The following is a 72089-nucleotide window of genomic DNA, read 5'->3' as shown; positions in this document are numbered from 1 at the left end:
TTGCTGTTTTGCTCATCTCTCGTTTCCCATCTAAAAATCTGTTTTCTGCATTATTTGCTTGCTTATTACGCACAAGTCCACCGTTATGTACAGCGCTGTCATTCGCTGTGGGGATTTTTTTTTTTTTTTTTAATTTAACTGACTTCCAACAAAGCCTCATTTCTGCTGTTCAATACTGAAAAAATTTTAACTTCTTAAAATTATGCCAAATTGCAAAACTCTTAGCTGTGTCTCTAATTAAACCTCTGTAACTTTGCTCTGCTTCACTTCAGCAGCATCAGGTAATGTTTATTTGTTGTTTCATAGTTTTCTTCTGTTTTTGTTCTACTGCAGAATATTTTTAAGGTTATCTGCTATAAAAAGCAAGGCCAGGAAAATCTCCTTCATGTTTTTCTGTGTTTTATGCTCAGTTACTTTGACACAAAGGCATCTGCTGTGATGCTCACACCTCTGATAAATCTCACAAGTGTCAGCTTTCTTTTTATAGATATAAAACTATAGATATGTACTGATAAATGATCAGAATTATAATTTTTCTGACTGTCTGAGGCAAAATTTCCCCGATTCAAATCAATCGATCGAATTGAATCGAATCGTGGATCGAATCAAATCGGGACCTTGTGGATCGGAATCGCATCAATTCTAGAAATCAGCGACGATACCCAGCCCTACTAACAGCTATTATTGTTTGGACTCCATGTGACTTTGCAAACTTGCATGTCAATAAAAAAGAAATGTTATATGCTCTTGGAATGGGCTATAAGACACCTTTCTTGCCTAAAATGCTTATGTTACTGGTGGATAAAGACCACGGTGACAAATATGTTACCTGTAAAAGCAGGTGAAGAGCGCAGTAATGAAGACAGGATGCGTCTGTTTTTCTCCAGAACGTGTCTGGGTCTGATTTACGTCACACAAATAAATGCTATATAACCACTAAACATGAGTTTTCACTTCACCATTCATCTGGTTTTTTGTTCACATTACTTAAATCCAATTATCTCACAACCTCAGTGAAGCATGTTCTCTTTACTGCTTCAGTTTCTCCAATGATCATCTTTCTTTTCATAAACAGTTATATTCAATAACAAGTTTCAGTGAATACATCACGTTTGTCTAATTCAGTAATTTACTGTCCAAAATCACTATCATGAAAATCCAGCATGTTGAATCAACCCTTTAAGTGCTTGTGTTAGTTCAGCTTATCAACTCAGTTACTTTAAACCATAACAGTAAGAATCCGCATCTCAACAAAAACACATTTTATTGGAGCGATTTAAAAACAAAATCCGTGGTTTCCAAGGAGTATAATACAACATTATGGGTCATTCCCACAACCCACAGCTTTACTGTTTTCCAGCAGTATATCCAATAGCGGTGACAACTCCTCCACAGTAGCAGGTGGAATTTTTCTTTTTTGAGGACGGCTCCTCTTACCTGTCACTACGGAAAGTCTGTTTTGATCGAGAGCCTTTTTTTGGGCAGCTGGCCAACATCTGGCAGCATCTCGGTCACATTACCCGGCAAAACCCAGTATGCAGGTTCATCTGTAACAGTCCTTGTGCCACGGACTAACACTGTTGCTTCTACTTTAAACAGAAGAGCAGCAACATGGGTGGAGGTCTCCGCGACTCCGGCCATGCAGGTGAAGTGGGCGGCTTCAACCTTCCCTGTGATGCTTAGAATGACCCATGGCTGCAATGCTGGTTCATTTAGTCTTTGAGTGTGCAGTACCTGAAACATACAAAGAAAAAGTTATTTTAAAGACAAGAACTTAAATGAGCCAAGGCCGACACAAATGTGTTTTATCTACTTTCATATCCTTTTATCACAAATGTAACAAATAAAATGTTTAGAAAGTTAGCACATACATGTAATTTTTTATTGTTTTATGTATCCATCTATAGAACGCTGCATGTTATATTCTAAATCTGCCTGTTCTTTTTCAGAAACCTGCCTGCAAGAAATGAACCTCAAGTATGTAATGCAAGGATGTAATCACTTTCAAGATGGAGTAAGCATAAAGTTCGACTTACACAGCTCTGCAGTGACAGGTGTTACGAGTTCAAAAGTATTGGAGATGGATACAAGAGGAAAACCAAAATAACAACACTGGTCCGGCTGGGTTGAGTCAAACGATGATTTTAATGAACACACGTGTGGGAGATGAACACTGTACGCAGACAGCATAAGATCTCACCCCAAAACTGCACAATAAAGTTGTTTTATAATATCATGGCATTTATTTAATGACGCACCCTCATGTGTCAAGAAGATACAGTACATACATGAGTTTCAAAAACACACATGTTCTGTTGACAACAATTGACACATTTAAAAGGAACATTCTCTCTGTCTCGAGGGCAGGCACTGACTCTCACTTATCTCCTGGAGCCAACTGTCCCTTATGGAGACACAACATTGCCGCTACAAGGTTTTGCAGATTGTTATTTGATCTCTTACCTAAACATGAACCCACTAGCTGTGTGTGTGTGTGTGTGTCTGTATCCTAACCTCAAATGCACCCTATTTCACCTCTCAGCTCGTGTGTAATAATCTGAATCAGGTATGTAATATTGAATAAATGTTATTTACTCAAATGCCACTACTTAAAGCTTAACAAAAGATATAACTGAATAAAAGATCATAAAGAATAACATGATATAAGTGTTTTGTAAGCGTGTGCGGCCTTCTATGCTCTAAGTCACTTCACTCAATAGATCAGCCAGACATCCCGCTGACTGTAGCTTTTAACCCTTACTAACTTGAGCACAACTCTATAATAAGCACCAAACTGCAATACGTATAAAGATGATCGTGGTTATACCTGCAATGAAAGATTATATGATTATACTAACACCTGTAAATAGAAGATTAACATGAGGTTATAACAATCACTGTAATACAAACTTTAATGTAATGTCAGTAGCTTCAATAAATGCTTTAATGCAATGCTTGTTATATGATTCTGATGCAATGATAATGCTGATGATAAAATACCTCTTCTTTTCCCACACAGGTCTAAATGACTTTCGGCTAGTTGCCCTCACGCCGATTGTCACAAATGCTTTGAGAGGCTGATTATGGCCCACATCAAAGCCACCATCAGTGTCACTTTAGACCCACACCAGTATGCCTACCGGAAGAATCGATCCACAGAAGACGCCATCTCTTCTGTGGTTCACACCACTCTCACCCACCTGGAGCAGAAGAATTCTTATGTCCGTTTGCTCTTTGTGGACTTTACATCTGCTTTCAACACAGTGATCCCACAGACCCTAGTGTATAACCTACTGACTCTTGTCATATTGTAAAGTTTGCGGACAACACAGCTGTGGTTGGATGCATCACAAACAATGATGAGACCGGCTACAGGAAGGAGGTGGAATACTTGGAGACTGGTGCAGGAAAAACAATCTGTTTAAATGGGAAGAAGACGAAGGAGATGATTGTGGATTTCAGGAGGGGAAGACACACACACACACCCCTGCACATTGGAGGATCTGCAGTTGAAGTAGTACCTAGCTACAAGTACCTGGTTATGCACCTGGATAATAGCCTTACCTGGAAAAACAATACTCATAGTATGATCAGGAATGCACACCAGAGGCTCTACTTCCTGAGGCAGTTGAAGCGTGCGGGACTGGAGAGCTCAGTCCTCATCTCCTCCTACAGATGTGCGGTGGAGAGTGTTCTGTGCTCTGGCATCAACGTGTGGTACAGAAACTGCGCTGTGGTAGAGAGGAAAGCTCTACAGAGGGTGGTGAAGGCTGCGCAGAGAGCTGTCGGAGGTAGCCTCCCAACACGTTCTCACTCATAACTCGTCATATGTGCGACGCTTGGTCAGGGTCCCTCTGCTCCACTTATCGACGTGCCAGGTACCCCCCTCGCATCAAGAATTGATGTGCAGGGTACTCTTATTGAATACTATAGAGCTCCCTAAACGTTGTTTATTGGCGACAAGAGATTGCCGCGGAAGAGTCTGTTGTCCGTATATTTATTTATTTTCACAAATCACATTGTAGTGACTGAACACAATGAATTCTATAATGTAAACTACCTGAGAGAAAATTACAGCAGATAAAATGAATTACAGGCTATTACTTTTGTATCGGTTATTGCATTGATGGAGGGAGTGATGTATGCTGGGTAATGTCACTGCTAGCAACTGGGTCACTTTATTGTACTGGCTTTATAAACTGTTCTACAATCCTTTCTATAGTTGGCAATCCTTTTACATTTTTAAGATATGGTAAAACTACAGCTTTACAATATCTTCTCCAACTTCTCAGAATGCATGCAGTCATTTTACCATCTGCTTTGGATAATCACGCTCTTACGTATTAAGAAAAAACAATCAATAAAAAAAGAACAACTTTAATTGGCTTTTAGTAGTTCTAGGGGTGAAGGTTAGCAATATTTTGGAACAGCGAATGAATTAAAACATTTAAGGGCATATATCTTGCCACACCACATGTGCGGTAAGCTAGCTAAATTTGTTTCTGTTAGCCAGTCAAGTCAAGCTTATCAGGGTACAGTCACAGAGAAGTGTGCGCTCATGTTTGCTGTTGTTGCCACTTTGTAAAGTCTGAGTGTTCTAATAAGGATCAGTGTTGAGAGATTGGGTATGCTCAAAATCAAGCCAGACGTTATCTATCAATCTAGCTCTCTCTTTCTGGCGCTCTCTCTTTCTCGATTAATAACTTAATAACAGCATTAAATAATGATTAAATAGCAGACCAGCATCTTTGCTGCAAATGCAAATGAAATACAAATGGACAGTAAACAGAGTTTATCTAAATCGTTACACTACACCAAGCCTTGACAGTTTCCAAAGGATTTAATATATATATTTATTTTTATATTTTATTAGTATACTGTACTACTTGTTATATTTGTGTAACCGGTGTGTTCCTGCCATGTGTCTGACAATGAAAGATAAAAGAAATGCTTCCAAGTCATTAACTTGCCTGCTCCAGCTCTTCTCCCACAGGGTAATTGTAGAAAAGGGCTGCATTTATTTTTACATTAAACATAGAGTGCGAACTTACATGGAACATATTTGGCATAAGATAGAAAAACACCAACACGAAATCCGACATACCTGACAATGAAAGGTAAAAGAAACAAAGGGCTCGTAGTCATTAACTTGCCCACTCCAGCTCCTACAACCAAATGCAAACAGTGGGGAAGTTGAGCCATTGATTCAATCAAGCGATGAACTGGTTTGATGAATCTACCAAAAGGTGTGGTAAGTCCCTGATCCATGTCCACATTTTCGGGTTCAAGAGAATGAAAACCATGCGACGGGAAAGCAGCAGGGGAGTCTGGGGAGACTCCATCACCAGCCACCTCACCAAGATCAGGAGCAGCCATCATAGGAAGGGTCTGATGAATGCCATCTATGACTGGGTCCGCGGCGGATTGCTGATGGATCCATGATAGTGTGTGGTCATTCACAGCACGGGTGGCAGGAGGTACAGCTCCTGTGTCCACAAGAGATGTCACAGACCCATCCAGGTCAGACTCAAGGGGGCCACTGACGACGCTTACAGCAGGATGTGCAGCATCGTCATTCAAAGTTGTGTCCAAGGGCAAAAAGTTAACTTGAAGGAGCAGGTAGCGATGCACCACACGCTCATGTCCTTCTCTGTCTCTGATACGGCAGACATGAAGAGTAGGATCCAAGTCAACTACCGTGTAAACAACAGGTTCCGATTTGTCAGAGAGCTTCCTTTTCCCTCTGACTCCATTGTTTGCCAACAACACCTGGTCTTCCAGTGAAAGAGGCAGACCCTTAACCTTTCTGTTGTACTGGCCAGACTGGTGTCTCTGCGACATTGTGCTGTCTTCCTGGGCTTGGAGCATGGCAGACCGCAGGTCATCCATCAGTGACTTGACATAGGTATCATAGTCACAAATGGCGTCATCATGAATGAACATCCCGAAACATGAGGTCAACTGGCAACCTTGGGACCCTCCCAAACATCAGGTAGAATGGTGCAAAGCCGGTGGTCTCGTGTGCCATACAGTTACACACAAACGTCATGGACTGTATCATCTGCGGCCATTTCTACTTAGATCTGGGGGGGAGGGACTGTAACATGTTTCCAAGGGTGCGATTAAATCTCTCTGTAGTACCATTACCCATAGGGTGGTATGGTGAAGTATGAGATTTACGCCACCCAAAACCAGAAGCTCTGCAAGCAGCTCGCTCTCAAAACTAGCTCCCTGGTCAGAGTGAATGCGCTGAGGGAAGCCATACACTCTCAGAGCTTTTTAGCAACTCTCTTAGCTGTCTGATCATGGCACTGGAATGAATGTGCTAATTTTGTGAAGTGGTCAGTAATCACAAGGACATCCACAGACTTGTTGTTGCTGTCCTCAGCTGACCAGAAGTCAATCCACACAAGTTGCAGTGGAGCACAGGTCTTAATGCTTTCCTACAGGGCCCTAGCTGCTGGCTCTGGGGTCTTGCTGAGAACACACTTGCAGCAATTTCTCACATGATGGCACACATCCTTCTCCATATCATACCAGAAGAAACGCTGACGAGCCAAGGAGAGTGTGCGAGGTTGACCTTGATGACCAGCATTGTCGTGTATGCCAGACAGCACCATTTGTTTTAGGGAGTCAGGTACCACAAACTGTAATCTCTTGTGTTTGGTCAGTGGGTCCCTCACAACTCTGTAGAGAACACCACTGAGGAAAGTGAGCTTATCCCATTGTTTTAGGAGCCGCAATGTATGTTGGTTCTTGTGATAACGCTCACGTCTGTAGGGCCTGTGCTTATGCTTAACATAGTGGGCTACTCTGGCGATCACAGGATCCCCTTTTTGGTGAGACAGGAGATCGGCATGGGACAGCACATGAGAGACATCACAGGCAGGTGGAATAATGGAGGTCAGGTGAGCAGCGAGGATGTTGCGCGCTGGTGAGAAGCAGACTCCCACTTACAGAGGGAGGACATGAGAGAAGAGATGTCATCAGTTGACAGAGACAAATCAATCGCAGCAGAGGGTGGAGCACTGTGTATCGACTGAGGTTGACAGGTCAGACGGAAGGCATCTTGGACACTGGCATCCTTCACATCATTGACTTGCTCTAGCAACTCAAAATAGGGCTCAGAAGGCGCTGGGCCAATGGTCTCACAAACGGTTCCCTGCTCAGGGTGTCTGCCATAATGTTCAGCTCTCCAAGAACATATTTGATCTCAAAGCAATATGGTGCAAGCTTAGAGACCCAACGCTGTTCACAGTAGTGATGTGTCGGTCGCGAACGAAATGTCTCTTAGAGCCGGATCTTTGACGTGAACGACGCGAGCCGGCTCCTTATCGCGAGCAGTGGTATTTTTTTCTCTCTCTCACCCTCTCTCTCTCTCGCACTTTTTTTCCACTTCACTCCGCACGCGAGCCTTGTGCTTTGCGCTGGGAAGAGCGGGGAGGGGCGGTAGTTACACTCGCAGTAGCACAGGAACAGAGCGGGAGGGAGAGAGAGAGAAAGAGAGCGAGGGACAACAACGTCACATTAGAAAGGTATAGTAATCATCCACAACTATTTTCAGTTGCGGATGATAAAGGATTCAGAAAGTTTATTCATGCAGGCCCATATGACAGAGAATGTGCATCTTCTTTTTGTTTTCATATTTTAATTTATATTTAATTGTGTTGTGGTTTGCAGTGCTTTGTGTTGTTTCACTTTAAATTTGTTTAAAAGGAAAAAGCTGAAAATTTAAATAGTTAAAAGTTGAAATGTGAATAGTTGGTTTTTGTATTATATGATTTATTTATTACATTTTATGTGGAGTGAATAAATAAAAGTATATTTACGATGGCCCCTACAGACAAAGCACATACAAACTCCAAAACACATACAAACACTGAAGCACGTAAAAACTCCAAAACACATAAAAACTCCAAAACACGTACAAACTTCGAAGCACATAAAAACTCAAAACACATACAAAACACAACAGAAGTGCTCCAGAATGCTAGGCGCAGTGTTGAGCTTTTGTTACCTAGTGGCTACACAAGCCAGCAAGTACCAACGACCGGATTTGGTGTGTGGTAGTAACAGGTAAATGAACATTTTTTTTAAATTATTTGAATATATATGAATGCTTGTGTATAAATACACAAATAATACACATATGCTTTCAATTGTGTAATTTAAGTGATCTAGGTAGCTCTGTTTTGGAAGTTCAGTTAACGCTAGCAATGTGTTTTGGAGTTTGTACGTGTTTTGTCTTTAGAGGCCACTGTATATATTTATATATAAACATATATAAATAAAACCACCTTTTTTTTTACATTAGTGATTCCTTTTGTGCATAATTTTATATTATTGTTAATAATAAATTAATTAAAGCAACAAAACAACCTGAAGAGCCGGTTCGGAGCCGAAAGAGCCGGCTCTTTTTAGTGAGCCGAGCCGAAAGAGCCGGTTCTCTAAAAAGAGCCGGAAATCCCATCACTACAGTAAACACTGAACCAAGATGGCGCCCACGCGAACGAGAAATCTGAACTACAGCGTCCTGCAGAGGACAAATGGTCAAAATTGCTTAGATCTACCATGCATATGCAGCTCAACAGCGACACCTTGTGACTTATTCCAGTCACTGCCTTACACTAACATTACACCGCCTGGGATAATATGACACTTACCTTTCCAGTGATGATGCAGAAATTGTATTATTCCAGAACTAAATCCCGCTAGCATATACATCGGTAACATCTGTCATTTATTGAGTGATAAAGCCACAAATATTAGAGAAATCATTCAAAGAGATATTGTTTCCAAACCTGCAGCTGCATTCTATTGGAATAATATTTACAATGATATAGACTGGAAAAACACTTGGATTCTATCAAGGAAATTTATTATCACTAATAAGGTAAGAGAAGTTACTCTTAAGTTGATCCATAGATGTTATCTGATAAAGACATATCTGGTTAAATTTAAGAAAAATATTGATACTCTTTGTACTTTTTGCAGCAATGCAGAGGAAACAATATGTCATCTATTTTGGGAATGCACATATACACATATATTTTGGATTGATCTAAATAATTTTATAAACACTAAAATTGATCCCTCGTGTAAACTGAAGTTTCAACATATTCTATTTGCCCTCTCACATACCAATAAAATTAATCCAGGAAAAAAAACCCATTATCAATCTTCTGATTATTTTTGCCAAATTTCACATACATTGTACAAAATTTTCTCAACAGCATCCAAACATATTTGCTTTTAAAGCATTGTTTTCCAATTATCTAGAGAATCTAAAGGACAGCACTAACTCCAAAGCATGTAAAACACAAGAGCTGTGTCGAATGTACAGTTTCACTTGATATATATGTTGTTTATTTATACCTTGAGCACCTCTTTCTTTTTTAATCAATTATTTTGTTTGTTTGTTTTCTCCTAAAGTATACTTTTTTGTTTACGTACTAGTATTTGTATACATGACTTGTAAAAGATACTGCAAGCTGTGAAATTTTTCATACCCTTTCTATAACTACATTACTATGTATATTTGTTGTTCAATTGTTCAAATTAAGAAAAAAAAGAAGTGTAAAACATGACATTTCCTGTTCCCATAAAACATGACATTTCCTGTTCCCACTAGGTGGCGCTGTCACTGGTGTCAAACAATGACTGTATAAAAGATGAACGACGGGACAGCACCCTACAAATGAAGCCAAAACGTCTCTATCGCCCCCTGGTGTCTGGCTGCAGTGTAGGTCATAAACCCCGCCTCCTCCATGTTAGCGGATGGGACTGGGGTCAGACTAAAAGAAATTTATTCTCCTCAGATAATTTTTTCCCAAAGATTCTTTCTTTTGTTATCAATGGTTCTCATCATGCTGATTGATATCCAAGGGGCCTCCTTTCCCATAAGTTTGATTCTAATTCCTACCGCAGTGATGTTAAATTGGGGTGAAACGTCATCATAACAGCTTTGACTGACAGCTGCAGTCACGGAGAAACTTGCGTATCTCTGAGAGGAGGGCCAGCGTTTACGCTACGAAAACACGACCGACTGTTTTAACCTGACAGCCTGAGGTGTTCTTCAGTAAACTGGACTACCCGACAGAAGGACCCGAGGCCCCGCTGCACTTTTTCGGTAAGTTAAACGTGTTTGTAAGCTACTCCGTAACTACCGTCCTTAGCTAGCTCCTGAGACATGGGGCGTTTCTCAATATGCGTACTTGTACGTACTTGCGTTCTCGTGTACTCGTGATACGTCATCAGTCGGAGACCAAGTACTGTTCCAATTCGAAGTACGCATCAAGCCGAGAACGCGAAAAAGTCCCGGATGTGTTCTCGCTCCCGTTTTATCGAGCATGCATCGGTGTGGACTTGGTACAGCTAAATATCCCAGAATGCATTTCGTCCAGAACAGCGGACTCCCGGCACATCGTTTTCAACCCCCCCCCCCGCCCGCGGTCTTTTCGCTACTCAGGTTAAACAAACCCCAGCAGCTGTCTATTGTATTAAATGTCCACTAAAATAAAAATAAAAGCGTTCTAACATCTCACCTGCTTGTTTTTATTAAGGTATGTACACGTATGTACATGTACACTATTTTTATTAATAGAGGTTTCACTACTGAGGTTAAAAATGATATATAAGTCACTTAGATCACTTCTAAATGTTAATGTTTGGTTTATTTCAGTGTTTTATTTGTTCCTGAGTAAACCGGTTTGGCTGTGATTAAAGTTAAGCTTCATAACATGTTACTCACAGTTAAATTAAGAGGGGACGGCAGTAAAAACTCCAGACCTGTGACATCATCACGTACGCTGGTGTTCCAATTGTACAAATCACGAGTCCGTGCTCGCGTTCTCGGCGAGTCCGTACTCCCGTGCGTTCTCGGCCAGTACATACTCGCCGAGAACGCGAGTACGTACTCGCGTACTTGAGAATTGAGAAACGGCCCTTAGCTAGCTAAAATGAGCACTCGGCTGTCAGGGTTCGTTTAGCTAACCCATGCAGGTGAATGAATTTACCCTGACTAAAGAAATCAAGAGAAACGCCCCGGGCTACTCAGTCACTAATTACCGTTATTGTACTTTTATTACAAGTATTATACTGTAAAAGCAACAGGCTGCACCCTGCTTCAGCTCCTGTGCAGAGCTGAATATTAAATATGTGCAAACAACATGTTTTCAGTCTCTTGCCACATCTGTAAAGACAGTAACATTTTTTTTAAAAGCTTGTACTTCAGTAACTCCTCATTAATCAGGAACTATGGATTAAAGTACTGTAGTGTACTGTAATACTGAAAAAAAATGTAAGAGAAGAACTTCAGATCCTGAGTGTGTGAGGACAGAAGAATCAGCTTTATTTCAATTTTGAGGGATAAAATTTATATTTCAGTTTGTGATGATTGTGTTCTCGTTGTGATTACTGGAGCTGCCCTCAGATTCAGACCTCAGCACCACCCAGTGACAGCAGACAGATCATCCAACATGTTCACATGTTAACTGCAAAATTAACTGATGAAAACAATACAAAGGTTAAAGTACCACATGTGCTGTCAGTGAAAGCTACAGCTGTTTTATTGATAAAGTTAAAGACAAAAAGTCAAAAGGATTAATCACTCATGTAACTGTGTCACTATATATCAGCATTAACAGGACCTGTTTGGTGTTTCACAAAGCTGCTGATCTCAGACCTGCACAGCTTCTGTTTTAAACACTTGATGTACTCAGCTGCATGAAGAGCATATGAGATTTTCTCTAACACAATTAAATAAAACCTGATGAAGGTCAAAGGTCGTCACTTGTATGTTTAACTACAAACTTGTGATCTCGAGTTCTTTCACAGTTTTTTGCAGATAGCGTGTTATTTACCATGAAGTGATTCAGAGTTATTCATACCAGAGTAACCAGAGAGGATCATATATTTTTAAATATATAACTTTCTACAGGACTGAATATAATATTTTTATGTAAAAGTCCGGAGCCTCTGGGGAGTATCCGAGTATTTATAACATTACACAAACCAAAGGTCTCATCACAGTGTTCATGAAATGCTGGGTTTATCCATCTCCTGGGGCGGGCCTACAGAGGAGTGCTGAAGATTTCCCTGTGAGGGAGCTGCTGGTGAAGATCATGAGTCCTGCTTGATCAATGCGATGAGCTTCAGTCTTCCTGGTGTTTCTTAAATGATGCCTCTCTCAGTGGATCAACAGAACATCTGGCACAGGACTAGGGATGGGTACCGGTATCCGGTGCCATCATGGCACCGGTTCTGACATAAACGGTAGTAACCAGACCGAAAAGCAGCGCACATTTCGGTGCTTTATTTTGGTGCTTTTTTTTCCTGAGCTGTGATGACTTTGTGATGACTTGATTCTAGCCAATCATTTTACGTTTCCGAGGATAGTAGGCGGGGCCAGGTACGTACGTTCTTTTAGAGCAGAGCTACAGATTAAAAATGCCCAAGACCAAGAGGTCAAAAGTCTGGCTGTACTTCACAGGAAAAGATGCAAACTCAGCAGCCTGCAACAAGTGCTTTAAGCTGATACTGTGATACTGTCAAAGGAGGTAACACCTCAAATCTGATGAAACACCTGGCGACGCATAGCGTTTTTTTTAAAAGCCGAGAAATGCGCCGTATTTCATAGCTTGCTGCGAGACCTCACACCGTGCACATCTACTGCGGGTGTGGTGCCTGTTATCGGACCGGAGTTAGCAACATCCCCCAAAAACCCGAAGAGGAGAGTCCTGGCCCCTAGCCCTGCCAGTGTAGCAGAAATGATGATGGATGATGATGGCAGCAGCAGCCGTTCTTCTCTGCGTGAGTAGCTTAATGTTGTTCGTGTGTCATTTACGTTGAGTAGGCTAACCACGTTATTAAATTAATGCATGTAAGGTGAACTAGCAAACACCGTTGTAGTTACATGCGGCTGTCTTCTTGTTTGATGGCAGATACTCCCTTCACCCTGGCCAAAAAGGCTAAAATGACCAAAGAAAAAGTGGAAAACAGTTAAACATGAGAGGTTTTTGGACAAAGTTTGTGTTTTTTCCATTGATTAAGCACTGCTTCCAGCCAAGAGTGATACCATATATGCCCCATAGCTGCAGAAAAGGCTAACATTGTTATCTTTTTACAAAAAAACAGCTGAACATGAGAGGTTTTTGGACCAATTTTGTGTTCTCCATTCTTTAAGCACCGGTTCGAGCACCGTTTAAGCACCGGCACCGTTTCAAAAGTACCGGTTTGGCACCGATATCGGATAAAACCTAAATGATACCCATCCCTACACAGGACAGCTGTGATGAAAGAAAGGGAAGAAGTTTCTCCAAACCTCTGGACCCAGGAAACCCAGCTTGGTCCTGATGGTCTCCCTCACTAGTTTCTCTCCAGGGTGAATGTAGCTGTTGATATAATATGGACTCTATTATTAAATGAAAAGAACAAATTAGACTACACTACTGAAACGTTCTGCTGATGTTTTTAAAATTGCAGAAACTGCAGTGTTTGTGTTTTCTATCTCAGGAGTCTTGGCTAAAGAAAGAACGGCAGGGTGATTTAAAGAAATCCCCTGTCACCATGTTACCAGGCTGTAGAGGGCTCTGAAGATTTAAATAGTTTTAGATCCATTACACTCACAGTCTTAAATGTTAAAATCTCAAAGGACAGCATTATATTTTTGATATTAATAGTAACTCTGGGCCTCTGTAGAGTGTGCAGATGATCTCATTGCTGTCTAAAAATGGATAAAAAAAAAACACAAGAAGTGCTGAATCCTTCAATAACACAGACTATTAGAGTATTAGGTGTGTAGCATCGCTAACTAGCTAGCAACAAGCCTCCAACACAGTGCGTATGCTAGCGGCTAATCTAGCGAACGAATTAACAACAGCGTGATTTTAGAACTATAAGATGATAAGCTGTGTTTCTTTTTTTATAACAGTGACATGGTTGTATTTACCTTAATTAAACGAGTCGTCAGTCGCGGTAAACCAGCAAAAAACTCGAGCCGCCGGGCTACGTAAAAAGTGTAGAGGGGCGTGTTTGCGGTCACGTCCAGCGGGTGTGTGGGCGGGAGCGTTACACAGTCGCTCCACCTCAAGTCACTACTGCGCAGACTCTGGCTGTGTCCCAATTCAGGATATGCACGCTTGAAGTACGCATTTCAAGTGCGAATACGTCACCGCCACGCGACGACGGCTGTCCCAATTCAAAGTGTGCTTCAAATGCATACTCCAAATGCGCCGTCGATTTCCCCAAATATCAAGCGTGGTCCGGTGCACGCTTCGTGGTCCCATATATCCCACAATTCATAGCGCAGCGGTGGGTGTGGATAATTTTGCCGCAAAATACGGCAGAAGGGAGCAGCTGAAGAGTGAACTGGCAAAAGTAAGTACTGAATATGATGTCACTTATTTATGTGCGAATGTTTAATAATGAAGAACATTAAAACATTACTGTTGGCCACATGTCGGCAAAGTTATGTGACATTAGTGATGTTTGTACTTTCAGCGTTTACTTGGTTTTAAAGCCTTTACTTCTACATATATATATATATATATATATATATATAGTCGACCTTAATCTTACAGAGAATGTGATGATTTTATGTATAATTAAAGTCAGTCATATATCCACAAACACAACAAGCTGAAAGTCAGTGATGCTGCTCGGTTTGCAGTCCTGAATATCACGGCACAAGCAGGATTCACTGCACTGTTAATGCAACGTGATGTCATGACAAAAATGAATGACCAACAAAACGTTTTTTCTCCTTCATTTCTGTCACACACTGCTGTATGACACGTTTCTCGCGGTTATCATGGTTGCTAGACAACCTGAATAATTCCCAATTCACAAGCCTCTCACTTCCGCACCTTCCGTACTTATAGTACGCACCGTCCGTAGTACGCGTAGTGTGCGTACTTCAAGCGTGCATACCCTGAATTGGGACACAGCCTCTGGCTCCAAATTTGCAAGATGGCAGCCTCCACAAGCGGGATATTTTGGGCGTTTCTCAATATGCGTACTTGTGCGTACTTGCGTTCTCGTGTACTCGTGATACGTCATCAGTCGGAGACCAAGTACTGTTCCAATTTGAAGTTGTTTTTTTTTTTTTTCCCAAACCTTTATTTAAACATCAGTACAATACAAAATGGAATTAAACAGTACCACAATAATGGTGTTGTACTTACAAAAGAATTGTATGCATAGATAAACAAATACTAGAACAGTATTCAGAAACAACAATATAAATATGCTAGGGGGAAAGTAACTGATCAAGCCAAAGAATAAAGTGATTGAAAGAACTTGATTTTTTCACAAACACCAATAGTTTTTATAGCTTTTGGGTTAGTGGAGTTCTTAATTGAGTTAAGATACTGTACAAGTTCAAAGGAGAATACATAAAAAGAGGGATGTCTTCCTAAACATTTGGACTTGTGAATATGAAATTTAGCCATTAAAATTAACAAGTTAATCATATATCTGTTATCAAAGTTGAATTGTTTTTGGTTTTTGTGCAGACCAAACAAAACATATTTCCAAAACAGTACAAATCCTTTAAATATATTTTCTGAAATAAAAACACATAAACTCTGCCAAAAATCTTGTACAAGGTTACAAAACCAAAAAAGATGTACAGTAGATTCCTTGGAAGTTTTACAAAAGCTACAGCTTGTATCAATGTCTAATTTGAATTTGCTTTGAAGATAATCTTTAGAAGGATAAATTCTGTGTATTAATTTATAAGAAATATCTTTAATTTTGTTGGTAATTAAAAACTGATTAGGGAGTTTCCAAACTTCGTTCCACATAATACCATCTGACAGCCGGTTCCAGAAAAAAATGACATATGGTACCGTGGTATTACTACTCTGAAATAAAGCTCTGATCGATTTATTGTTGTTTTTAGATTGCTTACAAAAGCAAATCTTGCCAACAAAAGTTTGTATGGGAGATGCCAACGGCCCGTGGAATGAAGTGATATTAGGTTGATTCTTAAACAGCATACAAACCCCTGATGGTATTGAGCCAAATACTTTTGTATAATCATGACGATTTATAGCTAAATTGAAATGCAAACAAAATTCTTCATAGGAGAAAAGCGTACCATTCAAATCAAATAATTGGTTGACTAAAACAATGTTATTCCTAAACCAACTATCTAAGAAGAGAGATTTTCTTTTAAATAAAATATCCTTGTTATTCCAGATATAATAACTGTGTGGACTAAAGTTATGCTTGTAAATAAGAGTCCATGCTAAAAAAGCTTGACGATGAAAAGCAGAGATTTTTAAAGGGATTTTATCAATATCAAAATTACAAGTAAGGAAAAATTCAGTGCCACCTAACTTAGAAAACATGAACACAGGTATAGTATTCCAAATGGAAGTAGGATTAGTAATTAGATTCTTTAACCAATTTATTTTGAATGTGTTATTTAAAGTGTTAAAATCTAACACATTAAGTCCTCCATTGACATAGGAGTTCATAAGAACTGTTTTTTTAATGTAGTGTGTCCTATTTTTCCAGATAAAGTTGAAAAGTAACTTATCAACCTCTTTTATGAGTTTATTATCAAGGTACAATGCCAATGCAGCGTATGTAAGACGAGAGATGCCTTCTGCTTTAATTATTATTACTCTGCCTTTTAACGACAAATCTCTTAAGAGCCACTGATTAAATCTGTGTTTGAGTTTCTCTAGAATAGGATAGAAATTTTGAGTGATTCTACTTTCCTGATTTTTGGTTATTATGATACCTAAATAACGAACTTCTTGTTTTATTGGAATGTTACACAAAGCTGTTTTCGAACATTCTTTTATCGCCATTAGTTCACATTTAGGAATATTCAAGTACAATCCAGAAGCTTTGGAAAATATGGAGATTGTTTCAATAGCAATAGAGATTTGATATTCATCTTTTAGGAATAATGTAGTGTCATCCGCTTACTGTGTTATGAGTAAATCTTTGCCAATTAGCGATATACCTTTTACATTGCTTGATTTCATATGGTTAGACAATAGTTGGGCAATTAACAAAAACAGGTACGGAGAAATGGGACAGCCTTGTCTTATCCCTCTTTGTATGTTAAATCTGGGTGAAGTACCGTTTGTTAATTTAATACTGCTGTTACTGTTATGGTATAATGTTTTAATCGCTGTAGAGAAGTAAGAGCCAAAACCATACTTATCCAGAGCTTGAAATATAAATTCATGCTCCACCGTATCGAAGGCCTTGTAGAAGTCTAAAAATAATATGAAACCATTGCAATTTATGAGGTCAGAATAATCCAGAATATCTAAAACCAATCTGATATTGTTAGTTATGTGTCTTTTGGGCATAAAGCCAGATTGTGTTTCATCAATAACAGAGTCAAGAACCATCTTAAGTCTGTTAGCTATAATTAGAGCAAATACTTTATAATCATTATTTAGCAAGCTAATTGGTCTCCAATTATCAATCATTAATAGCTCCTTATTAGGCTTCGGAATCAACGTAGTCAAACCTTGATTCATCGTAGTGGGAAGCTGTTGGTTTCCTATGCTTTCTGCAAATACCTCAAGAAGAAAGGGAGACAACTCTTCAGAAAAAGTTTTATATAATTCAGCAGTAAGACCATCCGTACCTGGAGATTTATTATTTTTCAATAGCCCAATTGCATCTTTGACTTCTTCTAATGAGATGGGTTGATCACATAATATAGAATCTTCTTGGCTGATAGATTTAACATTCAGCGATTCTAAGAGATGATTTGCAGCTTCCTGAGAAAATGTAGAGCTATAAAGTTCCTTATAGAAATGACTACAATATTTAGAGATTAATCTGTAATCCTCTGTTATAACCCCATTTATCATTAATTTGCTAATATTATTTATGCTTGAGTGTTTCTTTTCTAAACTGAAGAAATAATGGGAATTACGCTCACCTTCTTCAAGCCATTTAGATCTTGATCTGATAAAAGCTCCTTTTGCTTTGCCTGTGTATAAACGATCTAATTTATCTTGTAATTTAGCAAGGTTCGATTTATCCTCTTCAGTTAAAGTGTCAATTTGTTTATTAGATAACTGTGTGATTTGAGAGATTATATTTTCTTCCTCTAATCTTTTGGATTTTGCATTAAGGCTGCCAACCTTCCTTAAATATTTGCCAATTTCAAATTTTAATAATTCCCAGTTATTTCCATACTTTAAATTTTCTTGAGCTATAGACCAAAAGTTTGAGATCAGTTCTTTAAGCTCCTTTTTCACATCGTCTTTTTGTAATAATGAGCTGTTGAGTTTCCAGTATGTAAATTTAACAACAGAAGAATTAGATAGAGAAGTTAGATTTATTTTAATATATATGGCTTTATGATCTGTTGCTGGAGAAGGCCAAGCACCTACATCTATGCTATTGCTGTCAAAGCTCTCTGAAACTAACCAAAAGTCTATCCTTGAATGTCTCGAGTTAGAATTGTTGCACCAAGTAAACATTTTGGACTGAGGATATTTGAATCTCCAAATGTCTGTGAGTTTCAGGCGTACCATAACAGCCTTCAATGTGGTATTAATTCTGTTCGAATGTCCTGGAGGAAATTTATCAAATTCAGCATCCATAATACAGTTAAAGTCTCCACCTAGTAATAATTTTGCATTTGGAAATTTATTTAACCAGCTAGATATTTTTTTTCAATCGTCAAAAATAAATGATCATTTTCTAGCTTCGTGTTAAACTCATATATGTTAGTTACAATTAAGACTAAATCATTATATTTTATGACTTGACATATGTAATGACCTACAGAATCACATTCTGTATGTAAAACATCCCCATTATATCTGTTTTTCAGGATTGAAAAACAGATCCTGAAAAACAGGATCTGTTTTTCAGGATCTGTTCAGTTCCATGAGATAACCATGGAACTGAACGTTCAGTTCCATGAGATAACCATATAGAATTTCCCCATTGAGATCGCCAAAAACTAACATCGTTGATAGTAGAGTGAGATTCTTGTAAAAACACAAAGTCAGATTTAAGTTGCTTTGCATAAAGAAAAGTGGCTTTACGTTTTAAGTTGTTACGAAGACCCCTAGCATTAATAGAAACAAAAAACAAAGAACACAAATTGACAAAGAAAAGATATGTATTAAAATGTAAAACGAAGTTAAACTTTTTAATCTAACACTGAGATCAGCACTAGAATATGAAAATGTTCACAGTATAGAGTATATATATATAAATAAACTTTAGACGCCTAATAATAGCGTAACAAAAAAATGTTTTACCTATTTAACAGTAAGTTTGCTTTTTGCTAACATCAAAGAGCAATTTAGACAGCCAAACATTAATATCTACAAATATCAGGCACATCAATATAAAGAACACCTTGTAAACAAACCTGAGAAGAACTGAGGGTCAGGGAATATCGAATAGATTATGTGTGAATTTCAGCACCATTTACAAAGCCTCGACCTCCAACAAAGTAAGCAGATTTCCCTTCTTCACGTGCTTTCTTTATAATGGGCCACAGCTTCAGTCTGTTTTCTTTGTCCTCTCTCGTCAGGTCATCAGTGAACCGCAGATGATTATTTTGAAGGAAAGTATTGTTCTTGGCAGCTTTCCACACCGCATCACGAATTCTCCTTGAGATGAACCGGATGATGATCCCTCTGGGTCTCGGGTCATTTTGTTTTGGTTTCCCCACTCGATGAGCGATGTCTAAGACCTCTGAAAACTTTTCCTTTTCCGCAGGCAGAACCGTTTGGCATATCCCAATCGCCTTTGCGCGTACATCTTCTTTCTCCAACTCCGGTACCCCATACAGTCTCAGATTCCAACGGCGGTTGTAGCGTTCAACTTCAGAGATGCGTTCGTCACATTTCTGTGTAAGCGTTTCGTTTTTCTCAACTCGCTTCTCAATGACCATAATCTTATCACTTATGTCCTTTAAATCCGTACGAACTGTTCCTACCATTTCTTCAATGGCGTCACTTCTGGTGTTGATCAGATTAATCAAAGTGTTGACCGCATCAGCTTTCAGGGAGTCGCCATCAGAGTGAATGGTAGACAGTGTTGGTTTTTTAGCCACTGGAGGCTTGGAAGGCGTAACTGGTAGAGGTGGAAATTCTTCTTCAACCATCTGCTGACACTCCATTTCTTTCATGTAGCTATGGTCGCTAGCTAGCATGCTAGTTGCATGTGGTTTGCCCAAGTTACTCAGCCTTTTCTGAGCAGATTTCGATATGTTGTTGTTATAGAATTTGGTTTCAGATTTAGCAGGTTTAGTGCACTGATCTTCAAAAAAGTCTTGAAAGTTAAAAAGACGTCAAATAGGTGTTGTAAAAATGCTTTATATCTTTCTAGTGCTGAGAGCTCGAAAAAACACTCCTCTTCACGCCGCCATCTTGCTCGGCCCCCCTCCAATTCGAAGTACGCATCAAGCCGAGAACGCGAAAAAGTCCCGGATGTGTTCTCGCTCCGCCCGTTTTATCGAGCATGCATCGGTGTGGACTTGGTACAGCTAAATATCCCGGAATGCATTTCGTCCAGAACAGCGGACTCCCAGCACATCGTTTTCAACCCCCCCCCCGCCCACCCACGGTCTTTTCGCTACTCAGGTTAAACAAACCCCAGCAGCTGTCTATTGTATTAAATGTCCACTAAAATAAAAATAAAAGCGTTCTAACATCTCACCTGCTTGTTTTTATTAAGGTATGTACACATATGTACATGTACACTATTTTTATTAATAGAGGTTTCACTACTGAGGTTAAAAATGATATATAAGTCACTTAGATCACTTCTAAATGTTAATGTTTGGTTCATTTCAGTGTTTTATTTGTTCCTGAGTAAACCGGTTTGGCTGTGATTAAAGTTAAGCTTCATAACATGTTACTCACAGTTAAATTAAGAGGGGACGGCAGTAAAAACTCCAGACCTGTGACATCATCACGTACGCTGGTGTTCCAATTGTACAAATCACGAGTCCGTGCTCGCGTTCTCGGCGAGTCCGTACTCCCGTGCGTTCTCGGCCAGTACGTACTCGCCGAGAACGTGAGTACGTACTCGGGTACTTGAGAATTGAGAAACGGCCCAAGGCTTCATTTTTGCACAATGGGAGTCGGCGGTGTCGTGTCGTCCATCTTTTATACAGTCATTGGTGTCAAATATGGCAGTTGAAATATGTTCAGGGCTGGAGCCTTATCATATGTGTGCACTTCGGTCCAGATAGGACCATGTAAGATGGAATGAGAGCAAATAAGATTTTCATGGTGAATCATCGAAATTCGTTGTGGCGCCACGGCCACACCCTATCCCGAAAACTCAAAAGCTCCGCAATTTAATATGACCCAGGCAGTGTTGGGAAGGTTACTTTTAAAATGTATTCCATTACAGAATACATGCCCCAAAATGTATTCTGTAACGTATTCCGTTATGTTACTCAATGAGAGTAACGTATTCTGAATACTTTGGATTACTTAATATATTATCATGCTGTTTACAACTACATGAATGTACTATTGCTGTGTGATTTATTACTGTTACTGAAGGTCCGCGGCTCCGAACCATAGTAAAGGGACCTCTGGCTAATACGTCGGGTTCGTGTCGGGCTCGTAGCCGAAAAATAGCTTGACTTTGTTGTCTGGGTCAACTTTTCTTGCGAGAGACAGAGAGAGGCGTTGAGAGGCTGCTCCAACCGAACTTATTGTTTCAGAGGAAAACACGAACACGGTGTACAGTCGAGTCTTAATAGCGTACTTACAACTGGGCTCGTCAGGCACTCTTCTTGGCCGCAGTGGTTATTATTATATTTACATGCTTCCAGCTCCCGTTTTTGCTCGGTGACAACTCGTACTTTTCCTCTCACCTTTTTCTCCCTCCTCGCGCTCACAGACACATAACGAATATGGCAGTCCATTCTCCCTGCAGCACGGACTACACTGCCCATGATGCTAAATTCTTTAGAGCTATACCTTTAGCTTTCTGCCTATTAGCTTAGCACAACAACAACAACAAAAAGGCGCTCTCTCACCCAGGAAACACGCAGAGAGAGAGCGTCGCCCTGTAACCATGGCAACCGTAACGCCTGGAACAACAGAACATAGCTGTCAAACAAAACCCAAACAGTCCTGACCCGCCACAACATGAAACAGGAAAGTACCTCCGTGTAATCCATTTATTTCAACAAAGTAACTGTATTCTAAATACCACCTTTTTAAACGGTAACTGTAACGGAATACAGTTACTCATATTTTGTATTTTAAATACGTAACTGCGGTACATGTATTCCGTTGCTCCCCAACACTGGACTTGTGTCAAGCCAGCCTCCAGTTCGAGACTTGCAGTCAAGCCAGCCTCCAGTTTATTTTCTGTTCCCTGTGTATCCAAAGTATTACGGGAAGGGATGTGGAAACCGGATTTCAAAATAAAAGCCAACTTCGAGTGAATTAACAGATATGTTAAGAACATAATAACATATAATTTAGGCTTTTTTCTTTAGTCTGATTTTACCTTTCAAAGTAATGGCCCTTTGAAATTGCAGATATTTGACTTAATCTTCTAACGATTCAAAATGCTCAAAAATGGAAAGTTCTTGTTTCCACAGGGTAATTTCACTTTAGATCAACAGTATACAACCCCACAGTGATACCATATCAATATCAAGTTATTCTGATGTTGCCTTCCAAAATAAAGGCCTTTTCAAATTGTCCATAATTGACCTAACTTTCAGTGATTTCAAAATGCTCTAAAATGGAAAATCCCTGTTTCCACAGGGTAATTCCTCCTTAGATCAACAGTGTACAACCCCACAATGATACTATATCAATATCAAGTCATTCTGGTGTTGCTTTCAAAAATAAAGGCCTTTTCAAATTGCCCATATATGACCGACTCTTTTAACGATTTCAAAATGCTCTAAAATAGTAAATCCCTGTTTCCACAGGGTAATTCCACTTTAGATCAACAGTATACAACCCCATAGTGATACCATATCAATATCAAGTTATTCTGATGTTGCTTTCCAAAATAAAGGCCTTTTCAAATTGCCCATAATTGACCTAACTTTCAGTGATTTCAAAATGCTCTAAAATGGAAAATCCCTGTTTCCACAGGGTAATTCCTCCTTAGATCAACAGTGTACAACCCCACAATGATACTATATCAATATCAAGTCATTCTGATGTTGCCTTCCAAAATAAAGGCCTTTTCAAATTGTCCATAATTGACCTAACTTTCAGTGATTTCAAAATGCTCTAAAATGGAAAATTCCTGTTTCCACAGGGTAATTCCTCCTTAGATCAACAGTGCACAACCCCACAGTGATACCATTCCATTTTAGAGCATTTTGAAATCACTGAAAGTTAGGTCAATTACGGACAATTTGAAAAGGCCTTTATTTTGGAAGGCAACATCAGAATAACTTGATATTGATATGGTATCACTGTGGGGTTGTATACTGTTGATCTAAAGTGGAATTACCCTGTGGAAACAGCAATTTTCCATTTTAGAGCATTTTGAAATCATTAAAAGAGTCGGTCAAATATGGGCAATTTCTAATTGCTGTGGGTGGATAGTGTTGATACAAAATGCAACTACTCTTTGGAAATATGACTTTTGCTTTTAAGAGTATTCTGAAGTCATTGAAAGAGTAGTTCAAAAATCTAAATTCACAGGGCTTTTACTTTGAAATCCAAAATAAGATGGCTTTGATATTGACAGGGCGCTAATAGTGTACAAGTCTAAATTATTTGTTATTATGTTCTTAAAATATCTGATAATTCACTCGAAGTTGGCTTTTATTTTGAAATCCGGTTTCCACATCCATTCCCGTAATACTTTGAATAGACGGGGAACAGAAAACAAACTGGAGGCTGGCTTGACTGCAATGCTGGAATTGGAGGCTGGCTTGACACCAGTAACACACTGGGCCCAGGTGTGCAGTTGACACTGACCAAATATGAAGCTGACAAGATCAAATCCCGATGAGGAGTTTGCAAAAGTACAAGGCCTGGAAATAATAATCATGTGTAATAATAATGTGTATGTGTTAGTCCCCATAGGGAAATTACTCCTCTGCATTTAACCCATTCACCCAGTGAAGCGGTGGGCAGTCACCAATGCAGCGGGGAGCAGTGTGTAGGGACGGTACCTTGCTCAGGGGTACCTCAGGGTAGCCGTTCAGTGGAGTCGAATCCCCGACCTTCCGATCACGGGGCAACCACTCTACCTACTGAGCTATCCGTGTTTTTTTTTTTTTTTTGTTTTGTTTTCTTTAAATAATAATGTGTAAAATGGAAAAAACTGAGCCAAAATGTCACATTCAATCCAAAATGACGGACTTCCTGTTGGGTTTGCGTCAATGGTCCCACTGACTTTTTTGTTCATCTCAGCATGATACACGTGGGCCAAATTTCATTCATGTAGCTCAAACGATGTGTTCGTAGGACTGCATTTAACAACACATAGGTGGCGCTCCGGAGCCATTTTCCAATGCTCATATGTAAAACCATTAAAATACGAAATTTTTCACCAGACCTGACATGTGTGCAAAATTTCATGAGTTTTTGAGCATGTTAAAGCCCTCAAAAAGGCACTTGTTTCGCCTGAATAAGAAGAAGAAGATGAAACAGAGCAGATACAATATGGCCTTTGCACTCTCAGTGCTCGGGCCCTAATAATAATAATAATAATAATAATGATAAACTGAGCAGAGACAATAGTAATTAATAATAATAATAATCATGATCATCATGACAATGATTATTGAAAAAACACAATACCCTATACATAGGAACTGTATAGGATTGCGTGCAGTCTGCTGAGGAGGAACAGATTTTCATCCGGAACATTGCCACAGATATTCACTTTCCACCCGGAACGGCAAAGCGATGCACATTAAAACATGGCGGCCAACATAGAGCAGATTTTTCAAGATTTCATATTAAATAAAATCAGAGAAATTGAAGACCAGAATGAGGACAAAGCGTATGTTATTTGTTTGTATTCTTCTATTGAGACGTTATTTGAAATTTCACTGAACAGAAATGTTAGTCGCCCGCTGCAGCTACCGGTTGCTGCACCAGTTGCCAAATAAAGGATGAAAGCTAACGTTGCTTAGGTTTGTTTTCAATTAAACTGTACCGCTAGGAGCGAGGCCATTCGTGGACGCGGGAGGTTGAAAAGAAAGCCGAGAGAGTCCGTAAAGTTTAAAAGCAGTTAATTAGGTTTGAAGCGGACATTTTTCTATTTAAGTCACTGCCGGTTTTAATAATAAGACTATGAAAAGAATTCGACGCAATGATAGAAGAAATCTGAAACCTCTTAAATCTTCAACAGGCATGACTGTTAAACACCTCATCTGGATCTTACTATCCAATAAGCGGTGCAAGGAGAGGCTTCAGAATATTAGACATTTAATAAACGTTGGCTGACTCTTTCTGGTCAAACAGTAACACTTATTTTCTCTGCCTCTGTCCATCAGTGATGCTAAAAGAGTGGGTGACTGCAGTAAAATGGATGGAGCAGAAAATGCCTCTACAAAGAGATACAAAGACTTGAGAAGCAGCAGTTCACACAAGAAGCACAAAAAACACAAAAGCAAGAGGAAGAAGAGGAACCGAGAGAAGGAGAGTAGTTCAGAGTCTGGGGCAGACCTGAAGCGAAAAAATAAACACAAGTCAAGGTGATCCTGAAAGTACATGCTGCAACATCCACAGTCAGAAAAACTGTGTGCTCACGTGCTCAGCCAGCAAATATAACTCAAAAGAAAGCATGTAATGGTCTGAGAGGAAGGGGCTGGGCTCACAAAGGAATCTGTAACTTTACTACCTGTGCATTATGTCCAGTTTCAACATTCAGTGAATGAAGGGATTACAAAGGTTTACTACATACACAGTGGGATAACGTGTAACCCACAACCTAGATCGTTCAGGGGTGCAACACTACTGTACAAAAACAGTCAATAGCTTCCTGCCATTCTACTGTTAATTACGACTGTTTAAATGTGCCTAATTCAGGCTTTATCTTTGCTTCATAGAAGAGGAACACCAACGGAAAGAAAAACTGAGCAAGGTACGGCTCTTTATTATATTGTCAACTTTTTGAGCATCAAGTGTTTACCGCAGATAGACTTGGTATATTAACAGCTGCCCTGTTAGTTTTTGTGGCAAATTTTATATATTTTTTAAAAAATATTTTCAGTAGACAATCCCCTTGCTCTTATTTAAAAGTTAAGTCACTGCTGACCAGCTGGCCCAGGCCCTTTTCAGTCTCGTGTTCCCAGAAGCAGGCTGATTGGTTTGACATTGTCCCAGTCTTTGATGTCATTCTTTAGCTATATGGAGACTCTGGTCCTATTGTACTGTATTCTAACTGCACCTTTTTCAAGATTTTGTCTGCTCTGGAAGGCAGTATGTCTGTGTAGGTTCTCAGAGACCATTTATGTCCACTGTGAATGACCATCATTGAACAGAGGGGGTGGCTTAAGACACCCACCTACAAAGCAGTCTTGATATCCCTTCCCAGGTACCTCAACACGCACTCACATTTTGCGTCAGGTGACCTGATAGGTCACATGATAGGGTGAGGAAAAGTCTCCTCAACCCATTATTGATCATGTGCCTCATCACATGAGCCAAGCTGTTTAAAAGTGTGTGGGCCAGTATCACCAGAGATTTCCAATGAAACCGTTGACTCACCCTATCATGTGTCTGTTTAGATGAACTGACGCAAAATGTGAGTGGGCATTAGGATTAGGGATGGGTACCAATATCCGGTGCCATTATGGCACCGGTTCTGACATAAACGGTAGTAACCAGACCGAAAAGCAGCGCACATTTCGGTGCTTTATTTCTGTGCTTTTTTTTTTTCCTGAGATGTCATACACTCTGGATTCTAGCCAATCATTTTACCTTTCCAAGGATAGTAGGCGGGCCCAGGTACGTACGTTCTTTTAGAGCAGAGCTACAGATTAAAAATGCCCAAGGCAAAGCGGTCAAAAGTCTTGCTGTACTTCACAGCAAAAGATGCAAACTCAGCAGCCTCCAACAAGTGCTTTAAGGTGATGCTGTGCAAAGGAGGTAACACCTCGAATCTGATGAAACACCTGGCGATGCATAGCGTTGTTTTAAAAGCCGAGAAATGCACCGTATTTGATAGCTTGCTGCAAGACCTCACACCGAGTACATCTACTGCGGGTGTGGTAAATCTCCATTAGTAAGTTAGCGCGGCTCGCCCCGTGCGTGGGGCTGGACGGTGCTTATCATTTTGCAGAAAAAAAGAGACTGCTAAAAATAAAAACATAAGAGGTTTTTGGACAAAGTTTGTGTTCTCCGTTCTTTAAGCACCGGTTCGAGCACCGTTTAAGCACCGGCACCGTTTCAAAAGTACCGATTTGGCACCGGTATTGGATAAAACCTAAACGATACCCATCCCTAATTAGGACGCCAGGGAAGGGATTTCAAAACTGGATTGTAGGTGGCAGATGGTTGGTGTGGTAAGCCATCTGCTCTGTTCAAGGATGGTCGTTCACAGTGGACATAGATGGCTTCTGTCAACTCTCTTTTAAACCATCTGTCTTCTCTGGCGTCCTCGAAAGACCTTTGACCTTTAGATGCAGACGTACAGCTGAGTCTTGTCCTGTCCAGGTGGCTCTTCTATGTTGTGCCATGCGCTTATGGAGTGGCTGTTTGGTTTCTCCAATGCAGAGGTCTGAGGTCTACACACGTTTTCAAGAAACTGAAAGAAGTCCAATTGCTTCTCATTCCAAGCTCCTTAGATTACTATGTCTGGAATGACTGAGAACCTACAGACATGCTGCATAACAAAACTCAGAGAAGTTGAAGAGCAAAACAAGGGCATAGGTTCAATAGTGTATTAGTAGTTTCTATTTGAGTAATGTGACACGGAATTATCAGTGTGGAGTTCTCTAAAAACTAAGGTTCTTCAATACTGCTTTAATGATGTAGACGTATGTCCTTTAGCCTAGTCCACAGGGGGCCATCCTTCATTAAAGTTTATATCCATAGTTTATATCAACATACTGGTAGATCATTTATAAAAACTAACAACGAATATTGCTGGTAAGTGGCTATAATCTAAGACGCATGCTTTGTTGTCCATCTTCGGCATGTTGTTGTTTCACCATAGCAGACCCACATAAACAGCATCTGCTGTCACATTATCCAAGTGCAGTCAGATTCTCTGAGCTCCGCGGTTCTCCTTTCCCATTTCCTTGTAAATTCTGCCTGTCTACATTGCCATATGTTGTCACTCCTGTATATGTCACATACAATATTTTTTGCTGCAAAAATATGCTGTTGTAGCCCAGAGCTGGTAAACTGTTTTCCAGGTGGGGATCATGAGAGTAAGTCCAGATGCTGCAAGAAGCACTTAATTGGAAAGAGGAAGAAGAAGAAAAGGAGGAAAGATGATGAAAATTCATCAGATACTGACTCTGCTTTTGTGTTAAAGCATACTAAACTAAAACGACAGGAGGAGCTGCCCGATATAATCCCAAAACAGGTGAAAACAAAGTACTTTTATTATGGTCCCAATACATAAATCAGCTTTAGTTACTAATAGAGATTTATCCCTTTGCTTTTACTAAGAGTAGGAGAGAATACCTTTCTCATATTTGATTTGTCTGTAGTGTTCACAAGTAACTATGTCAAGTAGAATACACGTTAAATTTATGTACTACTGTCCTTCTGACTGTGCGACTGTAGCTTGTTAGTCTCTGTTCTTGCAAAGTCCTCTCACCGTTGGACTGTTTAGTTAGACTAATTATCTTAGGAGGAGCGAATATCCTGCATTTGTTTGGCCAGTGTCTGAGACAGGGTACATTGGGCCCGATTTAGCCCCTGCATGCGAGCTTTTATCTTTTTCATTGTAAATCTTAAGTGTGTTGATTATAAGTCTGTGTGATGATATTTTTGTGCTTGGTAATAGTAATAATACAGTAATATATTTCTGCCTGTTACCATTAGATCCAATTCATAAGGCTTAATGAAAAATTCTTCAATTTTCAAATTCAAGTTTGGGCCATTTGGTCAATTCAGCCACTGACTTTGAACCTTTGCACAGAGTGAGCACCAACTGTTTGATTATGAGATAATTAAGAATATTTCTGCTAATGGGGAGAGATGAGAGAATGAGAAGCACAACCATGAATTTGTCCTCCAGAGTGAGACTGTGATTGCAAAATTCTGGTGTATTGTCTCGAGGCATCTGTGGAAGAACTCTGAGCAGGAATGGCCTCTACTTCTCGATGTGGTCAAAAGGGTTTTGCTTATAAAAACATAATTGTTGCTTAAAACCTGCCCTTTTTGTCAGATTTTCCTTCCATCAACTTCGCCCACTTCCAGAAAATGAGAATCAAGTTGAAGACTCTCCATTTTATACACATGCAGCTTTCTCTGCAAATGCACAAGGGAATGGACTGAGATTGCAACTCTGAGGGGTGGAAGTGTATAACAGTCACACTGAAAACGTTCTGAGAGTGCATGGGAAAATAATTTTGGAGGGGAGATGGGTCAAATAAATATGTAAACAGATTACATATTGATGTAACTGGGGCAGATTTGGCTTAGGCGGAAAAACCAGGATATGCATATCACAGTGAAACCTGAGTCGCCCCGTGTGATTGTGTGAGTGCTTAAAAGTGCTTGTATGAAAGTGTGTGTGGGGGTTTAATGAAGCTTGTTATAAGAAAGCACTTTGCGTGGTCAAATAGTTGTTAGTTGAAAGTGCTATATAATTACCAGTCCATTCTAACTTCAGCTAATTATGTATAAAAATGCCACTCATGAAAGAATAATGAAAATAAGGTTTATTTTTTACTGCTCTCTAACAGGAAAACTCAAATAAAGGAATAGAAGATGAGGAAAGACGTGACAGACAGGGATGCCATTCACCTTCACATTCCTACTCCCAGTCACATTCCTGCTCAGTGAAGAGCTCTGACTCTAGGACTAGACACTACCGTCAAAGGTCTAGGACTTGCTCCCCGTCCAATACACGAGGCCACAGGACACGCTCCAGGTAGGAAGCAAACTTTGAAAGAAATGTTAATGGCTCTTCCTCTGTTTATTTTGTTATACAAACTGTTTTCCCTTCAAATCTGTGGGCTGATGATCCTAATTTGCCAAGAGGGCTGCCAACAGTAAATGTACCGCATTTATTTAGTATTTATTCTACCACTCTGTAGACTTTACCTGACAGTCCACATTCATGATTTGGGGATTTATGAACTTAACCAACAATACTTTGACATGCTAACTGGAAAACCTAGGAACTACTACCAACTTTCTTATGTTCAGCTGTCCTCCGATGAATGGTTGACCGACTCCACCTGCCTATTTAAAAGTTAAAGAGACATACACAATATCTCCCAGTTTATGTAAAATAAATGTTTGCAAAATAATGGCAATATTTATTTTTCCATAATAAATATTGAGTCCTTAGTAAAATTACTAGGCTTTTAATCAGGTCGTGTTTTGGTTATGGCTTTTAGATTAAATTTAAAAGTTAACCTCAACTCCAAAAAAGTTGAGCTGCTGTGTAAAATATAAATAAAAACAGAATGTGGTGATTTGCAAATCTCATAAACCCATTTTATTCACACTTGAAAACAGAAAACATATTGAATGTTTGAACTAAGACAATTCTGTTTTTATTTTTAAAAGTTTTTATTCAGTTTTTATTTGGCTCATTTTGACTTTGGTGGTAGCAACATGTCTAAAAAAATGGGATGGGGGAACAACAGGCTGCAAACGTAAGTGAAAAAAATGGAGGAAGATTTTGCAACTAACTGTAGTGAAACACTCTGGCATATGCTTAATGACAGCACTGTTGATAAATATGTTTCACTGTGATATTACTTCATCCTGCAATTATGTGATTTCTGTTTTTACTTGTAGCTCCTCAGAGAAGAAAGATGTAGAAGATGAATCCTTTCATTCCCACCAATGGCCTCCAAACTGGCCCAAGCCACCTCAGGGCAACCTCAGCAACACTGAAAGTAATATACAAGCAGAAGAGTTGACTGAATCAAGAGTAATAAAACGGCAGACCTCTAACCACAGTGAAAAGCCAGAAGACATACAAAGAGAGGAAACAGAAAAACTAGGTAAGATCTGTATGAAATGGACGTTGGTTTTATGGCATTGGTTTCCATGACTGAGCAGATCCTGAAGTTGTAATGTGTTTTGATGATTGTGGCTCATAGTTCATGGGAATCAGATATCCAGGATCTCAGAATATTAAATTCTTAAATTTCAAGTTTGAAGAAATCACTGTTCAAACAGAATAAATACCATGTATCCAGGAAGACATAGAGGAGTACTACTGTAAATCTTACTCAAAAGCTATTAACACAAATTTGGGGTGGCTGTAACAGCAGGGTCATTTAATAGAAGGGGGAAAGCGGATCGTTGAATGAAACAGATGACCCAGAATTGGTTTGTAAAAATGGTGCAACTTCAGTGGTGTGGAACTGGTTTGGCTTTCGTCCATCAGATACACAACAAAGCACATTTTTTGGTAGAGCATGCTAGCGGGCCGTCGTTATTACCGAACCGATTGTATGTGGTACACGGCGCTCAAAAATCTGTTAAAAATGTTTTAGTACGACTTTGCTAAGTTACGAAGCCGCACCGCTTGTTGGATTGTCGGAGCATTACGGCTATCGCAGGCAGGAGCCTCGCGGAGTGATACGTACTGTGCTTCAACATAATATTACCGTATTGTGTGTGTATAAGCTCTTTTTAAGTTTTGCGGATATGATACATGGTTATGCTCAGGATATGTCGGCCAATTTCCACTTAATTGAAACCAACCTTTCAATTAATAGATGACCTGCTGTGTTACAGCAGGTCATCTATTAATTGAAAGGTTGGTGGTTCAATCACTCGGTGCTCGAGTCTCTAGTCTTCACGCTTAAATATCCTTGGCCAAGACGCTGAACCCAACATGTTCTCTGATGAGTTTATCGGAGAGTGTGTATTAGAATGCACTTAGTGCTCGTGCGAATGGCTGAATGAGGCATGTTGTATAAAGGGCTTTAAGGACTCGAGTAGAAAAGTGACAGAACTAGCTCCGATCAGATTTGTGTGGGAAATCGTGTTGCATAATACAGTACCTGGACCCTTGTTCGCACGGCTGGGAACAGTCAGTTAGCCACTGCTGCACACAGCTGCTCCTGCGGACATTCCAGCCACGCTGCCAGGTGGTCCTAAGTCAGCCTCACCGCAGCCTCAAGGCTCGGCGGCTGGTGGCAACAGACCCACTTCGCCATCCCGGTGTCTTGCATCCGCCTGACATACGTGGACCTCCGGCCTTATCCGACCCTCCTGGAAAGTGGTGCAGATGGTCCTCGGAGGAGAGCCCTAGCTGGTCCAGGATGCCTTGTGGGAAGACTCAGCGCTACCACTTGGGCTTCCCCTAAGAGCAACAGGAGCAGCCAGGGAGCCGACTCCTCTGCCGGCCATCGCCTGGAACATCTCCAAGAAAGCTTGGAGGTCGTCCTCCCCCCAATCCAATGTGGCAGTGCTGGCGAGGAGCCACAAGGTTTTCCAAGACCCCCGTTTGCCGCTCGATCTGTTCCTGCAGCTCCTTCAGCTGCTTCTGATGCACTGCCACCTAGGGCAGGGCAATATGGCCAAAACTATTTATCACGGTATATATTTGAAAATTTGCAATAACGATATAACTGATGATATAATTGACGTGAGACAAAATACTTTACAACTCCACAACTTTATTAGTGCAAAAAACCCATCAATATATTTTCACATAAACAAGCAGCTGTTTTTTATGTGCATTAAAGTTATATTAAAATTTAACAGTGCAAATGCAAATTCCTTGCTGACAGTTTAACCAAAAGGCATTTCCAGTGGAAATTGGGCCGACATATCCTCAGCATAACCATGTATAATATCCACAAAACCTAAAAAGAGGTTATACACACACAATACGGTAATATTATGTTGAAGCACAGTACGTATCACTCCGCGAGGCTCCTGCCTACGATAGCCGTAATGCTCTGACAATCCAACAAGCAGTGCGGCTTCATAGCTTAGCAAAGTCGTACTAAAACATTTGACAGATTTTTGTGTAGCACATAAAATCGTTTTGAGGTCAGTAAACACAACCAGAATTCATACATAAGGCACACGGGATTATAAGGGGCACTGTCGATTTTCAGAAAAATCAAAGGATTGATTTTAAGTGTGCCGTATTTTCCAAAAAACACGGTAATAACGACGGCCCGCTAGCATGCTCTACCAAAAATAGTGCTTTGTTGTGTATCTGACGGACGAAAGCTAAACCAGTTCCACACCACTGAAGTTGCAGCATTTTTACAAACCAATTCTGGTTCATCCGTTTCATTCAACGATCCGCTTTCGCCCTTCTCATTCTCTGTCGCCGCCATGCTTTTTCCGCCATGTGCGTATGAAAACATATTCTACCCATATTCTATCACCATATTTCATTTTCTTATCGTTGCCCAACATTATACCGGTATTACCGTGAACGGTTTGACATGGCCCAGCCCTACCGCCACCTACTCCCGGTGTATTGCCACCAGCTCATACCCAATCTTCACCAGTGCCTCCACCGGCTGCGGGGGTTGGGCTATGACATGCTGGTGTCCTGGGTTTCGGCACCACTTGTAGACATAAAGGACCTGGCACCACCCAGATTCTTGTGCAAACTTTTATTTTATGTGTTGCACTTTACAGTGCTCTGCTCTCTGTTCTCTGCGATTTCCGCTGCCAGCTCCTCCACCTTCAGCAGATCTGATCAGATCTGATCAGATATCCCCTCTCTCCGGCCCCAGGCGCTACTGAAATAGGGAAGGCATGATTAGATGATGCTCGCCAGCTGCGAAGACCAGCCTCCCCTGATACCACACCTTGAACCTGCTGCTTCACTCCTCCCCTGCAGCCGAGCCATCAACCTCAACTTGCCACACATACACACTATAAATCTGGTTGATGTGATAATAGAGATAACCTGAAAAATGTCATTTCCTCTCTAGTCTTACAGACACATACACAGTCCACCATCAATTTAAATCTTTGTGGGTTACATTTTAAAATACTAGAATAAAACTAAAATAACTAATAAAACTAAAATAAATACTTTGTAATGTCCAATCAGTGCTTTGTGTTATTAATAGATGTGGCTTTTAATTTAGAGTATTTGGGTTTTTTTCAAGCTGTGGTCTTTGTCATGTGATTTTCTAAAAACTTCAGCTTCTAGCGCATCCACGTCCATGCCAAGCCAGTCCATATCTGCTAAACATTACCTGACCGCTGAGCCTGGCTTCCTTCAGTGCAAGGCATCAGAAAAGTCCTTTCCTGCAAATGTGAAATCTGCTGGAAAGAAAAGAAAAAAATCACCACAGAAGAAAAAAGAGGAGAAGTCATCAAAGAAGCAGAAAAAATCCAAGTCACCACGTAGAGGCTACAAGAGAGAATCTAGATCCACAAGCCCTTCACTTAGGAAGAGATCACGCTCAAGGTAGGTCAGGAAGTGGAGTGTGAATTTCAGAAGCATGATCACACCTCATACACGCCTTACGGTTCTATTCTATATATGACATCCATACACCAAAAGCCCCATGGACCCTCCCTCCCTTTATTTATTCACCTCTCATTAGTACATGGGAGTCTGCGTCCAGTCTGCATACTGCTAGATTTTGTTTAATTGTTAGCAGTAATATTCGTCCATTGCTTATAATTTATCACTGCTCTTGCACAAAGAATTTAAACATTGAAAAAAATACTGTTGTTTGGTTAAGTAAAGCATTAATTTCACTCAGTAGTGAAAAGAGGACAAAGTTTTTAGTGCTAAAATGTCTAAAATAGACACACAAATACATTTGTGAAATTGAGTGTGTGTATTTGTGTGTAGATAAGGCATAGAATAGTGCTGCATGAATGTATGTCTGGTGGTTTGAGTGAACAAAAAAGAACTATATAAAGTTTATATAGACCCATCACAGTAGAAATGAATGTCATAGTAATTTTGGGCTTTTAATCGTTTCTTTGAACTCTTCTTTTTCCAGGCATCTTTAACAAGTTTAAAAAAACTAGCATTGAGTGCACAAGTTTGAGTTCAAGAAACTGACCCCGTATCCCATTGTTCACCATTGGTGCTAGTTTCAGTCGTTGTGTCGTACTGTTTATATCTTAAGATATAAACAGTAAGTGTATCTTAAGGCTGGGAAAACCTGCAGTCAGCTGAGACTGAAGAAGTCACTTGAATGAGTGACGAAACGTTTCTCCCACTCAAAACATCCAGATCAACAGAATCAACTTTTTGGAACAACCTGAACTGCTTGTCAGACAATATAGCTGCTTACCTTAGACAACTTGTCACGTCCTGCTCTCCTGTCCACCCCACAGACTATCTGTTCAGAGAACCTGTTACAGTGGAGCCTGAACCCACAGTGAGTGGAGCTCTGAGCCAGATGTGTAAAGCTGTTTCACTGAGTGAAGCCACCCACTGGCAAAAACATAAAACATTTTATACTTGTTCACATTTTATAAAATTAAGTTTACTCAATTGACTTAGAAAAACTTTTATCTTTTTCTTAGGAATGATGCGTCCTTCTCATTATGATGATTTTTTTCTAAATCATAGAAGCTATGTTATTCTGTACCACAGATTAATGGGACAGCAGTGCAGAGGTTTCAGAAATTGCCTTAGAATCCTATGGTTTCAAGTATTTCTTCAGCATTAAAGTAATCCAGTGACACTTGTGTGTATTTACACTACTCAGTAAACAATAGCTGTTGATAATTAATTCACTAAACTTTATCTTTCAAATTGTAAACAAATGCGCTTTAGAACAGCATTTCTGTCGCTGGCACAGTTTAACTCAGTTTAACACAGTAACCTGAAGTGTCCATCAAAGTGGCCAATCACATTAGGAGCCCATCCTCCTTTGGGCTCTGCCTCCCGACAGTCAAAAGTAAGTTTATTCACATGAGCAGGATTCCTCTCTGAGTGCAGAGAGGAACCTGCAGGACCCTGAAACTGTAGCAGTGCATGCAAAGCAGATACCCGTGCGTGCACGATGGCGTCAAAGTCATCCTGTTCCACAGTACCACGGCCTCATTTAGAGGTGACAACTTGCTTCCCCACAGTTGCAAATGCAGTTTGCCTGATTACGTGTTGGCAAGAGTGTTCTGATGAAACTAGTGCAAACATTCCTGGCCATTTTGCAATCACCACATTGTCTTCATCACATCTAGTTTTTCAGTCCATGAAACAGAATCATAGAGGAGGGTACCCAAAATATTTATCACAGTTCTAGCTGTCTTTACAAAGAACACAGTGGTTCTTGAAAGTTTGTGAATGCTTCAGGACTTTTATTACATTGTAAAGTTTCACCTATGAATATTTATGTTTATATACAGATGTCGTTTAGCAATTGGTTTTTTGAAAGTTAAATGAGACTGCATGTTGCTTTGTAGGTCAAGGGGCCGCAGGCCACGGCGGTCACGCTCACGGTCAGTGTCACAAAGTCGGCGGAGGGTTGCATACAGCCAGAGAGACCGTTGGAAACGTGAGCCGAGTCATTCCCCTGTGCTAATCCTACGCAAAAACAGATCGCCCTCACGGAAACACGGCAGCTTGAGCAACAGCCCTCACCGTATCAGTGAACTGGGTCAGATATTATGAAGTCACTCGTGTGAATGTAATACGTGCCATTTTTCCTTTTTGTTACTTGTATTTTGGTGCTATTGTATATAACAAAGAGGGTGCTGCTGTCATAAAGTAACTCTAAAAAAAATTAGCACCTGATTTTTACTAGGTGCCAGGTGTTTTTACTAGAAAAAACCTCTTGCATGAAGTGTTTACTTCATTTTTTAGTTGCTCACCTTTCCTTGTCAACTTGATGCTTTTTTCCCCCCATGATAAAGCTTAAGTTTAAATACTGTGAGAACAACAGGGGATTAAGTTATGTTGTACTCTATCATGAGTCAGTACCAGTAAATATATTTGGAATCCTGTATATTATGAGGTGGCTGTGAACTCCAAGTTAGTATGAATGTTGGATTGAAACCACCTACATAGAAAAAGTGCTTGTCTGAATGGATGAATTAGGCAAGTAGTATAAAGCACTTTGAGTCTGTGAGTCCATTACCATTACCACTGAAAGATGATGGTTATATGTTGCTTCTGACTATGTGATCATCACACTAATTCCCATTAATTCATTTTGTTGTGATGATTTACTGGTTGAGATTACAATTTTCTTGTCTTCTTTACCGCTAAAATCCCATGCTCAGATTTCTATTTTAAAAAAAGGAAAATTAAACTATATATAGCTGTTAGAAACTTCATATTATGTATCATGTCTAAAAAATGTAAGATTTTTTTTTTGTTTCTCAGATAAGGAGCAGTTGTTGGAAATTGCTAAGGCCAATGCTGCTGCCATGTGTGCCAAAGCTGGTATGCCTATCCCTGCTAGCCTGAGATCCTCAGTGCTTCCCCTGGCTCTGCCAACAATGGCTATGAATGCTGCAATGGCCAGTATGACTGCTGGTAGGAATTTGACTTTCCTCTTTCCTGCATGATTTTTTCCTCCTGTTATCACTAGGGATGGGTATCGTTTAGGTTTTATCTGATACCGGTGCCAAACCGGTACTTTTGAACCGGTGTTTAAAGAATGGAGAACACAAACTTTGTCCAAAAACCTCTCATGTTTTTATTTTTAGGATTCTCTTTTTTTCTGCAAAATGATAACCAAGTTAGCCTTTTCTGTTGATACAACATACCTCCTTTGGTTGGAACCGGTGCTTAAACAATGGAAAACACAAACTTTGTCCTAAAACCTCTCATGTTTAGTTGGTTTTTTTGTAAAAAGATAACAATGTTAGCCTTTTCTGCAGCTATAGGGCATATATGGCATCACTCTATCAAACAAGAAGACAGCCGCATGTAACTACGACGGTGTTTGCTAGTTCACCTTACGTGCATTAATTTAATAATGTGGTTAGCCTACTCAACGTAAATTACACACGAACAACATTAAGCTACTCACGCAGAGAAGAACGGCTGCTGCTGCCATCATCATCCATCTGCTCTAAAAGAACGTACGTACCTGGGCCCGCCTACTATCCTTGGAAAGGTAAAATGATTGGCTAGAATCCAAAGTGTATGACATCTCAAGAAAAAAAAAAGCACAGAAATAATGCACCGAAATGTGCGCTGCTTTTCGGTCTGGTTACTACCGTTTATGTCAGAACCGGTGCCATAATGGCACCGAATACCTGTACCCATCCCTAGTTATCACTGCTCCATCGATACAGATTTGGTCATTTCCTTGAGATGAGGTTTTATTGTCATTTTCTGTTGAAATTGTTTAAGACTGGGTAACTTAGTTTGAATCTGTCTATTTGGAATTAAGTTGTAATTTATCAAAATGTATAAATACAGACATCCAGTTGACTTCTTTCTTCAACAGTAAACTGCATCTCTAATAAGGTTGGGCAATTGGACGAATATATCGACTATCGGCGATAGGCTGAGCCTTTCACCAATTGTTTTTACAAGAGCGATTTATTTATTTATTTGCCCATGAGTTGGTTTGCTAATAATGTTGGTTGAAACTAAGAGAAGCAGTCAACGGAAAAGATAATAGCGCTGTTTTTACGGCACCCTCTTCCAGCTGTGAGCAAATGCACCCTCCTCAGAGAGCGCCCAAATGCAGCAGCGACTCAAACTCATAACAGAAAGAAAGAAAGGCAGTAGCCTGTGTTCAGAAAAAAACAAAACCATTTTATTTAAATAAAAAAACCAGATTGGTGGGGAGGGAAACAAAGAGAAACTGGCTTCTTTTTTCCACTATAACTGTGTTTATCTTATCACACACTTGACCAAACAACAAATACAAAATTAAACAGTAAGTAAGTTAAAAATCCAAATGTCTCTTCCCGCGAACATTAAAAAAAAAATAATTCTGATGTAATGTTAAGTTTTTTGTGTGCTTTGGCTCATCTCAGATAAATAAATAAATGAATGAATAATCCAAAAAGTAGCAATATTAATACTGAAACAAACAAGAAAAGAAGGTAAAATATTCAAACAAATCTTATAAATTCTAAACGTGCATGATTACATTGCTCTGCCCATCAAAAAGTCACCTGCGTGAATATATCACCTATCGTCATTTATTGGACTGACGATTGTCAGTTGGAAATTTTTAAAATATCGCCTAACCTTAATCTCGAATGTCTTTTCTTGTGTTTGAGTAGTTCTACTGCTGATTAGTAAGTTTTCTGGAGCAAAATAACCATGAAGGTCAAGTGAAGTGTCTTCTGTTTGAACACTGGGATTTGTTGATCTGGGTTCTAATCTCACAGAAAATTCATTAGTGTTGAGTCAATAAAAAATAAGTACTATAAGCAGAATTACATGACTAAAGCTGAAATGTTCGAATATTATTTGAGTCAGCTGTTGTGCTTGTTATTCACCGATTTGTGTTTTTTGCTGTGTCTCCTCTCACTTGTAGCCACTGTGACAGCAGCCTTGACTAACATTGGCACTTTGTCGTCACTGGTTCCACTGCCTTCCATTATGCAGAAGCCACCTGTTGCCCCTGCCCAACCCAACATTGCTAATTTGGAGGAGGTGAAAAGGAAAGTAGCAAAGCAAGCAAACAGCATTAGCATTAAAGAATTTACTGACGTAAGTTTCATGTTTTCTATGTATCAAAGTGTCAAAACAACTAAAGTTAGTGCAAAGGACAGGCCATCTTATGCCAAAAGAAAACTGTCACAAGCTGAACAGGCAATGAGTTAAAACACTGAAGCATTCCATGATCCTCTGTGATCCAGGCCCTTGTGCATGCTCACATAGCAACGATGAGCCTGATACTTAAAAAATATCAAACACAAATTAGATTTTGGATTTAGAGCATGGATTTACATACATCCAACAGTTGTTGTATAAAATATGAGCTGATTCAAAGAGGGTCAGGTGGGATTTTTTTTTTTCCAGATTTGGTTAATTTCATATAGAGTGAGCCTTACATTAAAGGACAAGTGCATTACGTTTTGTTAAAGCACTGCCGCTCTACCTTTATAGGTGGAAAAGGTCTCTGTCTGCTTACATACAGGATCCTACTCAGATCTCAAAGCAGTTCTAAAGTACAGTTCTGCAGTGTTTTGTAACAGCCATGGAGATCTTCAGCCTGCAATGTGGAAAAACGAGCGATACGTCGTAGTTACATAGCTTACTCTTTATGTGTGTGTGTGTGTGTGTTTGCAGAAATGCAAGATGATTGCAGACAGTACAGAAGAGCTGCCAGTGGCAGTGCCTCATGTTTCAGATGAAGAGGATGATGAGAAACCTTTTGGAGGATCAGCTCTACGAGAACCAAAAGCAATCAGCTTCAGTGTTAATGTAATATGCACACGTGCGCTACATCCTGTCTGTCTTAAATGCAGTTAGACCCAGAAATATTTGGACAAACACGCAGTTTTCATAGCTTAGTCTTTGTACACCCACAGCCACAACACATTTGAAATGCAATAGCTGAAATACCAATTAGATGCAGACTTAACTTAAATATAAGTGGTACAGCTGAAATATTACGTGAAACTTTTAGGATTTACAATCATTTTGTTACACAATCCTTTCATTTCAGAGGTTTTTTTTATCTTGGATATTTTAGGAATTCTTTACAGGCATTAAAATCCATTTTCTCATCAGGCCAAATTCACATGATTGGCTTGCTCACTGCAGAGTATTCTACTTGCGGAGTATGCTGAAGGTTATCATCTGTCTGTACGATGAAGCACCACCCCATCAAATTTTTATTCATTTAACTGAATCTGAGCTGACAGTTTATCCCTATACATATAACCCTGTCATCACATGCAGGTTTCTGAACCTTTGTCACACTGTTTTCTTCCTGTGGTTCTGGTGTGAACTGTGAACTGATTATCTTAGTTTCAACTTTCTGAAGAATGCTATCCCAAAACTGGTCAGATGTTTTGGGTGGTTTTTTGAAGAATTAATCTGGCATTTCTGTTCTTGAGCTGATGTAAATTATATAACTGTTAGTTCAAATTTTTTTTGGCAAGTGCCAAGAAGAAACAAAATTTTGTCTGGATCTAAGTATTTATGGATCTAACTGTAAGCTTATGTATTACAATGTACAGTTTCACGAGAAGTAATGTGAATATTTAGTATATTCTGTGCAACACCCCCCCCCCCCCCCCCCCCCCCCCCCCCCAGTCCCAGTATAATATGTTAAGAAATCGATTCATCTACATATTTTCTGTTGTGGGCTCTGGATTTGCCTGCAGTCTTCTCTCCTGCAGCTCAACTGGGGAGACATACATTAAAGCCTTCTCAAGACAGCTGAGAGATATAATCTCATATAATCTCAACGTGGCTAGAATATCTCAACTATGTGGTGTCCTAGTCAGATGGTCAGACTGCCTCAACTGGCTTGTGTCAGTCCGAAGGAGTAATGGCTATGCTCCCTCCTGATTGAACTCCTAATAAAGTTTAGGTAGCTCCTCTGCTTTGTGTTGTAACGTTGCATTAAATAAAATATCAGTGGATGCATTATATCCTTATATCCTGCATCACTGGGAGAAACACATCTACTGTAATGCAATGTATTCTTCACTACTTTGAGATCTGTTATATAAATTTAAGTGCCTTTAAGAAATAATCAGACAAAAGAGGGTTTTAGGGAATACTGTTTCTGTCTCATAGATCAAAACAACTTCCAGAGTGCGATTGTGGGTGGGCTCATTTACATTTTGAGAGAAGCCAATTTAGTCTAATAATCGATGAAATGCCATGATGAGGCTGTTTTCTTAACTGTGCAATAAATGAGATAAAAAGTTGGAGAAATCTGGCGAGTTTTCTTGTTAGAGTAGACAAGACTAAGTCAGGCTTTTCAATGAATCAAACCTCTGTCTGGGTCTGTGGTTCGAGGGTGACCCAGGGTAGGGGTAGGTGATATATCGAAAATGTAAGAGAATAGGGTCACCTGGTCCTTCATAGGGTTTTTCTGGTGGATATAGTTGCAGTTATGTAATAAGTAACATTTTCGAAAAAAGAAGTAACCATTTCAAATTTTTGTCCAATCAGAACTCAACAGTTCGTCCAGCAGTCCGTAGTGATGCAGGCATGGCCAAGGAGTTTCCAGTGTCTTCAGGAACACAGCATCGTAAGAAGGTATGAAACTGATTCAATTTGACTATAACTAGTTTTTATTAGACTGAATAGAATCACTTCCAGTGTGCATTTCAGTGCTACATTTCTGTTCCACTTAACCGGGATGTCTTAGTTAAACATCTTCCTTTCTTTAGGTCAGCAATGGGCGTGACCATTTCAAAACCATAATATTTTGATTTTGCTACCATTTTGCGTGCTTTCAAGTCATCATCTTGTTGCATAAACAACATAGCTGTCAGTAATGGTCTCTAGCCTTGACATACTGGTGTAGAATTTTCTTCTTAAATTTTATTTATTTATGATTTCTTTACAAGGTTTACAAGGGTTTGAGGGGCTGAGATAAAAGCATGACCCCCCCCCAACATGCTTTATGGTAAATATGAGGTTTTGTTGTTGGTGTGCAAAATCTTTTTTTCTCCCAAACATGTGTTGTGCATTTTTGTTGAAAAGTTAAGAATACAAATTTTTATCTGTCCCAAGAATTGTGTTGCAGAATAGTTTGTGGGAGCAGTAACCATGACTATGATGGTTTTCTTCCTTTAGTACTAACTTAATTTTGTTCTTTTTTTTTGTTGAATGAATGAATGAACATCTTTTTGGATCTTACGTTGTGGTTCTGGTGGGAACTTTGCAGGATGTCGAGAGAACATATTAACTTTTACATTTCCTACATTTTTGTACCATTTGTCTTATTAGGAATTGGTTACCATCTCAGCCAGATTTTTTGGGCTTTCGAGTTTAATGGATATTTAATATTTCTTCTAGGGTCATGGTCGAGGCACTTTTCACACCATCAATATCTCAACAATATTCTGTTAGTTTCTTCATCTTGGGAAGATCACATGCAGACATTTACAAATTTAAAAACCACAAAAAGAAAAATGGGATAATGCTGTATTAGAAGAAAGGTGCAAGGTGGCAGACGTCTCAACCTCTAGCTGGTGGTGCATTAGATATGTCAGTTTGCATCCTGATTAATCTACAGGAGCAGGGCACCTCTCAATACCCCCCAAAAAGAATCAGCTATCCTGACCATGTTTTGTCATTTGAGTTCAGGAAGTTCCTCTCAGGTCACCATTACCTCGTACCTAGAGCTCGGCGATATGACCCAAAATTCATATCTCGATATTTTTTTAAAGCCATAAAGTAAGAACAAAAAGAGAGTTCTTAGTCAAAGCTGTGTCCCAGGTGTCACACAGGCACTTTTATTAACATACAGCATAGATGTACATGAAAAAAACTACTCAAAAATAAATTATGAGCATTTATTAAATAATAATGCTCTATAAATAAAAGAAAACTACGTTGTTTTGTGCATTACAAAGAGCTCACAATTGTGCAGTCAAAATGTAAACTAACAGACGCTGAGCATAATAACAAAGAGACAGATTTCACAGCTGCTCTGTTCCCAACTTCTACTGCGTGACTGACAGCCTGGAGTTTGAAATCCTCTTTGTAACCATGTCTCTGAACAGGTGCCATTTATGGTCCTTATACACACACAATACGGTAATATTACGTTGAAGCACAGTACGTATCACTCCGCGAGGCTCCTCGGTAGCCGTAATGCTCCCACAATCCATCAAGCGGTGCAGCGCCGTAGCTTACCGAAGTCGAACTAAAACATTTTTCGACAGATTGCTGAGCGCTGTGTACCACATAAAATCGGTTCGCGGTCAGTAAGCACAACCAGAATTCATACAAAAGGCACGCAGTCAACTTTTGAGAAAATTAAAGGATTTCAGGCCGTGCATGGCGTTAGCGTGGCTAGCTCGTTAACACGTTGACGCCGTCCAGCCCCACGCACGGGGCGATGCGCAGTAACTTGTTAACGGAGATTTGCCGTGTCCACCTTTCGCTGCCTGCAGGTGAAGCTATGGGGGAGGAGGGGGAGTTGTGTTCAGTGAAGGAGAGGCGAGGTCGAGTAACGTTGCATAGAGACAAAAGTGGACGAAAGAGAGGCAAACTTGCGGCTCCACAACTATAATTATAACGTAACATAGACTATATCGATATAAAGGATATTGTCACATCTTATATCTCGTATAAAAATATATCGATATTTTTAAAAAAAAAACTCGATATATCGCCCAGCTCTACTCGTACCCCAGTGAAACACAAACAGATACTTCAAATCTTTTATTCCCTTGGCTATTAGATCACTTAACTCTGACAGCCACTTCTTTTTATGATCGTTGGTAGACACATATCTATTTTTACCTGTGATTGCATGAGCAGGTTGTGGCTAAGCTGCAAATGAATTGTCTGAATCAATAAAATGATCTGAATCTAAATCTGATCTATATGAACAGTAAGCATTAAAACAATTATAGAGATATTTTTCTCATTCTAGCTTCAGTTTATTCTTTGAACTGCACTTTGTATTCCACAGAATAAATGTCTCCCTTTTAAACTGATTAATTGCATACCACAGGTAATTATCAAAGAAAAGGTTTTTTTCTCTGAAAACCTGTCTTTTAATATAAACCCATAGGTACTTATTTAATGTAATGTGTTACAGGAAGGAGAGGGACTGGGTGCTTATGGAGAATGGGTGCCAGTTGACAAAACAACCGAGAAGACTGCTGTTACAACAAAGGCCCAAACAAATGTTCTGTCAGCAGCACCCACCTCATCATCATCAGGTGAAACGGCAGCAGTTTTACAGGAAGTTATTGAACAGCCAGCATTTGTGACAAACAATGACAAAGTTTTTCCTGACCCACAACTGCAGGTGAGAAATGGCCTTTAAAAAAAAAAAACTATACCAGATACTGCATACTATACAGCAGAAGTGAACATTTCTCACCTTTTTTAAAAATCATTTGGGCGATGCTGTTGAACAGTGCATGGAGTAAATGTGATTTTGTGATTCCACTATGCCATGCATTAAAGTGTTTAGTTGGCCAAAATCCATTGGATATCCTGTACTAATGCTAGCAAGCACAACTAGGTCTCTTCTGACCAAGAGATGGATTTACCACTTATCTGAAAGGAAGTTGGAGATAAAATTCTTAGGATGAGTTTTTTGGAGTGTTTAGTGTTTGTATTCCTAGTTCTCCTTAGTTTAATTATCTAGTTTGTTTATATTCTCTTGTTTTTCCTATTATGCCTTCCCTGTATTCCCTGTGCCTTCTGGTGAATTCGGTCTTTCTCGCTGTTTGTTTCTGTCTTTCTTCACTCTTCCCATATTTAAACCCTCAGTTTGCTTCTGTTCTTTGTTGCATTTTCCCTCATGGCTGTGTCCTTCCTTATGTGTTTCCCCAAAGAAGGTTTAGTTTAACATAAAATGCAAAACAATCCAAATGTTGTATGTTGTGGCCATTTGCCTGGACCGTAATTTGACAGTATTTGTCTACAGTGATGGGACAAGATTACTCCCATCCCACCAAAGAGGTGCTCTAATGGAAGGCATAGTCCCAGAGACATTAATTTTATTGGACTGTAAAGGTCGCTGTTTTTAAAATGTGGCTTAATGAGATGCTAATTAATGTTAAACTTTGACAATAGCAATGTTGAAACAGATTTTGTGTGGTGAAGGCAGATCTGACATGGATTTTCCTGATACCTGGAAACCTGAATGGATGATGGATGGATCTCTGGGGATATTTTATCTTGCTATGTGGTACTCTTTTACTTGTAGATGTCTTATTTTTACACTGCCTATCTGTGGTAAACATTGTTCAATCTTTTTGGATGAAATGCTTTACAAAAGTTAAATGAAGTATATAATTGAAACATAGGGTGCAATTCCAAGCACTGAATTTTTTTATGTGGTTCGAGATTTTATCTTCTCTGAATTGTTGAACCGCTATGTTTTCCACACCTTCTGATTTATATTAAATTAAGTACTAAATTTAGTGGGAGGCATGGATTGATCTGGATACCACAATTCTGCACGTAAAGTGGCTGAATTTGTAATGTTGTTATTGACATATAAAATGTGAAAATGGAATTTAAACAGTTTCTTCAAAACACTTCCCAATTCTTTAGTCTTTAACGAAGTAATCATTTAGTAAAGTAATCATCAGTAAAGTGAAGTGAATGAAGTATTTTTGTGAAATGTTTATAAACAAACAGGTGAGCAGAGATTTCTAAATAAATGGGGCACTGGAGTGTGAACCAGCCAGCAGTGGGCTAACACAAAGTCTCAACCACACAGCTGCCACCCAAACCTTTGACCAGTTGAGAGTTACCAATGAACCCAGTATGCTTGTATTTAGGGTTTTGGAGGAAGCTCCATTTTCTTTGCTCAGTTTGCTTTTTTATCCAAATTATAGGTAAACGGATAAACTAGCTGCAAAACAATTGAATGGTTTAAGATATTTTTGTATCACAGACTTGTGTATCACAGAATGTAAGATTTTAAAACAACTCTAGTTTGGGTCTTCTCCCCCTTCTTAACCCTCAAACCTGTGTCTGACTAACCTCTCTCGCTCTCTCTCTGTTTTTCTGTCTCTCCAGCAAGTAGACATCACCCAGGCTGTAACTGAACGAATCAAAGCTCAGAGGCGATTGGCTGAGAACCCCTATGATATCAGTGCCATCCGCATGCTCACCCGTGCACAAGAGCAGGTAATAAGTCTCAAAAGAATAAATGTTTAAAGCAGCTAACGTGCTCACCATAAAAACTTAGCATAATCTTTATATTATTAGCAAGTGTGAAACTTAATATGAAGATGCTATAATAACAGGGTGAACAGCATAATCACACTGTCTCAGTTTTAGATGCAGCATGTATATGTTGTTCTTGGTTTTAGCTTCTAATATGATCTTTTTTCAATAAAAACAAAGCATGGCTTTTCTCATTTTATGCAGGTCAGCATTTTGTAAAACAGGAAAATGGACAAAAGATGCAAAAGCATTTCATATTCAGTGTAAATGGTAAATGGACTGGTTCTTATATAGTGCTTTGCTGCTTACACAACTTGCCTCATTCACCCATTCAAACACATTTGCACAAGCACTTTTTTCTATGTGCTCTAAGTGCTTTCTACTTAACAGTCACACACATTCGAGTAACTTGGGGTCAGTATGTCGCCCAAGGATACTTGACATGCAGACTGGAGCAGATGGGGATCGAACCACCAGCCTTCTGATTAGTAAATGGTAAAAATGGTAAATGGCCTGTACTTGTATAGCGCTTTACTTAGTCCCTAAGGACCCCAAAGTGCTTTACACTACATTCAGTCATCCACCCATTCACACACACATTCACACACTAGTAGTAGGTGATCTGTCCCTGCTGTACCACTGCTGAGATATTACTCACATATTAATACTTGTATAATGTTGTAGCTGGTGAGTTTACAGCTAATTCTGAGTGTTATAGTATTTTACTTACAATGCGTATTATACAATTTCACAAAAGTGTAAACTTGGGAAAATATTAGGCTTTAATTGAGTGGTAATTGAGCCTCATAAATATCTGTGCGGATGTCATTAGCGTGAGGTGTAGCTGTCACTTTGATACTGACTGCAACAACTGCAGTTGATCTGTTTAGAAGCAGATGTTTTGTAGACACTTCATGAACGAAATTAGTCTTAATGATTTATGTAACAATGTTTCTTCTATAAAATCAAAAAGAGTAACCAGAGGCCTGTGGATCTGTCATAAAACCTGCCAAATCAAATCTGCATTGCCACCCATGGTAGCAATCCCTTGTGAATAAGTGAACAGCCAAGAGAATGGGGATAGCCAATCTTGGAATACTGACAGTTGTGTCAGACAAATACAAAGACATGCTTAAACGCTCTTATTTTATAGAAGTGTTCTTTTTCAAAAGGTAGATGCTTGGGCCCAATCCAACACTGTTCCTGGCCTTTTCACTGGTTCAACTGGAGCCCAGGTCCTCAGCTCTGAGGAGCTCTCGACCAGTGGACCACAAGCATGGCTGAAGAAGGTAATGTACATAGCATTTAAAGCAAAAAGCAAGCATAATTTAGTTTTAACCACCTGGTAGTCATCTCCTAGTGAAGCTCTGCACCACTTCTAGTATACTATACTCAGTATTTTCACATTGAGCCTCACATCTGAGGCTGTTAGAAAGCAGAGGTTATAGGTCTTCTAGAGAATATAGAAGAAAAGACGTGCAGTAGTGCAGCCGTGTCACTCACATGTGTACTGTAATATACATCCAAAAGCTTGAGTGCAAATAGAAAGTGATGTAAGATTCAACCCATTTTTTTCTCAACAACATCGTTGCCAACAACAGCAGCAAAGAAGTGTGTAATTTATTGTGCAGCATCTTCTTTCTGTCTGACACAGCTAGAATACAAACCAATGTGTTTTTAAGACAGCAGCTGCACTCATCACTGCTGTCATGATCAAAACCTTTGGAGGTAAAATGCGGTCAGGAGTCTTATCGAATCACATGTTTACAAAGCATAAACATGAAGAAGGCATATCTACCTGCTCTAATCGATCACTGGTTCACTGGACTTGCTATTAAAAACCTTCAATTTGAGTTAAGTGTTACCTACATTTTATATGCATTTCTTTTGTCATTTTTATAAATTATACGTGTAATTCATTGCATGCTGTAACGTGGGTTGTATTCAGTGGTTGAGAGGAGGCAGCAGAAACACTCGGCAGGACAGTCAAAAACTCACGACTACACTGGGAATTCCACAGTGCTCGTCCTTTAATAAACACACTCTTCATCAACCTTAAAAGGCCCGGTTGAACGGCTGCTGTCTCATCATATATGCAGCGAGCAGTGTTCATACAACCCGTAACGTTACTTTGAGTTAGGGAGGTAAAGATATGAGGTCCATCTCAGTCCATGCGTTCATGTGCAAGCATGTTTCTCCCACACTCTACAGAGGGCAGCAGCGCATACTTGTGACATCACAAAACATTACCTTAGGCTGTCTTAAAGAGACACCACACAATTGTGACTGTGACAAGGAGCATGAAAAGAAAATGTTTGAGATGAAAGTGTGATAATATATTCTGTCCATCCCTGTGCTCTTGTATATGTTGTTTTTCTTTCTTTTCTCCCTTCTGACTTTTTACTGTGTTTGTTTGTGTTCTGACTAGGACCAGTTTCTCAGGGCAGCTCCAGTGTCAGGGGGTGTCGGGGAGTTCCTGATGAGAAAGATGGGGTGGAAGACAGGCGAAGGGCTAGGAAGGAACCGCGAGGGTACCGTGGAACCCATCGTTATTGACTTTAAGGTTGACCGCAAAGGTATGAGAAACCAAGTACCAAGTGATGCACTTTTTGCTACTGAGTCTCGACAATAGATGCTAACACAAGCTTTGCAAGACGGTGATAGTGAAGGCAGTGGGATATATAGGGTGTCATATTGCATGGATTTACTGTTATTTGGCCACAAATATTAGTTTATAGTACGATTCTCACATTTTACTCTTTAGGGAAGTGGTCCCATATGGGTGATATTATAAATAATACCGCATTATTGATGTTGATTTTAATGTTTCAGGTCTAGTTGCTGAAGGAGAGAAACTACAGAAGCAAACTGGTGGACTGGTAGTAACCAAGGATCTAATGGGTAAAATACACCTTAATTCTTTAAAGATGGTGATACTGTTGACCTTTAGTCTTGATGTTTAGTCTTGCAGTCTTGCAGCTCATCAAAAAAAACCTATCAGACCCACTGGAGCAAATACAGAGTAAACTTGTTCTACATGCATTTCTTTATGATAATGATGGTACTTAGGACCAGTGAGAGGCAGTGAGAATCAGCATTTTTGATACAAAGACAGACCCTGCTGTTAGAGGTTTCTGCTGACTGAGTGTCATCTGTGAGGGTGTGATAGCTGTTCTTTGGAGAAATCTGACAACTCATGTGGAGTGCAGAATTGATACAGAATGAATATATTACTCCACCAAATCTGAAATCCGTGTGTATCAGCTGACATTTAGGATTGACAGAAGAAGATAAAACAGTATTTATGTCCAGAAACTAACCAATTTGCATGTTAAAGAAGTTACTGTTAAGTACATACATGCAGCCTTTATCCACCGGTAGCGTCAGAACAGTGCGTGTAATTTATCCTCAGCAAAATTATGTATATCAGAACAATATCCAAAGGTACAGATATACGTGATTATGTGCAACATACTTACGCAGCTCTGCCACTACAACTTTACACCAACATATAAAATGTACAAAAACCAGAACAAATAAGCTGCAGTACTGATATTTTCCACAAGATGGCGTTCTTAAATAAACAATAAACAGAATTCTCTGAACTGTTTTTGCAGTCAATCTTTTTTCAGAAATAGTAACTTCTAAATCTGCAGTAAACCGCAAAAGCTCCTGCAAGGGTCATTGGCATTCTTGAGCACTGAGCTGGATGTCAAACATAAACAAGGACAAAAAATATTCATCATAAATATCAATCCTTCTGTAGAAAAAAAACTTCTGTAGAATATCTCTTCCTCTGAGCGTTGTCCAAATTCATCTAATGATGTCCTTTTATCTGTGTACAGGGAAGCACCCGGTGTCTGCTCTCATCGAGTTGTGTAACAAGAGAAAGATAATGCAGCCAGACTTTGTTATGGTTCATCACAGTGGTCCTGACCACCGCAAGAATTTTCTTTTCAAGGTGGGTAATTTTCATTCTGTGTGTCAGTCTTATTTGGTTTTTTGGAAGCTGGCGACAGTCTGCACCTTTTCCACTATGTCATTAAATCCCACACAGTTACTCTGTAAGCAGCTCTAGCATCCTGCTCTGCAGTGCTTTATAATCGAGAGTATGTCTGTGAAGGTTCTCAGTCATCCAGGTCATCGTAGTCTAAGGAGCTTGGAAAGAAAAGCATCTGGACTTCTTTAAGTTGCTTGAAGACGTTTCACCTCTCATCCGAGAAGCTTCTTCAGTTCTTTATAGCTTCTTTATAATCGAGAGGTAACAAAAATCATCTGATGATAGTAATCACATTGGACACAGAGCTGCTGGTGGTGGGTAAATCACCTTATATGACAAACAGTGTTGGTCTTGAAAATAGTAATTAGTTACTCCCAAAATTAGTTACTAATTACTGATTACTTCTCCAAGAAAGTAATCCCATTAGTTTACTGTTTACTCATTTTAGAAAAGGCATTCGGGGGTTTCTCTGTGAATGTCACATTCCCGTGGCAGCGTGCTCGCTGCTCGCTCAGATTTGAAGTTTAATTTTTCGCTGTAGAAAGTTTTGTTCCCACGCAGAGTGAACAGTGGCACTAATGTTTTTGTCACTTTTTACAGAATCAAACTCAAAGTAATGTGAGTACTTCCAAGCGTTAAACGCTGCATGGTCGTACTCTCTCCTGCACTCTATATTATCCATTGTTGATCTGCACACGTCTGTTGCTGCCACGGACGTCGCACGCTCGTACATCGTTGTCATGAGACGCTCTCACAAACAAAACCACGGTTTAGTAACGCAGTAACAGTAACACAGCGTGCTTATGGGAAAGTAACAGTAATCTCATTACTTTTGGGTAACTTAAAGGTGCATCTGAGAAAATGAAAATTATAAATAGTGATCTGTGTTCATAATATACAGTATCTCAGTGGGGAGTTTGGAGTCTCTGCTGCGTCCCAGTTTTTGTGGTGTGGTTTCAGTTTCAAAGATGTTACTGTAGTGGTACAATGTGACTGTAACTTGACTGTAAAGATGTACCAAGAGTAAGAAATGTATGTCACAAAGGGAAGCATCTGATTCAAGTCTTCTGTTATATACAGCCAGCTCTTTATTCCTCTCATATGCATTTTGGCCTTATTTAACTTCATTTGTGACCCTATTACCAACTCTTAAATACATGTTTTTGTATATGTGTTACTTTTTTATTTCAATCTATTTGATCAAAATGATTGAGCACCACACAGGTGTACTTCCTAGCTCATGTTATTGTCCCTCATGCTAAATCCTTGAAAGTGTATGTAATTAAAAACCTTTTAAAAAACTGCTAAAAATGTGTTTTAATTAAATGCATATGCTCTGTTCTGTAGGGATCAAATTCACGTGTTGTTTACGAATCCTAGAAAATGGATTTTGTTAATCTGGACCTGTGTTTATTGGATGTTGTTAGTGAACAGTGTTATGTGTTGTGTTATCTCCAGGTCACAGTGAATGGTGTGGACTACCAACCCCAGACAGCCAGTCCCAATAAGAAGCACGCCAAGGCCATGGCAGCCACAGTTGCCCTGCAAGCTCTGGGAGAGGTAACCCACAGCTCTTTGGCTGTCGCAGTCACAGTTCTGACAGTCAAGTCACTTTTAATATAAGTCACCCTGCAAGTGTGTAACTACAAAGAAAAGAGTGTATCCGGTGTAACTGATTCCTCAGCTAGAGCCTTCAGTCTACATTGGCTGCTGTAATAACTCAACATTCATTCGGCTGAAATGTAGAGAACAAAAATGACAAGTTTTGACACAATTCAAAGAATCTATTGCTTATGTAGTTATGACTAACTACATAAATAAACGTAGCATTTATTTATGTACTTAGTCATAAGTCTGTGTGCTGTGATCCTGAAATGATAGAGAACCTTTATGTCAACATCACATGCAGGTTCAGCCTCACAGAGCAGTGATAGTGTGGAGTTGAAACGGCACTTCTTCTGAATGTCTTTATGTGGTTAAATTAACAAAGAAAACACATCAAAAAGATTTTATTTAAACATATACAGATGGATAGTATGAACCATGAACGTAATCACTTCTGTTTGTCTCCTTAAAGGAGCCATAACCTTTGGCACAGAATCAAAAACAATCTAAAGACGTTATAGTATACAGTCTGAAAATAGTCTTCAAAATAAAAGAAATTTTATCATTTTAGTGTAACGTAAAGGACCAGATTGCGCTGCTCAATCTAATTTTTTTGTAATGTAATTAAGGCATTCTCAAAGTTTTACTACACATAGAATTTAAATAGCTTTTATTGCTTTTTAAATCTTGGTGGCATAATCAACAATAAAAATGCAAGGTTGCATTAATTTTTTATTTTAATCATTTTATTTTTTTTATATTCAAAGGTTCCTGTGGATGGACCAGGACTCTACACTGGCCCTGTCTTCACTGCTGCTTCTACAGGCCCGCTTTTTTCTACGTAGTCATACACACATTACAAATGTAATATGGACCCTTTTCAAGGCAAACATTTTGATTTGTCACAGTAGGAAAGCCCAGGGCTCTGAAGGTGGTCCTGTGGTTTGTGCCATTGTTCATTTACTTTCCCAGTGTCACAGTGTCTACCTAGCTCCTTAATTGCTTAATCAACCAGGGTCATGTGGCCCTGTTCTCCCACCCATTGGGTAAAAGGCACAGGTACACCAATCACACAGGGTACCCGAAAACAGACAACCATTCAAGCTCACATGTCTTTGTACTGTTAGAGAAAGCCACACAAAAAGCCCCTGGGGAACCAACTGTTGTGAAGTAACGACAGCTACCACAGCACTACTACAAGGTCTTCCATGAATGGTTTTTTTTATATAGTTTTAGTTTGTCACCATAGTTGTTGTTTTTTCTTTGTTTTAATCCCAGTGATTAACCTGCCCATTGTTTCCACTCTGGAGGCTCATTTATATTTCAAGAACTATCACCTTAGACACATAACATGAGAACTATAAAAGCAGGTTCAGAGTACTTAGTGTCCTTTGCTGATTGTGACCAATGTTATGCCTATAAAACATCACACCTTTTCTAAAGGTACTTGAATGATCACCTTGTTTGTTTTTGTAGGGGATAGGAGTGGTAAAAAAGTCATCATAGTAAAAGTGGATGATGTGTGCATGCGTGTGTGTACATATGTATGACAAATGTATAGTTTAGTAGCAGTTTAGCCCTATATTCTATTAGCTGATCAACACTTAAGTCTAACCCACAGCAGACAGTCTGCAGGACATTTCTCATAGTCACACAAAAGCAGAACCAAACTGGACTGTTAAGTGAAAAGTTGTATCTGTGAATGACAGCTAACTCTTGTTAGTCTTTATATTACATTGATGACCTAAATTTAAACAAAAATGTTTCTCATACAAGGCTGTTAAACTTTTATTCTGGCCTTCTAAACATATGTATACAGAAATAAAGATTATATTTATGTTATTTAGTAGAGGGACTGCATTGTCTTTCTTTGTTCAAAGACCTATACCAGCACTCTTTAGTATTTTTGACTTAAGACCAACCTTTTTAAAGAGAATGGCATTGTTTGGGAGTCTCGACCTAATGTTTAGTGTGTAACTTATCCTGCTAAATTGCCGTGAACATGAACACTAACATATTGTCTAAATGTCAACACATTACATGCAGTCAGGCAAGGAACCGTTAACTTTGATCGTTCATATTAAACTATGTACTATAAATGGCAGAAGATACTTTTATTAAATAGTTTTAGTGACTCAAGAAAGCAGGGAGAAAAGGGGAGGGGGAAGACCTCAGCTCAGAATCATACCTGGACCGCAGCAGCATGTGGTCATCTGCCTAAACTGGTGCTCCACACACTTTTTAATCAGAAGTTTGTGTAATGGTATTGCTGAGGCATAAACATGGTATTATACCTCCTAAAAAAAGACCTAAATGTAGACAGATTATGCGGGCTGATATTTTAGCCTAAGGAGATCATTGTAAAATACACACTGCTTACCAAACTAAGTCAGTATTTGAACAAATTAAATCATAGTATCATGAGGATAAATGGTGATTTAAAGCTTTAAATATGAATGCTATTTCTGTATAAAGTTTTGTTTGAGGTGAAATGTGGGACATTATAATATAATTTAGTAACATTTAGTGCAGCGGTCCGCAACGTGTTTTGCACCACGGACCAGTTTAATGTCCGACAAGATTGTCACGGACCGGCCTTTAAGGTGTCGCAGATAAATACAACAAAATAAAACGATACGACCGAGACAAAAACTGGTATTTTGTAAATATAATAATAAACACAAATTCACTGTGTAACTGTGTAACGTTATTAGCAGCGTCCTCCTGAAATGTGCCAACAACATTGAGAGGAACATCCTCCTCTCTGCCCCTTAATGCTCTCTGGTCGCTATGGTAACGCGTAAATATTTCTTTCAAAATAAGACGCACAACTACAACTCGGGAAAAGACAGAGTTAACGTTAAAAACCCCGAAAACCATACATTTCACACCCGAGCCTCAACTCTCGCGGCCCGGTACCAAACGACTCCGGTCCGTGGCCCGGGGGTTGGGGACCGCTGATTTAGTGGAAGTACACCAGCAGAGAAAGCTGCACTAATAATAATGATTTAATAATGCTGATGCAGATGTTTCTTTGTCTCTGTTGTGGATGGAGTATGTGTCTTTTTTTTTTTTTAAATATACACTGCCAGTCAAAAGTTTGGAGACGCCTTCTCATTCAGTGTTTTTTCTTTATTTTTACTACTCGTTACACTGTAGATACAAACTGAAGACATCAAACATATGAAGCAAGATATATGGAATTATGTAACAAAGAAAACATTGATAACTCTAAATATGTTTTATAATTTAGATTCCTCAAAGTTGTTGTCAGCGCTGCAAACCCTCAGCCTTCTCTCAGTGAACTTCATGATGTCGTCACCTGAAATGGTTTCACTTCACAGGTGTGCCTGTCAGGGTTCATTTGTGGAATTTCTTGCCTTCTTAATGGAGTTAGGACCATCAGTTGTGCTGTGCAGAAGTCGGTACACAGCCAAAAGCATTATTTGATAGCTTGAATTCATATTATGCCAAGAACCAATCAGCTAATTAAAGAGAAATGACAGTTTCTCAGTCAATGTGTCCCCAACTGCAGGAGGAGGTGTGATGGTGTGGGGGGGCTTTGCTGCTGACACTGTTGGAGATTTATTCAAAACTGAAGACAAACTGAACCAGCATGGCTACCACAGCATCCTGCAGTGACATGCCATGGCCGTAGAGTGAAGGCAAAAGGCCAACATCTCTGGGAACGCCTTCAAGACTGTTGGAAAATAATTTCAGGTGACGACCTCATGAAGTTCATCGAGGGAATGCCAAGAGTGAGCAAAGCAGTAATCAAAGCAAAGGGTGGCTATTTTGAAAGATCAAAATCTAAAATATAACACATATTTTGAGTTATTTCACACATTTTTCTTTACTAGAGAATTCCATATGTGTTCATTCATAGTTTTGATGCCTTCAGTGAGAATCTACAATGAAAATGAAAATAAAGTAAAACTATTAAGTGAGAAGTTGTGTCCAAACCTTTGAATTTTAATGCAGGTCTATGTTAATCTATATTAGCATTTCTTGTGAACCCCGATTAGGCCCAATGCATTAATGTCGGGGCTGTTATATATAAAATTGCTTAAAGTCCAAAAATACCTCTGACTGGGCTTTAGTGTAAAAACACTGCTATTTTAGATGCCAGTCCAATTAGAAATTTATATTTTTGCTCGTTACCCTTGATGACCTCAGAGGTCTGGGGTAGCAGGCTCAGGAAAGCTTCTCTGAATTCTTACAAAATGGTTACAGTAACATTTTAACTAGCTAGATTTATCCAGTTTGAAATAATGCATGTCAGTGCTTGTGACATAGCCCTGTGTTAGACAATGTGCTCGTGAGAAAATGGGCAACATGCACAAATAGGCAGAATTTCACATCCCAGGGACAGCATTGGCAGCACAGACCTCTAGCAGACAAGAAGTCAACAAGCCAGCAGTCACAGGGTTTTGATATGACCGAGAGTAGTGCTTCACATTGTCTCTCACACAACTAAATCACAAGTACTAACATGCAGTCTGTGTGTACTACTGAAATAGCACACAGTAGGTCTTCCTTCTTCCCTAATTGCACAGTCCCAAAGGCATGTTTATGTAAGGCTTCTTCTGTATTTACTGGTAATATCTGCAGTGGCACAGCTCTCGTATGCTCAATGGGAACACTGTTTTTTCCCATGCATGAAACACCATATTTTCATGTAGCACATAGTTCCTCTTCTATTTTCGCCTTCATGGAGACAGGAAAATGGCCAGAGGCTGTGCTGTTTCTCTCTGTAACCACAGAATATTTAATAACTCTGGACCCTGGGCTGTGTCCCGAGAGGGATGGTATTCATTACTCAGCTCTATCACAGAATGTTACCTTAACAACAAAGAGCAGTCATGAATGCCATCTGAATAGCTCAGCAGCTAGCTGGGCTAGAGTGAAGCAGTCAACATAGGGCTTGAGGATCAAAGAAGAGGTTACTTGATGAGGCTGCCAACTAAGAGCTACAAACCAATACACACCCACCAAAGGGGCACTGTTTAAATACACAGATTTCAGATTCCTGAGACAAAAGTTTAGTTATTTTGAACCATGATGACATCTGGAGAAATCGTGGAGGTGGGTTATGAGGGCACTGGACCAGTCCTTGTAATATAAAATGTTCCCCCTTGTGTGGTGGACATTGTCCTTGTACACTACAAAAACCAGCTAGTGCTCGCACACACAAGCACACATCAAGACTCTCCTCACTGTAGTGGGTTGTGTAAGCAGATAATGGCTGAGCCAAAATTGCTCCACTTCAACTCATAATGACACATGCAGTGTGTTTTTGTGCAAGTCAGAGATGAGGTTGAGTAGAATTCCTTATGTAAGCTTGTTGTATCAAACACACACAAGCACACAGTTCATCTTACTGCTATATTCAGTGAATTCAAGAAGCATTCATTTTGTTCCACTTTTTCTTGTAGCATTACATCCAAAAACAACTGTAAAGTATATGAATTCTAATTTACTCAGTAAAAGAGAACTGTAGAGCAGTGTGCACGTGTAGAGACAGAAACTGAAAAAACTATATCAACTCTTTGGAATTAGTTGATTTCTATCTGAATGTAATTTGAGCCAACCTTAATCTGAATCACAAGTGCTTAATTGAACGGCGCTTAATTAGGACTCATGCATTCAATCTGTGCAAAGAAAATATCCTCCCACAGCATTACACCATCACCCTTGAGTCAAGACATGATGGGTCTATGTTGTTTAAACCAAATTATCACTGCAGAAAATACTCCAGACTCATCACTAGACCATCCAGGGATTTTCATATTTTCTATTGTCCAATTTCGTTGAGCCTGTGCTAATTGCAGACTCAATTTCCGTTTCATAGCTAGCAGGAGTGGCACCCAGTTTGGTCTTCTGATACTGTAGTCTATGTGCCTCAAGGTTCAATATGCTGTTTATTCATAGATACTCTCTTTGCATGCCTTGGTTGTAATGAGTGGTTGATTCTGTTACCGTTGCCTTCCTATCAGCTCAAACTCATTCTTCTCTAAATCCAGCATCAGAACTGACGCTCACGGCCTATTTTCTCTTTTGTTTACCATTCTTTGTAAACCCTGGGGATGTCTGTGTGTCCCTGTAGATCAGCAGTTTCAGATTTTCTGAGGCCAGCCTGTCTTACACCAACAGCTTGTCACATTCAAAGTCACTGCTTCATCACGTCATCTTTATCATGTGTAAGTTGTTACCATTTGACTATCTGATTAGATACATGAATGAGTGGTGGTGGTTGTTTTCTCCAGCTTCTCATCTTCCTTCTTCCTGATGTTGTTATAACTTGGTATAGCTAGATCTATCACTAAGGCCTTCTTCCACTGTTTGCCAACCAACAAGAATTGTTCGGTTTGTTAGCCATTGCGAGTTTGTCTGGAAGTCCCACAAGATCTTAACTTGGTCTTTTTTAACCACCATGGGGGGCATATCCCACTTTAACCTCCGCACCTTTAGGCTGTACTCAGCACAGATGTTCATGTATACTATGCCGGCCACTTGGTTATGGCATTCCATGTATGCTAGCATCTTGCACCCTGCTGTTATGGTAAATGGTAAATGGCCTGCATTTGTATAGCGCTTTACTTAGTTCCTAAGGACCCCAAAGTGCTTCACACTACATTCAGTCATTCACCCATTCACACACACATTCACACGCTGGTAATGGCAAGCTACATTGTAGCGCACTGACAGAGGCAAGGCTGCCGGACACTGGCCCTCTGACCACCACCAGTAGGCAAACATGGGGTTAGTATCTTGCCCAAGGATATTTGGCATGCAGCTTGGAGCAATCTGGGATCGAACCACCGTTAGTGGCTGACCTGCTCTGCCACCTGAGCTACAGCCACCCCAAGTTATGTGCTGGATTGTCTCAGGGGCATCGTTACACAGCCTGCACCTGGGGTCTTGCCTAATATGATAGACCACAGCCTCTATGGATCTTGTGCTCAGAGCTTCTTCCTGTGCTGCCATGATTAGTGCCTCTGTGCTGTTATTTAGTTCAGCTTTATTCAGCCACTTCTTCTACCTGCTGGTGGTACATCCAATATGGGGGCCTGTCCTTCCATAATGCCTCCTTTTGCTCCTATTCTTTTTTCTGGTTTCTTCCGCCTGAGGTATTCACTAAGCGCATTATTGGTTGTGGCCATCTTCCGATGTACTCATGGATCTTTGTTGTCTCGACCTTTATAATGGTTCTTACACTGCCTAGTCCATGTGCCCCTTTCTTCAGCTTAGCCTACAGTCTCAGGGTGCTGGATGTTTAACAATGAGTTACTAGTTGTATTGATGTTATTGTAGAAGTTGGGTGTCAAAGAACCCATAGTTCCCACATCCTCTTCATGTAACCCCTTTAACTGAGGCTACATGTGTAGTAGCATTCTAACAGTTCCCTATTCTCTCCCTTGTCCATGTATGCCATAGCCTTGTTCCCGCTTGGTGTCTTAAGTCAGCTAGCTCTTGCTCTACACGGGTTTGTTCAGCCTTGGCATGATGGTTACAGCTTTGGCGATTCTCATTCTCAGACAGAGTACGAGAATCGCCAGAGTTAGGTACGTGAGGTACGTTAAGGTGTCTCCCATCTTAAGATGTGCGTTGTTGATGGTATTGTCTAGGGCAGAGATCCTGGGCCAAACTGTCATGTACGCTGTGTGAGGCAAGGAAGGATTGGACCCAGGAGGATTCTCAGGCAGAACTAAATGAAGACCTCTAGCTGGGATGAAACAGGACCAGACACAGGGTGCTCAATCTGCTTTGGGTGCTGCGACTGGGGATGCGCAGGGCACTTAGCTGCATCCACTGATAGCTGAGGCTGATAAGGAAGACTGGCCACTCTCTCCCTGGGAATAGGAACAGGTGCAGCTGAGCGGCTGAGACCTAGCTGCTCTGAGAACTGGAACAGGGACCAGATGGGCCCCATCCAACCTTACTCCGGGAACTGAAATGGTTGCTGGGAAAAGATGGACCAAAGCTGCCCTGGGAATAGGGACAGGGGACTAGCTGGGCCCTAGCCAGTCTATCCTGGGGAACTGGAACAGGTTGAGGAATAGGCTCAGGGGTGGACACTGGCAACAGTCTTCGAAGTCACAGGCTGTGGAGCAAAACAGTCCTCAGGATGCAAATCACTGAAAAGGGGCCTCAAGAGCAATAGTTGTTGGGAGTGCAGGCTGTGGTGCATAAATAGTGCCATTATAGGCATATAGACACACAGTAAGCTGGGACGTGTTGGTCCTGTAGCATAATCAGTTTTTAAGGTGCAGGCTGGGACACAAACACTTATTGCCAAGGCCTGCACACAGTAAGTGAGTGTCACCTGAGAATGACCACAAGCAGTGCATGGATCAACAGGTTTGGATGCATGAAATTCTGTGTCTGAATAAGCTGGCTTTGGCTCACAGTGAGCAAAATTTGAGTCCGTTAAAAGGTATCAGGTCAGCAATGGCACACAAGGAGATGGTTGAGAATGAGTGTAACAAACTGGTGACAAAGAAGGCTTATCCTCAAACCTAAGAGTCTTTCATACACAAGAACATTTTGGTAACATACATTGTTCACAAGCATGTCGACTAGACTCACACTGAGGTGTCTTAGCCTTCAAAAACACAGTCTTTAAGTTCAGCGAACCAGAGACACAGTTAATTTCTTTATTATAATACCGGCCAGGAACACAAAACTTAACCTGATCAGCCATCTCAGAAACACTTAAAGTCTCTTAGCCAGCTCACAGAGAGCTTACAAACAGAGACTACTGTCTTAATGTCTTTAACATCGGAACAGAAAACACAGTCTTATTACCAGCCAACTCAGGAACAGTGAACACAGTCTTAATTTTACTCGCGGAGCCTTGTCTCCTCTGGCATGAGGAAGTGGGTGGGTTTGGAGCTCTAATGCCTCCAACGTGCCTGGCAGAAGTATAATTCACATGTACCTGCTGCAAACCAGCTTCTCTGTGTGACATCAGAGCTGTGCAGTTTGCAACAGCAATTCGTGGATGAGAACCGCCCTGACCTTGGTTTTTGAGTGCAGGCGAATGATAGTGAAGAGTTTCCCATGTAGACACAACATTTTATTCATAGGCGCCTTTCAAGAAACTCAAGGACACCTTACAAGCAAATAAACAAAAATCATAGCATAGATAAAATAACAGTGGGAAGACGCCATAGAATTAACAATCAATACATCATAAACTAAAATCAAACAGAAAAGATGTGTTTTAAGAATGGCTTTAAAGATAGGGAAAGCGTCAGCGAGGGTTCCAAAGACAAAGTATGGGCAGAAGTGACATTGTGCAAAAAAACAGAGCCATATGGAGCTGCAAGATTATGAAGAGACTTGAAAGTAAGAAGCAGAATTTTAAAATTAATGCGATGTTTTAAAGGAAGCCAGTGAGGCTGTTGAAGGACAGGAGTACTAGAAGGGTTTCTGTTAATGACACAAGCGACTGCATTTTAGACCAGCTGAAGTCTATGAAGAAATCTGCATACAAAGACAGAGGGGATAGAATTACAGTAATAAATACGGGTTATAACCAGAGCATGTACAAGAATAGCAGTACTGTTAGCTGTAAGGGATGGGCGCAGCCAACTATTACGTAAGTGGAAATGTGCAGACAGTAATAATATTGATGTGTTCCAAAATTTAAGGAGCTTAAAAAACAACACCTAAATTGTTAACCTGGAAGGAAGGAGACGTTTGAAAATTGTCAGTGCACAGTGAGAATTTTTCACTTTTGTCTAAAACGATTTTAGTTTCTACTAGAAGAACCTCTGTTTTGTCAGTGTTTATTAATTTAAGAAGTTTAGCAGACAACCATGATTTAATCTCACGTAGGCAGTAAGTGAGAGAAGGTGGTGGGAGAGCCTAATTAAGCTTAGTGGACAGTCAGAGCTGGGTATTATTAGCATAAGAATGATAATGTATGCCAAATTTCCTAAATATGTGATCAAAGGGTAAAAGATAAATAATAAATAGAAGGGGACCTAAAGACCCTTTCACAAAGGACGGTGCATGTGCTGCACTGACCGCTAGCTAGAGCAAAGGAACTTATAGGCTGCACTCTGCCTACACGTAATTTTTTTGTGTGTTCGCACTAAGTCCACTAGATACACATGGTCCTTGTTGTTTTGAAACATGTATCTTTCTGACTTTGTATCCTCTACAATAGTTTGTGTTGTTTGTGTTGTTGTGTTAATAAATTAAAACAAACATGTATTGCTTATTCATGAAGAAGAAAGCTTTGTAACTATCCCAACTACTGAAATGAAATGGGCTTCAGAGCACAGCGCTGCAGGTGCCAGAGCCAGCTGTTAGTAGATATTACTGATCTTACTATTAAAAAAAGGTCATAAAAATATTACACTGCCCAGTCCAGTGAAACCGGGGTGGAAAACTGTCAAGTGACTGAAGAATGCAGTTTAAAGTAGACAAAAGGGTCTTACCCTTTCCTTCACCAGACCTGATTAGAATTGCATAATATTCAGATTTGGCTGCAGAGAGAGCATCCTTATAGTGGCACATTTGTTGGTGACACATTCTCAGACTAGTCTTTGTGCAAAGGTGTTCCAAGCAATCACCTTTAGCGTAATTTCAGGGTGAACCAAGGAACAGAGTAAATGAAAGACACAGTCTGAGTTTTCAGTGGAGCAAAAGTTACCAGAAGACTGTGTAGTCATTATTGTAGTAAGACACCAGTTCATAGAGTAGATAAATTGTCTGTCAATTCCACCGCAGACGGGAGTTATGTTGTGATATGAAACAGAGGGAAAATAATTTGACTTAGATAATATTAAATTGACATCAAAAGATACCAGCTTGAGGTCAGATATGGGAAGGTTGAAGGAGTAACACCAGAACAACAGATAATACCAAGAATATGGCCCTTGGAGTAAGTTGGCAAAATGAATAAATTGCTGTAGACCAAAGCTACCAAGACATGATGAGAAATCCCTCATAAGAGTGATAGTGTCCCTACGTAAATTAAATTCACCCAGCGTAATAACACTGGAGGAAAAGCAGACTCAGAAAATTAATTCAAAAAGTCTTTATTTAGCTTGGGTGGGCGATACACTGTAGCAAGTATAGTGGGGTTAGGGCCTACTGATTTATAAGATAATGGACTCAAATGAACCATGCTCGGGCACGGTTTTAGGTGATATTTTCCATTTCTCGTTTTAAATTGCCATGAGACCACCATTGCAACCAGATACATGGGGCTTACAGATGTAAACAAACCCAGGAGTAACAGCTCAACTTAGCTGTGCAAAATCATTAAGTTGCTGCCTGGTCTTAGTCAAGCAAGAGAAAAGGACTCTTACTGGTGAGTGAGCGGATATTAGATGAAGCTCAAGGTAGAGTAGACCAGAATGGTTGTCTTCGATGTTCAACAGAATAGGGGAAGTTCTTTCAAGATCTCAGTGAGTGTATTTCTAATGGGGTTGGCATATAAAATATCCAGGTGATTCAGTACACAACAGCCAAGTTTCTTCAACCTCAACTTCATCCCTCTGAGCCAGACCAGGCGTGACATGTTTAGCCGCATGTTCTCCTTAAATTGCTGGCTGTCTGAGTGGTGTCCCAGAAACGATGTGGGCTTCATAGATAATTGGCAAACCTTCTGGAGGAAACCTGGTCTTGTTAGGAGAGACGGCATCCATCCCACTTTGGATGGAGCAGCTCTCATTTCTAGAAATATGGACCAATTTATTAAACCCCCAAAATATGACTATCCAGAGTTGGGACCAGGAAGCAGAGTTGCAGTCTTACACTCCTCTCTGCAGCTTCTCTCCTCCTGCTACCCCCCCAAAACCCATCTCCATAGAGACTGTGTCAGCTCCCAAACACAACCTCACGTGTCTGAATTTACAGTTATGTTTTCATTTTGACTTACTGTATTAACACAATTGATCTAAAATCAGACAAAAAACATAAAATCCGAATAGAAAAAGTTATATTTGTTTACTGTAACAACCACAAACATGTTTATTGAATCATATTTCATAACTTTAAATGCAAATATAAATTGTCAATTTTAAAATCATATGCAAAAGTTTTGCAAACAAAGTTATTTGCAGCCATTTACCTTTTACCCTATGACAGAGGATTTCTTTAAATCACCCTGCCGTTCTTCAGCTGAGACGTCTGAGTCAGAAAACACACAAACACTGCAGAAGTTTTTCACTCGTGAGGGGCAGTCATGGAACGCACGAACTGCGAACCGCGACTGTCTGCGACCTTTATTTATACAAGATTGTCTGTATGTGTGTGTGTGTTGTGTGTGTGTGTGTGTGTGTGTGTGTGTTACATAGATAACATCACTTCAGTAGCGGGACTTCCCCTTTTCTACATCTGTATGTTCTCGTAAAAGCGCTGAGCTTGGTTTTCTTCTACATCTAAAAGTTCAGAACAACAGGATGCGATTAGTATCTGCAGAAGTTTAGCACACAGGTTTCTAGGCAAAAGGTCGTGTATAAATATGCTTAACTGATAAATATAAAGAATACATTTCATGTAACTGATCAAAACATAATTATCTTCTGACATCCGGCCCTGTTTATCAGAGAAATGAAATGTACAATTTATCAGTGAGTAACTACTTGTTTTTCACATTTTCAGTTACTACATCATTAGTTACATTTCATCTTCATGAAACCAATAGGAAAGGAAACCTTATGATCTTCAATGATTCCAGTACATTTGCATATGCTGTGAATGATAAACTTATCATCTGTGAGATTGCAACTTTTAAACAAGGAATAACTCAAATAAATGAAAAAATTAAAAAAGATAAAAAACTCAGCATTAATGCTCGGCATGTGTGAGTAGATGTAACAGTCTTTCTCTGTGGTTCTGTATCAGGCACTTTACATCCAAGGATGGATGTGATCTTGTGTCATGTCCATTAGGTGTAAGTTATCGTACATCCATCCTCTCTGTCTGCCTCGTGGCTCAGCTGCTGTTGGCATCAGCTGGGATCCTGTAAGGGTGAGCTTTTATAGTCAAGGTAACCAGGAGGGTTCCCCTTCACATTGTCGCACATAGGTCCATCACACCTACACCTGGCTGCCCTAAAGTTGATCGGATGGAGATTAGAGTGCGGGCTCACCCTACGGGGACCCAATCGCACTGCCCCCCCTCACCCCCGAAGCAACCAAGCGTAAGTGAGGCTTCCCTAATGTGCTTCCTCCTTGGTGTCGGGGCTACTCGGGACCTCAACCTTTTTGCAGTGGCTCTGATGTATCCAGGAGGGTCTCTCTGCAATTTTACAGGCTGTGGGTGTTGTCAATAACACTTGATATGGACCCTCCCAGCGAGGCATACTCCAATTTTTCCTCTGGAGCACCCATAGTAGGATCCAATCGCCTAGTTTCAACCTGCAAGAGACTGGAGAAGATTCATACGGCAGTTTACTGTTCAAAACAATATCCTTATTTTCTAGTAATTTTGCCATCCATTCTGCCAGATTTGTTTCTCTGACAGACTTGTCTAAAGGTTCACTTGTCACCGGTAGTGGAAAAGGTCTCCCATGAACAACCTCAAAAGGTGTAAGTTTTTGAGAGCCTTGTGTTAATCTCATCCACATTTTTACTAGGCCTATGCATTCAGGCCATGGTCTTCCTGTTTCTGCCATGCATTTTCTGAGTCTCTGTTTTATCGTGCCGTTAGTTCTCTCTACTAACCCTGCACTTTGTGGGTGATAAGCACAATGGTTTTTTATGCTGAATCCTAGTGCTTCAGAGACTTTACTAATCACATCATTGACAAAATGTGTTCCATTATCTGATCTTATCAAAGCGGGAATTCCATAGGTGGGAATGAAATGATTGCATAGACATTTTGCAACTGAGATTGCATCTGCTTTCTTCACTGGATAAATCTCTGGCCATTTTGAGAATACGTCTATAATAACTAGAGCATATTTTGAGCCTTGACTTTCACTTAGTTCAATAAAATCCATGTGAATGGTGTGAAATGGATGAGGTGGTGTGGGGAAATGTCCTCTTTTTGTCCTCAAATTTCCTTGTGAATTGTGTTTCTGACAGATCATGCATGTCCTCACAAATTCCTTTGCTGAAGTTTCAAAATTCAGAGTATAGAAGTGTGTGTTTAGGACTTGGACCATTCCCCCCGTCGAAACATGTGTCACCCCATGGGTCACCAATGCTGCTGTTCGGTGTAGGGACTTTGGGAGTATTGGTTTACCTTCACAAGTCATCAAATCATTTTCCAGTTGCGCTCCACACTTTAACCATTTCTTTTGTTCTGTAGTTGGTGCGGCTTTTTGTTCATCTCTAAGTACATCAAGTGGTATTTGCATAGAGGATGCAGACATTAATGTGTCTACAGTTTGTTGTGCGGCTAACTTTGCTGCTTGATCTGCAAAGTTATTGCCTTGAGTTATTTCTGATGTATCTTTCTGATGTGCAGCACATTTGCATAATGCTAACCTTTTTGGCAATGTTATCACTTCCAACAGTGCTTTCAGAAGATTTCCATGTTTCACTGGGTTACCAGTAGAGGTAATCATTCCTCTGTTCTGCCAAATTTTAGCAAAATGGTGCACTGCTGAGAAAACATACTGGCTGTCAGTGTGGATATTTATGTCTTGGCCTGCGTGCAATTCACATGCACGTATCACTGCTGTTAGTTCTGCACTCTGTGCAGAATGAGAGGATGTTAGCGGTTTCGCTTCTACAACTCTATCTGCTGTAGTTACTGCGTAACCTACACAGTTTCGTCCTAGGCTATTTTTAGACGCTGAGCCATCTACAAAAATGTCAGTGAAACCAGCTTGTGGTGTGCTGTAGATGTCAGCTCGTGGCTTTGTCTCCTCATCTAACTTTGTCATACAGCAGTGTGGATAACCTTCGTCGGGTGAGGCCAAAAGTGTGCCAGGGTTCAATTGACCACACTTCTCGATGCTGATGTGTGATTGTGACAACAAGATTCCAACATACGACAGTTGCCTTGCATGTGTGAGGTAGGACAAATTGGCTTGGAGTAGTATTGAAGTCACTGCATGGGGTACTTTGATAATCAAAGTATGCCCTAAAACAATGTCAGCTGACTTTTTTACTGCTTCTGCTGCAGCTGCACAGGCTTGCACACACGTAGGCAGGCCTGAAGCAACAGAGTCCAATTTACAGGAGTAAAATGCAAGCGGACGTTGTTTTTCTCCAAATGCCTGTGTTAGCACGGCTTTCATGTAACCTGCGCCTCCATCTACATGCAAGTAGAAAGGCTTATCATAGTCCAGCAAAGCCAAAACTGTATTTGTCTGTAATACCAGTTTCAAGTTACTGAATGCTTCCTCTGCTGCTGGAGTCCACTGTAATTTGTCTTTCAGTCCTAAATTCCTGCCATAGATCATACTTTGCAGGGGTTCGACTAATGAAGCAAACTCCGGTATCCAACTTCTGGAAAAATTGCAGAGCCCTAGAAAACTCATCATTTGCTGTTTTGTGAGAGGTTTTGGAGCGTTCTGTACTGCTAGTTTCCTGCTGTCTAACAGTTTCTTCCCCTCTCCTGTAAGTGTGTGCCCTAAGTATGTAACTTTGGGACTCCACAATTGGAGTTTGTGTTGTGACACCTTGTGTCCATGCTCAGCTAAATGATGTAGTACTGCCATTGTGTTAGCTTTACAGTCATTCTGTGTGTTGCCTGTAATCAGAATGTCATCCACATACAAGAGAAACTGCCCTGGTGCGGGCAATGTACAGAGTGACATAGATTTCTTTAACGCCTCTGCGTACAAAGTTGGGCTGTTTTGAAAGCCTTGAGGGAGTCTCGTGTACGTGTATTTCTGGCCATTAAATGTGAATCCAAAAAGGTTTTGTGACTCTGGATGTAATGGCACAGAAAAGAATGCATTTGACAGGTCTATGACTGAAAACCACTGTTCTTTAGGTGTCACTTGGTTCAAGATTGTGTGTGGGTTTGCCACTACGGGTGGGATTTGCTCCGTCACTTCGTTTATTGCTCTGAGATCATGCACTAAACGGTATTTTCCCGTGCTTGCTTTCTTTACTGGGAAAATAGGTGTGTTGCAAGTTACTTTGTCTGTTTTCACTAGAATGCCGGCTCTCTCCATGTCTGCAATTACCGGTTTGATACCTGCTTTTGCTTCTGTTGTTAGGGGATACTGTGGTTTAAGTGGTCTGTACGTAGAAGTTGTTTTTACCACAACAAGGTCAGCACCTTTGATTAGTCCAACATCAGTTGGACCTGTTGACCACAGCTTTTCAGGCAACTGCTTTAATTCTGGGAAGAGCTCTAGTGAGAGTAAGTGTCATTCATTATTGGTGTCAGACATGTGAGTATCTGCACAGTCAGATAGATGAGTTGCTGGCTGTGTCGTGAGCACCCACCCTAATGCGTACCTCATACATCCTGTTCTACGGCCCTGAAGCCACCCTTCATGTGTTTCTTCAGTTTTTTCATATCTGTCTCCTTCAACTTGAGTCAGGACATGACCTAACTCCCTCCATTCTGTGGTTTCATTTCGTGCTACAGACACATGTGGTTTTGGCATTCTATTCATTTCCTGCACTCTTCCTGTCTGTATCACTGAGCACACAGCATTGCCACTTTTAGTTACATAAAGGTGCTGCAATGTAAGCTTCTGTGGGCCTAATCTGTGAATTTGTGTGTCATACGAAGGATCTGGGCCTGGGCTTTGTTTAAATCTTAGAGTATTGTGATACTCATCAAAAGCAAGTGGTCGGGAGTCTGGTGGCAAATACTTTTCAGCCAATCTCTGTAGAGGCTCTAATAGTGGAAGGTCTAGAGTCCAATAGTAGTGGGGCACTCCTTCTCCCTCACTGCTATAATTAATCTGTCCATCCTCTTCTGCCTCTTCATAGTTTAACATCAATTCTGCGTGCATGCCTTGTGCTCCTGGCACTACACCAATTTTTAGTTTCCCCATGCTGTCTCTCCCTAGGAGGTTGACTGGACAGGATGGATCATATATACATTGATTTTTACAGCTCCTGCCACTTTCTATGTGCACTAGCAGTAGGCCTTCTGTTAGAGATTTTACACTGGTGTGACCTGATGCAGACTTAACTGTCAGGGAGTCTTTTGAAAATTTTAGGTTTTTAGGTTTCTGATTTAGCACGGTCTTGCATGCACCTGTGTCACATAACATAGTCATGGGTTGGCCATTTACATGAATTTTTAACATGGGTTTGTCCTCTAACAGTGTGACTAGTTCATACACATTAAACACTTCTGTGTCATCCCGTTTTTCCTCACTTCCCTGTTCTCTGTCTAGTCAATCTTCATTCCTTCCATCTCGTTTCTTTCCTGATCTACAGTCTCTAGAAAAGTGTCCTTCCTTTCCGCATTGCCAACAGGTATTGTCTCTTTCCCTGTCGAAACGTTCTGATCTGTTATTTCCTCTGCCTCTATAACCTCCTCTGCCTCTTCCTCTGTTTCCACTCCTACGTCCTTCCATCTGTCTTCCTGAAAATGCAATTAATCCTGTCTCTGGATCTACTGTGAAAGTGCCTACATTCTCATTTTTCTTTTTTATAACACGGACAGCATGCTCTGCATATTGCAGTGCGTCGGGCAGTGATCCTGTGTTCATAGTCACCCAGTGTTTTTCTACATGTGATTTCACTGGTGGTAGGAGGCCATTTAAAAAGGCATTCTTTAGTTGCTGTTGATATGGGGTCTCTGGACCCTCTTCACTCGTTACCAGTGATGGGAATAACGGCGTTACAAGTAACGGCGTTACTAACGGCGTTACTTTTTTCAGTAACGAGTAATCTAACTAATTACTATTCCTATCGTTACAACGCCGTTACAGTTACTAACAAGGAAACGCGGTCCGTTACTATTTTTCAACAAACAGACGGTTGAAGCTGTCTTCAGTTTACCGCATCTTATATCAGCTGCAGGAAGTAGCTGTAAGTAATCTGGACGCTACAGCTTTAAGCAGCTGCGCGCTCCCGCGGACGGCAATCACGATCACTGTCTAGCACAACACCTGGAGCTAAGGGGCAAAACAATCGCAGGAGTGCTGCTGTTTGACTGAGGAAGAATAAAGTAGTCGTGGTAAGTCAATCACATGACCACTTAAAGACAAAGCAACAAGGTGATATATACCAGTTTATAAACTGTGTTGATAGGCCACGTAAAACCAGAGTCATGATAAACAAGATATACGCGGCGTTTTTACCTCAATAGTTTTGCCATGTTAGCCCTAGCAAGCACTCTCTGCTTATGAGCAAAAAACCAAAACAAAACAGGGAAAGTTTTAGGAGTGACGGCGCGAGAGAGAGAGAGAGAGAGAGAGAGAGAGAGAGAGAGCAAGTTTTGAGATGTGAGAGATTTGTGACGTTTAGCGTGTTTGGAGTGTGTAGTTAATGTGTTGTCTTGTGTAGTTAGTGTGTAGTGTTGTGGATAGTTTTGTGTTGTGTGTTAGAACAATGAGGCGACTGCTGTCTCCAGGTAGAAACAGGAGTGATACACCTGCTGCTGTCAGACCTGCAGGTATCAGGCTGTGATGTTCTCCTTTATAGTGGACAGACATTATGTTTTTGGAGTGGCACAAATAATTTGTGGCATCTTATTGAAGAACAGCTGATTGTTCTGTAAATAGTTTGAGATGGTTATTTTAAAAATCAAGGTAAATGGATGCAAATAAATTTGTTGTTTGCAAAACTTGTGCATAGGATTTTAAAATTGACAATTAATATTTGCATTTGAAGTTATGAAATATCATTCATTAAACATGTTTATGGTTGTTACAGTAAAAATATAACTTTTTCTACTCGGATTTTATGTTTTTTGTCTGATTTTAGATCAATTGTGTTACTACAGTTTGTCAAAATGAAAACATAACTGTAAATTCAGACACGTGATGTTGTGCTAAAAAGAATGATACCAAACAAGGCAAAGAAAATAGTTTTTAAAGGTAAAATGTGGAGGGAAAATCAAGAGTAGTAAAAAAATGGCCAATTATACCCTGGACCCCAGAGGGTTAAACGTTGTTTGTTTTTTTTTTAAGTAACGCAATAGTTACTTTTCCAAGTAATTCATTACTTTTAGAATATTGTAACTCAGTTACTAACTCAGTTACTTTTTTGAAGAAGTAACTAGTAACTATAATTGAATTACTTTTTCAAAGTAACTTGCCCAACACTGCTCGTTACTGAAAAAAGTAACGCCGTTAGTAACGCCCTTACTTGTAACGCCGTTATTCCCATCACTGGTGGGGAGTAGACTTTATCACAGTAGACGTCTCTGCTGTAACTAAGTTTAAGAATATAATCCACCCACTGTTATCATCTTCAATGCCCTGTACCAACACAGAGCAGAGCAGCTACCTGAACGCTACTCCAACAGAGGTCGATCATCTTGTTAATAACTTTACCTCCTCACTACGTACGACTCTGGATACTGTAGCTCTGGTGAAAACTAAGGCCTCAAATCAGAAGTACCTGACTCCGTGGTATAATTCTCAAACACGTAGCCTAAAGCAGATAACTCGTAAGCTGGAGAGGAAATGGTGTGTCACAAATTTAGAGGATCATCATTTAGCCTGGAGAAATAGTTTGTTGCTTTATAAGAAAGCCCTCCGCAAAGCCAGAACATCTTACTATTCATCACTGATTGAAGAAAATAAGAACAACCCCAGGTTTCTCTTCAGCACTGTAGCCAG

General features: G+C 40.0%; 1 protein-coding gene across 2 annotated transcripts; it reads left to right on the top strand.

Annotated features, from left to right (window-relative positions):
• Positions 1-24850: 24850 nt before the first annotated feature.
• Positions 24851-54254, top strand: LOC134620915 (protein SON). 2 transcript variants are annotated; one of them, XM_063467268.1, is made up of 20 exons: positions 24851-24957; positions 25454-25654; positions 26009-26043; positions 28322-28494; positions 29825-30012; positions 30891-31099; positions 34230-34497; positions 36459-36550; positions 37381-37533; positions 39503-39678; positions 40261-40395; positions 42103-42189; positions 44711-44923; positions 46654-46764; positions 47976-48092; positions 49232-49379; positions 49636-49704; positions 50649-50764; positions 52262-52363; positions 53176-54254. In XM_063467268.1, exons 1-20 carry the CDS (start codon positions 24875-24877, stop codon positions 53251-53253), a joined length of 2754 nt encoding a protein of 917 aa, XP_063323338.1. In that variant the 5' UTR covers positions 24851-24874; the 3' UTR covers positions 53254-54254. The 2 variants fall into 2 exon arrangements, with proteins under 2 accessions (XP_063323338.1, XP_063323337.1); XM_063467267.1 differs by having other exon boundaries at positions 36459-36652.
• The last annotated feature ends 17835 nt before the right edge of the window (positions 54255-72089 follow it).

The sequence above is a fragment of the Pelmatolapia mariae genome, linkage group LG23 (genome assembly GCF_036321145.2).
Source record: "Pelmatolapia mariae isolate MD_Pm_ZW linkage group LG23, Pm_UMD_F_2, whole genome shotgun sequence".
NCBI classification, from domain to species: Eukaryota; Metazoa; Chordata; class Actinopteri; order Cichliformes; family Cichlidae; genus Pelmatolapia; species Pelmatolapia mariae.
The sequence above is the reverse complement of the archived record's forward strand: the minus strand, read 5'-3'. Positions and strand labels throughout refer to the sequence as shown.

Bases quoted from the DNA above. Each gene is read 5' to 3' on its own strand.
- LOC134620915 (XM_063467267.1), top strand. From the start codon at position 24,875: ATGGCGGCCAACATAGAGCAGATTTTTCAAGATTTCATATTAAATAAA. The intron at 30,013-30,890 runs GTAGGAAGCAAA...TTTTACTTGTAG, and splicing joins GGCCACAGGACACGCTCCAG to CTCCTCAGAGAAGAAAGATG. The intron at 34,498-36,458 runs GTAGGTCAGGAA...GTTGCTTTGTAG, and splicing joins AGGAAGAGATCACGCTCAAG to GTCAAGGGGCCGCAGGCCAC.